Source organism: Haliotis rubra, unplaced genomic scaffold, assembly GCF_003918875.1.
Source record: "Haliotis rubra isolate DU_JTF1 unplaced genomic scaffold, ASM391887v1 Scf3, whole genome shotgun sequence".
In the NCBI taxonomy this organism is placed as follows: domain Eukaryota; kingdom Metazoa; phylum Mollusca; class Gastropoda; order Lepetellida; family Haliotidae; genus Haliotis; species Haliotis rubra.
In genome coordinates, this window is record NW_025766968.1 from 8231923 (window position 1) to 8284554 (window position 52632).

A 52632-nucleotide genomic window follows, 5' to 3' on the forward strand; every position below is an offset into this window, starting at 1 on the left:
CAACCAAAATCGATTATCTGTATGCCGTTATGACATAATTAACATATTGCTGACAGAGCTACGACTCGACAAACGTCTTTGTATGCAATGTAAAATTTGTAAAATGCCTAACAATGGATATTTTTTATGAGAAAGGGAAATCCACGTAGCACAAGATACGCTACAAGTGAATCTGATGTAGGGCAATATACACTGTGAAGATGAGGACACGCTCCGTTGCTGCTGCTGGTGGACAGGGATAATCATAGGTTCCTTTACACTTGACCAATCTGGATACGTGCAGGAAATGTATGTGGCCATTAAAGATCACAAATAGAATATCAACAGCTGCAGTTGGATGATGAGATCGTTTGCTGCTGTATACATGATTAATGGTGAAATATAAAACACAATTGAATGACCCCGCTGAGTTAGTGGGTGAGTATGGTTTTACGCTGCTTTTAGCAATATTCCAGCAATATCACGGTGGGGACACAAGAAATTGACTTCACACATTGTACCCTTTGACAGTATTTCAGACACACCAAGGCCTGTCATATTTTGACCATTCAATGTGACGCAGATTTGTGGCTGGCGATGTACACAAACACAGTTATGGTCATGACAATTTTTGAGTCATAAGCAGGACGAATCTAAAAAGTAGAAGTAGCGAATCCTGGTAGGCATTAGGGACGCAATCCTGAATGGGAATGATGGCGAACTGAAATGTCACGAAACTGCTTCACATGGTTTCCTAGAACTTATTTTATTTCTGGGCTACCGTGAAGAGCCACCTCCTCGTCATGGGTGCTGGGTAACGCTAAGCGCTCTTCAAACACACACACCCCCCCCGCGTGTGGACCCGGGGGTATATTTGGTCCACCAACCTGTTTGCCGTGGGTTGCGCCCCTGTGTCGGTGGAGAATGGGATTCTGGTGGTTGAGGGCATAGGAACCAGGAACAGTGTTCTTATTGCCCAACACACCACTTCGGCCCTAACTTCACCTAGACGTGTGGTTTAATGGGCCCGGTTCAACCAATCGGCTGGGCACGCCAAGCTCTGAGCATTACATTATGTAATGGCCAAAAAATTTACAGGTATGGAATAATTAACCTTCATAATTTTCATTTTACTGCTGGAGTATATCCTCCGGGTATCCTCGGTGCTGCAAATCGGAGACCCGCTTGTTTTAGCATTGTCTTTGTGATACTCCGTGGTGGGTGGGGAGCCCGGATGATGAAATCTAAACACTAAACATGGCTTATGAACGTTGTGGACCCGGGGGCATAGTGGTCCACAATACCCAATTGCTGGTGCTAGGACCGAAATGGGCAACCCGTTTGCCGTGGGTTGCGCCCCTGTGTCGGTGGAGGAAGGGAGTCTGGTGGTTGAGGGCACTGGTTCAAGGAACAGTGTTCCTTTGCCCAACACACCACTTTGGCCCTTACTTTACCTAGACGGGTGGTAGAACTGGCCCGGTTCTATCAATCGGCTGGTCACGCCAAGCCCTGTGCTACGTCTTGCACCAATCTACTGTTGCGCCAAATTTTGAGAATTCTACGATGATATCTTTAAAGTCTTGGCGATTTTTGGAACTCAAAATTGCAAATACACAATTTCATGTATGTTTTTGCCTAGAGTCGTATGCCCAGAAAGCGGTGGCTCATGGGCCAATCTGGTGGAATCATTAATCTTTTAATTTTTCTGCTGGAGTATATCCTCCGGGTATCCTTGGTGCTGCAAGTCAGAGATCCGCTTGTTTTTAGCATTGTCCTTGTGATACTCAGTGGTGGGTGGGGAGCTCGGATGATGAAATCTCTACACTAAACATGGCTTATGAAACCCCCACCAAAAAAGCACAACCTCCCTGTTGAAAATGATCCTGATGGTGATGACCTTAGACAGTCCAAATCAATTAACTTTTGGCCACGCCTTTTTGTGATTGAAACTGACGACAAAACACCATTTAAGTTGAACCCTTTCGCAGTTTCCAAGGGTATTCAAGGTATCGCCGGCGAAGTTAAGAACATTCAACGGTTACGTTCAGGTGCGTTACTGGTTGAGTGCGGGAAACGGCAGCAATCAGCCAATATGTTGAGCACTGAATCGTTCGTCGGCATTCCGGTCGCTGTCTCTGCACACAAGACATTAAACACAAGCAAAGGTACCATCAGAGATCGTGATCGATTGTTTTCTGAAATGTCAGAACTTGACATCGTGACTGAAATGAAAGATCAAGGTGTACTCCACGTAAAACGCTTTCCACACCGTAAAAACAATGAACCCATTAAAACCAATACTTATCTGTTTTCCTTTTCGTCACCAACTGCACCCAAATCACTGAAGGCTGGTTACAGCAATATCAACGTTGACACCATATTCCTAATCCGCTCAGATGCTTTAAATGCCAGAAGTATGGCCATGGTGTGCAAATACTTGCATCCTCCCAATCACGTTCACAGTCTCAATCGTCATCTGATACTCAGCAAATTAAAGAGTTATAAGCAACTGGAAAATAAATCGAAGCTTGATGCTTCAAAAGAATAGCTTTTTGGCAGATCACCCTAGTACGTCCGAAAGGGTCGGTCATCTTCTGATCCTAAAATAGAATTCAGTCGCTGATACTACAAATTATTATAAGCAAATATAGATCTTCTGGCAAGGCCCAAAGGGTCCGGAGAATTCAGACATGGACGTATGTGAAAACGTCCATTCTAGGGCACATAGCTTGTTGCCCAAACAAAACGTGCGGGTAGATCCCCAATAAATCCCCAAAAAAAGATAATGTCTTTCCAAGAATATTGTACAGTGGAACTGCAGAGGGTTAAGGAATAATTTCAATGATTTGCAGCTATTAGTCCAGGACTTCACATCTCTATCAGCCATCCGTCTGCAGGAGACATATTTAAAGCAGACGGATACATTTGACCTACGCCATTTCAATGCCTACCATTTTTTCTTTACCTCCGGGTGATTGGGTCACTGGAGGATCTTCGATCCTTATCAAACAGAATATTATCCATAGCCCTGTTATACTTAAGACTGGTCTCCAGGCGGTTGACGTGCGACTCACGTTACGACTGCGCCTACATTATGCTCTTTTTGTACATCTCATCGTCTTCAACTCTTCAGAAGACTGAACTTCAAAATCTATATGACCAACTCCCGAAAACTTGTATTATTATGGGAGATTTAAATGGCCACAACCCACTCTTGGGGTGGTACAACTACTAATACTAAAAGAAAACTAGTAGAAGAGTTATGTTCAGATAATGATTTATGCATATATAATAACGATTCTAACACATATTTACATCCTGGCACAGGAACTTATTCAGCTCTTGATTTATCAATTACAAACTCACACCTATTGCATGAATTTGAATGGTAAGTCCACAGTGGCCTCTGTGGAAGTGACCATTTTCCAACAATATTAAAACCTGTGAACCAATCTGATATTACACCATCCCCAAGATGGAACTGGAATTTATATCAAACTCTGTGTTGTAACAGACTTAAACCTGAACTTTTTATAGATGTTCCTGATGCCATAAAGGATTTCTCTGATGAACTCTATAATATAGCTGATGAGCGTATCCCAAAATCCTCTGCAATTCCACACATCCGAAACCCATGTTTCACCAATGAGTGCAAACAAGCTTAGAAGGCACGGAAGAAGGCTGAGAATTATTTTCGTCGCCATCCTATGGTCCATAATTTGAATACATTCAATATTTTAAATGCTAAGGCATGGCGTACCTTCAGGCAATGTAAACGTCAATCCTGGCGAAATTAAGTGTCAAAAATAAATTCACGAACGCCGATATCAAAGGTATGGAACATGATCCAGAAAATAAAAGGTAAGGCCTCAATCTAGCATTAAGCAACTCCAAAGACGGAGACGAATTATTAACTAATAAATCTGATATAGCAAATAAACTTGGTGGAAACTTTGGCCAAACATTCTTCCCCATCAAATTCTATCCCACAATTCCAAACATATAAAATGCAACAGGAAAAGAAAACTATTAATTCTCCAATTCAGATAACGGAGAAGATTATAATAAAATATTTTCTAAACATGAGCTCTTTCATACTCTGCTCTTGATCAAAGCTTCATGGGCCATCCCTATTGTCTTCACCTTTCCATATCCTCCGGGTATCCTTGGTGCTGCAAGTCAGAGATCCGGGCTTGTTTTAGCATTGTCCTTGTGGGATACTCAGTGGTGGGTGGGGGAGCTCGGATGATGAAATCTCTACACTAAACATGGCTTATGAAACCCCCACCAAAAAGCACAACCTCCCCTGTTGAAAAATGATCCTGATGGTGATGACCTTAGACAGTCCAAATCAATTAACTTTGGCCACGCCTTTTGTGATTGAAACTGACGACAAAACACCATTTAAGTTGAACCCTTTCGCAGTTTCCAAGGGTATTCAAGGTATCGCCGGCGAAGTTAAGAACATTCAACGGTTACGTTCAGGTGCGTTACTGGTTGAGTGCGGGAAACGGCAGCAATCAGCCAATATGTTGAGCACTGAATCGTTCGTCGGCATTCCGGTCGCTGTCTCTGCTCACAAGACATTAAACACAAGCAAAGGTACCATCAGAGATCGTGATCGATTGTTTTCTGACATGTCAGAACTTGACATCGTGACTGAAATGAAAGATCAAAGTGTACTCTACGTAAAACGCTTTTCACACCGTACAAACAATGAACCTATTAAAACCAATACTTATCTGTTTTCCTTTTCGTCACCAACTGCTCCCAAATCACTGAAGGCAGGTTACAGCAATATCAATGTTGACACCTACATTCCTAATCCGCTCAGATGCTTTAAATGCCAGAAGTATGGCCATGGTGTAAATACTTGCATCCTCCCAATCACGTTCACAGTCTCAATCGTCATCTGATACTCAGCAAATTGTTATAAGCAAAAATAAATCGAAGCTTGATGCTTCAAAAAGAATAGTGGCAGAGCCCCAAAAGGGTCGGAAAATAGAATTCAGCTATACAACAAATATAGATCTCTGGAGGACATGGACGTATGTGAAAACGTCCATTCTAGGGCACATAGCTTGTCACCCAACAAAAACGTGCGGGGTAGATCCCCAATAAATCCCCCTAAAAGATAATGTCTTCCAAGAATATTGTACAGTGGAACTGCAGAGGGTTAAGGAATAATTTCAATGATTTGCAGCTATTAGTCCAGGACTTCACCCCATCAGCCATCCGTCTGCAGGAGACATATTTAAAGCAGACGGATACATTTGACCTACGCCATTTCAATGCATACCATTTTTCTTTACCTCCGGGTGATTGGGCCACTGGAGGATCTTCGATCCTTATCAAACAGAATATTATCCATAGCCATGTTATACTTAATACTGGTCTCCAGGCGGTTGACGTGCGACTCACGTTACATGTTGCGCTCACATTATGCTCTTTGTACATCTCACCGTCTTCAACTCTTCAGAAGACTGAACTTCAAAATCTATATGACCAACTCCCGAAACCTTGTATTATTATGGGAGATTTAAATGGCCACAACCCACTCTGGGGTGGTACAACTACTAATACTAAAGGAAAACTAGTAGATGAGTTCTGTTCAGATAATGATTTATGCATATATAATGACGGTTCTAACACATATTCCATCCTGGCACAGGAACTTATTCAGCTCTTGATTTATCAATTACAAACACCTATTGAATGAATTTGAATGGTCAGTCCACAATGACCTCTGTAGAAGTGACCATTTTCCAACAATATTAAAACCTGTGAAACAATCTGATATAACACCATCCTCAAGATGGAACTGGAATTTATATCAAACTCTGTGTTGTAACAGACTTAAACCTGAACTGTTTATAGATGTTCCTGATGCCATAAAGGATTCCTCTGATGAACTCAATAATATAGCTGATGAGCGTATCCCAAAATCCTCTGCAATTCCACACATCCGAAACCCATGTTTCACAATGAGTGCAAACAAGCTTAGAAGGTACGGAAGAAGGCTGAGAATTATTTTCGTCGCCATCCTATGGTCCATAATTTGAATACATTCAATATTTTAAATGCTAAAGCACGGCGTACCTTCAGGCAATGTAAACGTCAATCCTGGCGAAATTAAGTGTCAAAAATAAATTCACGAACGCCGATATCAAAGGTATGGAACATGATCCAGAAAATAAAAGGTAAGGGCTCTCAATCTAGCATTAAGCAACTCAAAGACGGAGACGAATTATTAACTAATAAATCTGATATAGCAAATAAACTTGGTGAAACTTTGGCCAAACATTCTTCCCCATCAAATTCTATCCCACAATTCCAAACATATAAAATGCAACAGGAAAAGAAAACTATTAATTTCAATTCAGATAACGGAGAAGATTATAATAAAATATTTTCTAAACATGAGCTTCATACTGCTCTTGATCAAGCTCATGATACGGCTACAGGGGCTGATAACATACATTATCAGCTCCTGAAACGCTTACCAGATTCATGCTTAGAAACCCTCTTAAACATTTTTGATGATATTTGGACTTCTGGACAAGTTCCTTCTTCATGGCGCGATGCTATTATTGTACCCATCCCTAAACCTGGACGTGATCATACTGATCCTTCCAATTATCGACCGATCTCATTAACTAGCAGCGTTTGCAAGACCATGGAGCGCATGATAAATAATCGACTTGTGTGGTACTTGGAAACTAATAACCTTATAACAGACATTCCGTAAAAACAGAAGTACCATCGATCATTTAGTGCGTTTAGAATCTTTTATAAAAAATGCCATTATTAAAAAACAACATGGAATGTCGATCTTTTTCGATTTAGAAAAAGCATATGACACTACATAAAAACACGGTATTTTAAGAGATTTACACGATTTTGGATTGAGAGGCCGTTTGTCTCAATTTATATCCAACTTTTTAACTGACAGGCAATTTCAAGTCCGCGTGGGTTCTACCCTGTGTGATCATTACAATCAGGATCAGGGTGTCCAACAAGGCAGTATTTTGTCTGTCACGCTCTTTAGTATTAAAATAAATAGTCTTTCAAAGGTTTTAAGTGATTCAATCGATGGATCCCTTTTCGTGGATGATTTTGATATTTCTTGCCGTGGTAAAAACATGCAAACTATTGAGAGACAATTACAAATTTTGTCTCAACAAAATTCATAGATGGTGTCTGGAAAACGGGTTCAAATTTTCTAAATCCAAAACCAATTGTATATATTTTTGTATGAAATACAAACCCCATACAGATCCTGAATTATCATTAAATGGCACACCCATCAAAGTTGTCAAGGAAGCTAAATTCCTTGGTCTCATCTTGGACTCGCATTTAACCTTTCTGCCACATATCAAACATCTAAAAGCCAAATGCCTGAAGGCACTAGATTTGTTGAAAGTTCTTTCCAATTCAAAGTGGGGAAGGGACCAAACCACCCTCCTTCATTTGTATAGATCACTGGTCCGATCGAAACTTGATTACGGCTCTATCGTATATGGTGGGGCCTCTAAAAGCAATCTCAAACTACTTGATTCTATCCATCACCAGGGTCTAAGACTTTGTCTTGGGTCTTTCAGAACCTCTCCCATTGACAGTCTCTACATTGAGGCCGATGAGCCATCTTTAAAACTTCGCCGTATCAAATTGTCTTTACAATATATCACAAGTTATATTCTAATGAATCCAATCCTGCTCACAACTGCGTTTTTAATCCTCTTTATGAAGATTTGTATAATAAAAGAACTTCACTTGTTTCACCTCTTAGGATAAGAATCCAACAATATATTTCTGCTGCTGGCATTGAGTTGGAGAATATATGTCCTTCCCGTCTTCTTTCTCCTCCGCCTTGCCAATTAGTGAGGCCACAAGTTGACCTAACACTGACAAAGTTTAAAAAATCAGAAACTAACGAATTACAATATAAACAAGAATATAATCAATTAAAAAGTAATAACATAATACATACAAGTCCTTATTTACAGATGGATCCAAGGATGGTGGCGCAGTGGCATGTGCCACTGTCGTTGGATCCAGAGCAATATCTTCTTGACTACCAAATAACAGCTCTATTTTCACAGCAGAAACTAACGCTATATTAACAGCTCTTATTTGAATATTCCATCACAAGGGATAACTATTTCAAATCAGAACTATGAAGGATCTTTTAATACTATAAGTTCTCATTTAATTATTGCACTTTTAAAGGAATTAGATTTGTTAACTGATTTGTAGATAGATAAATATTATATGATTGGAAGTTTAAATTAATAACTCAGATTGTTAGTGGCTGCACCCTCAAGGGGGGTTAAAGTACTGTAAAATTATTGTCCTCCTGAGAGGGTACGTAAGTCCCAAAACTCTCAAAGTAAATTTCAAACTTACCAGAATTTTAAGCGTAGAATGTTTGTGATTTTAATTATGGCTAAATTTTGACTACAATCGCCGGCTGCTGAAGGGATGATGTAAATCCAACTAGGGTCCATGTAGGTAGCAAAGGTACTGTAAGTCCCCATGGTCCCTAGTGTGGTGATCTACCTTCAGTTGTTGGCGACCTATAGCCCGTTTTTATATTGTATTGTCTTCGTAAATAAAATAGTTGTACATGTTCATGCTAGTTTTAGACTCCATCTGTGATACTCTAGTTATTTTACAGTCCTTCGATGACTGATTATTTAGCAACTTAAATTTATTGTTTATGTAAAACATTTCTCGTCACTATATGGCTGAAATATTGCCGAGGTGACGTTACAATTTTAACTTAAATTCGCGTCCTTCTATACAGTGAGAGAGTGAGTGAGTTCAGATTTACGCCGCTTTTAGCAATATTCAAGCAATGCAATGGCGGTGGACACCAGAAATGGGCTTCATACATTGTATCCATGTGGGGAATCGAACACGGGTATCGCGTGACGAGTGAACGTTTTAACCACTAGGCTACCGCACCGCCCCCTGCTGCACAGGGAAACCAATGAAAAAAATAATTTCGTTTACGTTCATGGCCAGTTATCATATAGGCGTATTCCACCTCCTGCGTGTGAGTTAGTGAGTGAGTTGGGATTAGCGCCGCTTTATTCCAGTTATAGCAGATCGGGTCAGCTTAATGTGGAGGAGGGGGCGGTGGGGTAGCCTAGTGGTTAGAGCGTTGGCTCGTCACGCCGAAGACCCGGTTTCGACTCCCCACATGGGCACAATGTGCTAAGCCCATTTCTGGTGTCCCCCGCCGTGATATTGCTGGAATATTGCTAAAAGCGGCGTAAAACTAAACTCAGTCAGTCAGTAATGTGGAGGAAAACCCGAGATGATGCAGGCCTGGGACTTACTGATTTGTTTCCAAATAACACAATGCAGCTGTAACACTGCCGAAACAAATATCTGTTCATGATATAGTCACAACTGTACAGACGACTCTGCTTTTGGCAGAGATTTCTTATGAATGTGGAAAAGGTTTTGTTGCTTCTATTCCCACTGGTGAAACACACGAGCAGAGTATGGTGCCTATAAACCTTAAAACATAGCCGATATTTGACATTGTTTTATGCCGCAACCAGTAGGCTTCACGGTTCTTATGAAAGGGTCTGAGCTAACGGGTTGAGAGCTCCAAACCACCTTCATTTTAACCCCAGGTCATATGAGCCCAAGACTGGAGTATTCCATACTGAATCTGGATTCTCTAGTTGCACATGTCTATCAAATAGCACAGCACATACTTGCAAATGTTGCATACAGAGGCATGATGTGTTACCCTTTTAAACAAAGCACACGCCGAGACACTACCCCATAAATGCCCTATTCTATACAGATAGCAAAATAGGTCACGTAGACTAAGAGTCCCTGTTCGTGCGACAAGTGTTTCCTATGGTAGCCCTTTTTTATGGAATGTATTACCTTTAAAGCTGTTTATCACCACCATGCAGACAAAGCAAAAAATTGATAGAGTCAATGCTCATTCATCATCGATATCCTCGATCTGCATTAACGCTCTACAACTTTTCCAATTCTTGAAGAAATAGCATGTATCGGAATATGTCTGAACGTTTTCCCTATTCCGAATGCAATAATTGTGAACAGGATGAACTTGTCCCCATATCTTCATCCAGTTTGTCAAAATCAGATTCCCACGTGTGCCAACAATCTGAGTCAGTTCTTCTATCAAAAAGGTAAATAGTTCATTCTTGTTGTCCAATGTTTCGTTTGTTTCAACACATCTACTTGGACCAGTATCATTGTAGTATCCTTCAACATGTGTGGATGGTACTCTTCCCATATCTATGCGTGACACATACTGTACTTGTTTGTACTAGTTGAATTGAACTTAATAGTCACCAAAGGTCGTGTCTGGTTTCGATTTCAAATGCAACTCTGTCATCGTGTTTCTTTCAAGATGTATTTCAGAATATAATGAAATCACAACTGCAATGAGAGAGAGAATGTATATGAAAATGTATCATTAAGTTTCACAACTAATTGCCATAAAAAGTGTCGTTAAAGCAGCGTCAAATCAAGGCCTGAAACATAGGCCATATTCAGAAAAGTAGCCATCTCGGAAATTTCTGACCAGTCCTAATCCCCATTCATAAGGCTTTTACTGTGCCAAGTTTCATGCTTATAATTCAAAGTGCACCATTTGGGCCAGTATTGGCACAAAGCCGCTCCAGTATTGAAAGAAATACGATTTCGCCGCTTGAAGATTACAGCTCGCTTTAGACTCATTGTTTCAATGACCAGTCCAGTTTTATTGATCGGTGGTGTATTTGAGAGATATACAAATTGTCGGCAGGCAAGACATTACTTTCCTTTGGTTGTGTGTCCTTGATTGCACGAAACCGGAAGTGCACTTCTAATAGAAGAATGTATGATGGTAATATATTCTAAGATCTTGTTGTCACGGAAACACCTGGAACACTATACCCTCACAGTGATACCAACATGATGACGCAATACTGTACATGTAAATTATTTTTAGTGTAAGACGTCGAGTGAGGGAGTGAGTGTGAATAGTTTTAAGCCCTTAGCAATATTCCAACATCACAACATTGGACACCATAAAATACTTTCACACTAATGTAGGAATTAAACTAAATCCTGTAACCTCATGGAGGATATCAACAAAACTTAAAATACAGATGTCAAATCATATGACCATGATGCTACAACTCTGATAGCAATCAACACAGTCTTTAGGTTGATCCAGGTGTAGGCATTCACTGGTAGAACAAAATAATGATCGTTTGTTAAATAACTTTTTTTCGGGTGTCCAAAGTTATTAGACAAATCACCACAGTTGCAATTATTGGATTTTGTGCTAGTTGGCATTTCATCTGTCTCAAATGAAATCAAGCGGACTGTAGGTGATAATCCGGAACGTCACATTAAAAATTAATACTGTACGTTTGCATCCGGTTATTGTTCATTATATCCAAAAAGGAAAATGATTGCGCACGCGGAACTGCAAACTACAGGTTGGTCCACTTTTCATTGTTTGTTATCCCCCGGGGTTTGGGGGGGTTGGGTTAGTAAGATGGACTCCGTCAGTGCGTCCCACCGTGCGTCCGTGCTCATTTGTCTTTTCCGGAGCAGAACTTAATAACCGTTCAATATTTCTTCACCAAACTGGAACATGGATAGATCTGGTGGTGTACTGGTGCCTTTGGGTAGTTTTGATATGCTGAATTAAATATTGTTGGCGTTTCCATGGCAACAAGTTTGACTTAGACTGAAATTGGTGGTAGTGCTCTTTTCCGGAGCTGAACTCTAAAACCGTTCACTATTGTTTCACCAACCTTGGCGCATAGATTGGTCTAGTGGTGTACTGGTGCCTTTTGGTCGTTTTGGTATTCTGAATAAAATATATTTGGCGTTTCCATGGCAACAAGTTTGACTTTGACTGAAATTGATGGTAGTGCTCTTTTCCGGAGCTGAACTCTAAAACCGTTCACTATTGTTTCACCAAACTTGGCACATAGATTGGTCTAGTGGTGTACTGGTGCCCTTTGGTAGTTTTGGAATTCTGAATAAAATATTTTTGGCGTTTCCATTGCAACAAGTTTGATTTAGACTGAAACTGGTGGTAGTGCTCCTTTCTGGAGCAGAATTTTAAAAACCTTTCAATACTCTGTTTCCACTTTTCTATCTACATACCAAAACATTTGACATAATCATAACTCATAGACATATTCATGAAGAGTATTTTGCCATTGCGGGGGATATTGATGACTTTGTCTTCTTGTTGTTGTTGTTTTTGGGTTTTCTTTGTGTGTGTGTGTTTGTGTCTGTACATGTGTCTCCGCAGTTCAGAAGCTATATGGTACCGGTCTGTAAATATTTGAAACTAGACTAAACAATCCAGTGATTGACATCATGAGCATCGATCTGCCACTTTTTATTGAAAACTACGGGGTAATTGTGTCAATTTATCAGTGACCATTCATAAACATTATACGATTTTTATTGGAATGGAGATGGTATGTGTGGCAATTATTGTGAGGGGGGAAATGGTCCATACAAGTTCAACATAGAGCGCTTGGCCCTGAATAAACCTATTACGTATATGACTTTGGCGCTTGGCTCTGAATATATTATCACGTATATGACTCTGTTTACTACGACATCAAAACTTCTAATCGGAGGGGGGCGGTGGGGTAGCCTAGTGGTTAAAGCGTTCGCTCTTCACGCCGAAGACCCGGGTTCTATTCCCCACATGGGTACAATGTGTGAAGCCCATTTCTGGTGTCTCCCGCCGTGATATTGCTGGAATATTGCTAAAAGCGGCGTAAAACCATACTCACTCACTCTAATAGGAGGATGACAACACTCATTCGTCAGTTCAGGTTTATTCAGTTTGTGATGCTGTCCTTATGGTTCCTGTGCATTGCAATATGTCACAGTTCATTGTTACTTACTTTAAACTTTATAGTATTACCGTTATGGTAGTTTGGTAACTAAAGTTTAAGGAACTTGCAAGACACACGCGTCCGGGATTAACACAGGCCCCAGCATGCTTTGTTTCTGGCAGCTGAATCGATGATCATGCTTCATCACTTGGTCATCTTTAGACTATCAATTACTGATTGTGTAGTCCAGACTTGTTTACGTACATGCCGCCATCTTATAGCTTGAATATACCCACAAACAAATTACTAAATCCATTTTTCAATACACTCTGTCCAAACAAAATAAACATCCGATAACACAGAACGCATTTTATCATTCATAAACATCATTTATATCGTTTCCCAACATGCGTGCCTAGTGTAAGAATACAAACTCATGCTAAGTCAAACATTGTGACGGCTAAGAGAGTTCCTGCAAACACACTCGAAGGTGCAAGTTTCAGACTCTTTGATTACAATGTGCTGTAACTGTGGCAACTGTCACTTCGAAATATCAGGCCAGTGATCTCTCTGAACTACAAATAAATGGTAGTTTTGTTAGCTCCACTTCATTGTAGGCTTATGCAATATTCATTTCTGGTCGTTGTTATCTTGATAAAGCTATTTTCAACGATTAATCAATACAATCATAATGCTGGAAAATAAAGCAATTCAGTAAATCCATTAGAGAAGGGGAAACCTACTGCTGTGTATTGACCACTAGTGTCTGTTAGTGACCATGCAGGTTTCATGAAACGCCTATTAACCATAACAGCGCTTGGCATATGATACCAACAATGGTGTATTTTATGAAGGCTTACATGTAAGAAATATAATATCAGCACTTTGAGTCTAAGTGCACATTAACAATATCATTAATTAGGCAATAATACGAACGGCGGTGTATAATGTACCCTTTGAGACTTAGCATTAACACTTCCCGTTCGAATATTAATTAACAATGGTAGTAATTGTCCCATAATGCTAACAGTGGTGTTTAATGTTTGAGATATAAAACCGACACTTCATGCTCAAAAGCAGACTCCTTCTATTGGGGAATTATCGAGCTTTAACGCGAGACCTATTTTTGTTACTTCACAGCATGTCAGCTAATGAGTGGAAAGACTGAGGTGACGCCGGTCTGAAAGCTCGGGCATCATACCATGTGAGCAAGCATTGGTTGTTTGACGCTTCTGTTACTATGACGACGGCCTGTAATCATGCGTGTCTGGACCGGGTAATCTGATGACTGATTTTGCGAGCACCAACCTTCGCCGCTGAGGTACGATAACAAACACCCCACGCAAGAAACCAAGTCGCCTTGCCTTTGAAAGAAACAGAGTCCTGGGGACGTGCTTGAAGTCGAAATTCACAATGGGTCTGGTTGGTCGTTGTTTAACGCTGCACTAAGCAATATTCCAGTTATATTGCGGCGGTCTGTAAAAAATCTAGCCTGGACCAGACAATCCAGTGATCAACAACATGCGCATCGATCTACGAACTGGGATACCATGACATGTGTCAACCGAGTCAGCGAGTCTGACTACCCGATCCCGTTAGCCGCCTCTTACGACAAGCGTGGGTTGCTGAAGACCAATTAATTCTAGCCCGGATCTTCACGGATGACCTACAGAGAAACTCTGTAGGTCATCGAATTCAGACAAGCTAGTGATTGATGTTTTATTTTGGCATGTCATCAATCGTTATCACTGATGTTAAAATTTTCAGTAGACGTAATATTACCAATTTGTTATGAACAACAGATGACGTCTTTTATCGTTATTAACAATATCATTCATGCATCCGGTCCTGAAACCTTCGTGTTACCTTCCCAGAAAATATCAAAATCTTAGGGATGCATTTAGTTCATTTATGCGTGAAAGACATAAATATGTGTATTAAATTACCATTCACGACTTCAGAAGGCCTGATAACAGGAGTCGGATGTGAAACTGTGAAATGAAATTCTTCACTGACAATAAGTGATTTAAAAGTATCCAATTCTCATTATAGATTCGGTCGAATTAGTGAGTGAGTTTGGTTTTACGCCGCTTTTAGCAACATTCCAGCAATATCACGGCGAGGGACACCAGAAATGGGCTTCACACATGGTACCCATATGGGGAATCGAACCCGTGTCTTCGGCGTGACGAGCAAACGCTTGAACCACTAGGCTAGAACATCGCCCCTCTTCATTGAGAAACGAACATCGTAGTATTTAGTTTAATGCACTGAACGTCTTTAAGACATCATTACGCGCCTCATCATTACCTACAAACTGATGGTAAATAATCTACTGTTGCAGATATGAAAAATACCGGTCTTATTTAAGGTGCTATGGTTGAGTGTTTCATCTGTTCCGGATTACACATCAATAGCATACAGCGCTAGCATGTCCTATAGTAACGACGTTAGACTGTCGTTGAAGTCGTTATGCAACTCTCATCAAGGTTTCTTGAAGCACAAAGGCTCTGCTCCCTAGCAACTACAAACAAACAAATTGCTTTGATATCGATCTCAATTCTTTCTTGTTCAATTGCTCCGACTTGAGGATGAAATATGCATGTGGAACTCTACGCGTCATGTTTCATATCAAAAAGTAATTTTATGCCGACAGACACAAAACATAATGCAGCCCAGACGACAGTAATTGATATACGTTTCCAAGTATTAACAATACACAATGTATTTTTAATCATTTTTTTTAATAGTATGTTTGCTGTTTAACCACGCAGAAATTGAAGAAATTGAATTAATTGATGGATTGTGATATTGTGTAGATAGTTGATTTTAAATATGGGTAGAATTTAAGTTGCAACTCAGATGGTCGAAGGGTTTTAAAGTATTGTAAAATTATGGTCCTCCTGAGAGGAAAGGTAAGTCCCAAAACTTTCCAAGTCAGTTTCGGCCTTCAAAATTTTAATCGTAGAGTATGCGTTGTTTTAAATAATGGTTAAATTTCACTACAATCACCAGTGGCTGAAGGGATGGTGTAAATCCAGCTAGGGTGCATGCAGGTAGCAAAGGCACTGTAAGTCCCCATGGTCCCTGATATGGTGACCTACCTTCAGTTGCTGGTGATCTATAGCCTGTTTCTATATTGTAATATCCTAAATTGTACTTCCGTTTAATTCACATGCTCTCACTGTGATATTCTAGTTCTTTTAATGCCCTTCGCAGACAGATTTCAAGATATGACATTATACATTATTTAAATGTGACCCTTTAAAGTCACGATACGGCTGAAATATTGCCAAAGTGACCATAAATTTTAACTCATTCATTCACTTTGTTTCACGAACACTTCGTTGTCCTGTAAATAATCGAATCTTGACCAAACAAGCCAGTGGGTGATATCATGAGCAGCGCCCCACGGCGGGGTACGATGAGACGCAATCAACCACATCACCGATTCTGACTGCCCAGTCCATTCATCCAACTCTTCTGATCAACACAGGTTGCTGTGGACAATTTCTAACCCGACATCATCAAGGCTCCAAATCCCGAAAAGAAGAGCCATGAAGATCCGGGTTAGAATTGGTCTTCAACAACCCATGCTTGTCGTAAGAGGCGACTGACGGGATCGGGAGGTCAAGTTCGCTGACTTGGTTGACACATGTCATCGTATCCCAATTGCCTAGATCGATGCTCATGCTGTTGATCACTCGATTGTCTGGTCCAGTCTCGATTATTTACAGACCGCCGCCATATAGCTGGAATATTGCTGAGAGCGGCGTTCAACAACAAACCAACCAACAACCGAAAAGAAGCTGGCACTGAGCGGCCTACAAAATATTGCAGCGGTCATAATGTACAGGAGAGTTGAAACAGGTTATTATCGCCAGTGTTATTGTCTGAGGCTACCACACGTGGACACTATTCATATGAGTGATAAAAGGCGCATTAAAGTGATCATCGCGATGATAAAAAGGTTCAGTTGTTAAGAAAACCAGAGGGATGTCTCCAGGGGCACCTGCAAATATTCTGATCTCTTTCTGTGCGCAATTGCTCCACTGTGCCATAATCCTCCAGGCTTATTGAATGAATTAATGGCATTTTCCAGCAACCGTGGTCCAAGGACCGGTCCCAATTTAACATAGTGACTAGCCGCACACGGTACGGCGACATCCACGAATAGAGCATTGTTTACTTCACCATGGATTACAATAGCGACTGCATGGTAACGGTGATCTGAATGTCCTTTTCACAGCGTGGATTCAACTTAACCACAACGAATGTTATGTGCAGGTGCTTCATGCATCTCGTCTTATAGTCGTCTAGGAATTGTGTGGAATGCACACAGATACATACATAAACAGGTCTGCAACAATGAATTTCGAATTGAATATAAAATACGAACATTCAACTTTTCTCTTGGCGCAGTAAGAACAACTTCAAAGTGAAGCATTGTTACATGTAACATTGAGTTATTGATTTCTAGTTCCGCCCGAATGTAAAATAATGCTTATTTACATTACAAACATTTGCTCATGTTCTTTTTACAGTCGTAAAAACAAGTCTAATCAAAGATAATATTGTAATATTATTGTGGCAATGTTGTGAATGTTTTATAATTTGGAATAAAGCCTTTGAATGAAACCTTTTTCATAAAATAACAAAATCAATCTTTAGCATCAACATGTCATGCTTTTCGTAAGAAATAGAAATCGGTAATCCAAATGGAATAGTTGTACGTTAACTGTGAGGATCGTCAACAACACTGTCAACTACTGTTTACAAGATACAAGCTCGAGAAAAATCAGTATACATATTTGGTACCTACTCGTCAATATCCCATTTCGGACATCACCACATACCGCCATCACTGAAACTGAAGGCGAAATGACACAAGACTGGCTGTAGACACCTTTTTAAAGATTGAATGTTCCAGAGAATTGTAGGAACATATACTGTCTTGCTTGAAAGGAGAAAGCTGGTGAATTGACTTCGGGGCTCTTGATGATATTGTTTGGGGGTTTTGTACATTGTGTATGTCTGTAGTCGTTACATGTTTAAGTAAGATGAGACTAAAGGGCATGAATGTTCCAGACATGAGAAAGTGGAGATTCAGTCAACTGAAAGGATGTTGGTAGAATATCTGTTTAATAAAAACATGTTTACGTTAGAAGGTAGCTTTTGTCTTCGGTGTATGTTATACACAGTCTATAGCTTGACCATATGTATCCTGGTACCTGAGGACTCTTGCAAACTGAATCAAAGCAACATTTTAAAAATAATTTGAGAGATGTATCCCAGCAAACAGAAACGAGGACGCATCTAGACGAACTTTGAAGTTTCCCGACGCTGATATTGGTAGCTGTTCCTTCCACTCCACTCAGGCTCTCAGCGACGGGCAGTGGCAAAAAGGAAGTCCCGATTGAAGCCTGTGTCCTACGAAGGCAGCCCTTATCCATCTTCCCCCAAATCTAGTTCAGAAAACCTGGATGGTAATCATGGACGAGATGGCTTTGCAGTATTGGTCTTCGAACCAACAACCATATTGAAGGCGTCCACAGACGTTTGAAGATATTAGATATTGTCGCAGTTGAGGTTACAGATGAGGGCAGATGTAGTCAAACGATTGCGCAACAGCCAAGACCAAGAGAGTATGGAGAACTGGACACGCAACTGAAGGAGGACTCTGTTTCATTTCTTGGATGCTTCTGGCCTCCTCCTCCTCCTCCTCCTCAAAAAGAACTAAATTGAACTTTATAAAATGCTAATTGGACTCTCAATAAGTTCTCTAAAGAACAGATTAAACAATGAGCATTTGTTTTGCTATCTGTCAATACCATTAATATTTTTACCTTTCCGCGTTCCCTGTTGAACAGAAGATTTAAGCAAAATATATTTTGAATCGTAATAAAATGGAATGATTATTGTTAATATATACTTGAATTATTCAGATTATACCGGCTCAACTTCATTGTAGCGATACTATTTGTTTTATTATTCAGCTATCTGCATCAGTCTATTTCTATAAGCGGCGCAGTGAACAAACAACAAACGAGTTTGCGAATTGGGAACATGCTAACCTACAACCGTGAAAAAGCTCGACTATTTACGCCGTGTCGTAAGCCAAAAAATAGGTTCTCAGTTAGTCCTAGGCCCTCGGTATTCACTTAGGCACCCAACCTGTGTGATTACATCAAAGGTGACATGCTAAAGTGAGTGAGTGAAAACGATTTATTGCATGAATACACAATACGTTAGTGAGTTAGTACGGTTTTACGCCGCATTTTGCAATACTCCAGCAATATCACGCCTGGGAACAGAAATGGGCTTCACACATTGTACCCATGTGGGGAACCGAACCCGGCTGTTCGGCATTAGAGGCGAATGCTTTAACCGTTAGGCTACCCCCACCGCCCCAAATACACAATATCTCTTGGAAAGTACTCCTATGTACCAGTGCGGTGGGATAGCCTTGTGGTTAAAGCGTTCGCTCGTCACGCCGAAGATCCGGGTTCGATTCCCCACATGGGTACAATGTGTGAAGCTCATTTCTAGTGTTCCCGCCGTGATATTGCTGGAATATTGCTAAATGCGGCGTAAAACTAAACTCTCTCACTCACTCATATATGTAGCATATGTTGTATTACATTTTCTCATTTTGGGCCGGGGTTCGACTAACGGGGTCGGGTGTTCAGGCTCGCTGACTTGGTGGACACATGTCATCGTTTCCCAACTACGTAAATCAATGCTCATGTTATTGATCATTAGATTGACTGGTCCAGACGCGATTATTGAACGACCGCCGTCTTAAAGCTGAAATATTGCTGAGTGCGGGTAAAACAACAAACCACCTACAACAAACAACCGAGGTTAGAACTTACACTCTCTGTCATCGCGGCTGTCACAAAAACTGAAAATCTAGTCATTGTGTACCCCTGTGACAAGAGTATGTTGTTACATTTCATCACTGTCTACAACTCAGTGTGTATTGCCCCGTGACACTGGTGAAAATCTAATTCCCTCCGTGACCAGTGAAGGTCCGGGTTAGAATATTGATCTTCAGCAACCCATGCTTGTCATAAGAGGCGACTAACGGGATTGGGTGGTCAGGCTGGCTGACTTGGTTGACTCATGTCATCGTATCCCATTTGTGCAGATCGATGTTCATGCTGTTGATCACTGGATTGATTGGTCCAGACTCGATTATTTACAGACCGCCGCTATATAGCTGGAATATTTCTGAGTGCGGCGTAAAACTAAACTCTCACTCACTCGCTAATTCCCTCGTCTCAACCCAGAAGGACCTAGGTCAGCTCTGTCTCCAATCCGTATTGGAAATCGTTTCGTGCACATGACTATCACTTGGAGCAACACAAACTTGCTGAAGTACTAATCCAGATACGCCCACTGTTCATTTTGTTTCCGTTAGTGCTTGTCTTCAAATCGAATTGTATAATTGTTTTGCTTACCACAGCAAAGTCTGTCATGGAAACTTTTGTACGAATGATGTACGGCTTGATCTGTCAGTAACAGCGTTGCTGCACTATGTATACATGTATTTTTGTAGTCTGTATTTCTAGTAGGTAGGTATGTAGGAACATAGGAATACATATGGATGGATGGATTCGTGAATGTAGCGGAACAAGCCACGTAGACCGGACAGGTGATGATCTCTGTATCTTTGTGGGCGGTATGGTAGCCTAGTGGTTAAAGCGTTCGCTCGACAAGCAAAGAACCGGGTTCGATTCCCACATAGGCAACAACGTGTGAAGCCCATTTCTGGTGGCCCTAACCATGCATGATGTTGCTGCAATAATATTATAAGCGGCGTAAACCCATACTCACTCACTCTGTATCTCTGTGGTCTGAGGCGACAGTTCGATGCACAGAGATGCGATACTGTAGCGTCCTCACTCCTTTTTCTCTACTGATCAATATACACGAGTGGGTGAGTTTTGTTTTTGCGCTGTCTTATCAATATCAGCAATATCACGCCTGGGAACAGAAATGGGCTTCACACATTGTACCCATGTGGGGAACCGAACCCGGCTGTTCGGCATTAGAGGCGAATGCTTTAACCGTTAGGCTACCCCCACCGCCCCTAATACACAATATCTCTTGGAAAGTACTCCTATGTACCAGTGCGGTGGGATAGCCTTGTGGTTAAAGCGTTCGCTCGTCACGCCGAAGATCCGGGTTCGATTCACATGGGTACAATGTGAAGCCCATTTCTAGTGTTCCCGCCGTGATATTGCTGGAATATTGCTAAATGCGGCGTCAAACTAAACTCTCTCACTCACTCATATATGTAGCATATGTTGTATTACATTTTCTCATTTTGGGCCGGGGCTCGACTAACGGGGTCAGGTGTTTCAGGCTCGCTGACTTGATGGACACATGTCATCGTTTCCCAACTACGTAAATCAATGCTCATGTTATTGATCATTAGATTGACTGGTCCAGACGCGATTATTGAACGACCGCCGTCTTAAAGCTGAAATATTGCTGAGTGCGGGTAAAACAACAAACCACCTACAACAAACAACCGAGGTTAGAACTTACACTCTCTGTCATCGCGGCTGTCACAAAAACTGAAAATCTAGTCATTGTGTACCCCTGTGACAAGAGTATGTTGTTACATTTCATCACTGTCTACAACTCAGTGTGTATTGCCCCGTGACACTGGTGAAAATCTAATTCCCTCCGTGACCAGTGAAGGTCCGGGTTAGAATATTGATCTTCAGCAACCCATGCTTGTCATAAGAGGCGACTAACGGGATTGGGTGGTCAGGCTGGCTGACTTGGTTGACTCATGTCATCGTATCCCATTTGTGCAGATCGATGTTCATGCTGTTGATCACTGGATTGATTGGTCCAGACTCGATTATTTACAGACCGCCGCTATATAGCTGGAATATTTCTGAGTGCGGCGTAAAACTAAACTCACTCACTCGCTAATTCCCCTCGTCTCAACCCAGAAGGACCTAGGTCAGCTCTGTCTCCAATCCGTATTGGAAATCGTTTCGTGCACATGACTATCACTTGGAGCAACACAAACTTGCTGAAGTACTAATCCAGATACGCCCACTGTTCATTTTGTTTCCGTTAGTGCTTGTCTTCAAATCGAATTGTATAATTGTTTTGCTTACCACAGCAAAGTCTGTCATGGAAACTTTTGTACGAATGATGTACGGCTTGATCTGTCAGTAACAGCGTTGCTGCACTATGTATACATGTATTTTTGTAGTCTGTATTTCTAGTAGGTAGGTATGTAGGAACATAGGAATACATATGGATGGATGGATTCGTGAATGTAGCGGAACAAGCCACGTAGACCGGACAGGTGATGATCTCTGTATCTTTGTGGGCGGTATGGTAGCCTAGTGGTTAAAGCGTTCGCTCGACAAGCAAAAGACCCGGGTTCGATTCCCCACATAGGTACAACGTGTGAAGCCCATTTCTGGTGGCCCCAACCATGCATGATGTTGCTGCAATAATATTATAAGCGGCGTAAACCCATACTCACTCACTCTGTATCTCTGTGGTCTGAGGCGACAGTTCGATGCACAGAGATGCGATACTGTAGCGTCCTCACTCCTTTTCTCTACTGATCAATATACACGAGTGGGTGAGTTTTGTTTTTGCGCTGTCTTATCAATATTCCAGCAATATCACCGCGGGAACATCAGAAATCATCCTCACGGATTGTATCCATTTTTAGAATCGAACGAGGTTATCGCTATTACGACAGAACGCTTCAACCACTACCCCTATAACTTATTGCGAAGACCTTCAACAAATGAAAGATATAAAGTGGTTTTTAATTCCTGTAATAGCAAGAATTGAGTTTTGAAACGGTTGCTCTTCCCTCGACAGAAAAAATAATCCAAGATATATATTTGTTGTTCTCCCAACGTTTGTAAAAACTCCTTTTAGAATGTTTTCCTCTTCAGAATTGAATTAATAATAACTGGAAGGAACAATATGAGCTAAAGATCAATATTAAGTCATTAATATAGACCAGAAAGGATGTAACTATGCTTCAGATCCAGCCTGCTGATGTGTTTGATGGCCCTTGACGAGTATGCACTAATGGGCGATATGACAAGGCGTTGTGTCTGTGTGTACAGATCCATTGACAGCTAGACGACAACTTGGCAATCCTCAGGGCTGTCAATGCGATGAAATCTAATTCCCACGTGTCAGGATGTTTATCTAGTTACCATGGCAACGAGGAAGTGAATACTTGCGTTCATCAGCAATAGCATAAAGACGGTATTACCATTGTTGCAAAGAAGAAAATACAAAAAACATTATTTGTGTTCAAAGAATTGGATGTGCTGTTCGATACTAATAGAGTTATAAGATCTCCATCGCGAGCTGCCATTAGCAGGTATTGGTTTGAGCTCGCAATTCAACCCACATTTTCACGGTCTGTTTCGCGCAATGCGCTTCGCCGACCGGTGAGCAGAAAACGGTTTGACACCTGTTCTGTGTTTCGGTTCCAGTCATGTCGAATGGAACTGCTGTCATTGGCGGAGCTTAAGCGACACAGAATGTAACGGTGATATTCCAGAAGTCATATTAGTATGGAATGTTCGCTGGTGTGATACAGCCCTTGGTGCAAGTTCCAACGTATTTTAAGACTCGACAGGGATGTGTGGAACTTTAATAGCCCATACAGAACAGCGTTCCTGACGAATATAATCTTTTCCAATATGGGTAAACTGAACATATTTGAAATAACTTTAAACAACCCTCAAGGTGTGTATAACCCCGGCCAGATATTAGAGGGATGTGTTGTTGTGGACTTGAACAAGGAAATGACAATGAGAGGTGAGTGGAAGTAGAGACATTAATCAGTATTGGTTCGCCTTGGTGCTAACAGTGTAATGACAGTGGGGATTGACGGATATTTTAGGTCTCTCACTGTCTTTCTCTCTCTCTCTCTCTCTCTCTCTCTCTCTCTCTCTCTCTCTCTCTCTCTCTCTCCCTCTCTCTCTCCTACCGCATATCTCTCTCGTTCTCTCTCTCTCTCTCTGTGTGTTGTGTTTGTTGTCTGTGACAGAAGACATTCGGGTGTAACATTCATTTAGCGACAGTGTTCACCTGTAACATTTATTTAGCGAAAGTGTTCACTTGTAACATTCATTTACCGATAGTGTTCACTCGTAACATTCAATTATCGATTGTGTTCACTTGTAACGTGCATTCACTGACAGTGTTCGCTTGTAACATGCATTTAGCAACAGAGTTTACTCGTCACCATCAGTGTTCGCTTGTAACCTCATTCCATCAGTCTCTATGCACATTTGAATTCATGCACGTTTTGTGCATTTAACGTGTTAAATCGCCCGATAAGCATGTTTTGTAAGAGAAATAGAGGGGCATTAATTATTACCAATCTGAAGATAGAACAATGCAACGTGGAGTGTCATTGTAAAAAGCCTAACGGATAATACCGTTGACGACTTTCATAATAACTTTGAAGGTCTTTAGTTGGCTTAAGTATACGTTGGTCGGATGGTTGGTTGGTTGGGTTGTTTGGTTGGTCGGATGGCTGCTTGTTTGGTTGGTCGGATGGTTGGTTGTTTGGTTGGTCGGATGGTTGGTTGTTTGGTTGGTTGGATGGTTGGTTGTTTGGTTGGTCGGATGGTTGGTTGGTCGGATGGTTGGTTGTTTGGTTGGTCGGATGGTTGGTTGTTTGGTTGGATGGATGGTTGGTTGTTTGGTTGGTCGGATGGTTGGTTGGTTGGTTGGTCGGATGGTTGTTTGTTTGGTTGGTCGGATGGTTGGTTGTTTGGTTGGATGGATGGTTGGTTGTTTGGTTAGTTGGATGGTTGGTTGGTGTACCTGCAGAAGGATGACGTCACTAGCATACAGGGATGCTTTGACGTGTATGATTGCAACATTGATTAAAATACAGAGGATCATGAAACGAGCGGCGTGAATCACATGGATATGAATGCGTTCAAGCGTACCGTTTAGAGATCAACAAAAGTGTAACTATACATGCAAGGGCACCTGGGGCATCATTAATTTGCTGTGAAACATTCATACAATTTTCACTGCTTCTGTGCATTTTACACCCAGTGGAAGATGTTGCGGTTGAGATCGAGATCGAGACGGGTAATGTTTTGGCGTTGACGTTATACGTTAGCTTGAACAAGGTCTGTTCTTGAGTCAGTGGACCCAGTGTAATACCCAGTAGCATTTATATCATACGTGTATTCTGAGATAACGACAAAGAATATATTATGAAAATATATGAAAACTGTCCCAACAGTATTATTAGAATATATTGAAAGTCTTCCATGTTTCGATCATTCTTATTAATAGAATTAGTTATTCACAGGTCGCCGTCGTACTGTAGAGTACTGTTGTACGGTGTCAGTCAAGGATCCAAATTATGTGAGTCGCAGGTGTTACGTGTAGGTCAGGACATTCTTACCCTAAAAATAGATGTAAATATATGTAAATTACTTTCCACATCTACTCAATTGTGCTGTTTCTACTATATCACGTGCATGTGTTTATGAAGATACGGGTTAGAATTGATCTTCAGTAGCCCATGCTTGTCGTAAGAGGCGACTAACGGGATCGGGTGTTCAGGCTCGCTGACTTGGTTTGACACATGTCATCGGTTCCCAATTGCGCAGATCGATTCTCATGCTGTTGATCACTGGATTGTCTGGTCCAGACTCGATTATTTACAGACCGCCGCCATAAAGCTGGAATATTGCTGAGTACGGCGTAACTGTAGTTCAAGAATGTTCACTTTGCAAACTAAAGACATCTTTGCAATAAATATGTTACCACTATCTCAATTCCATTTGCAGACAGGACCAGACAGTTACAGATGAGTAGTGGATTTGTTCGTTATAGCCACCAAGCCCACCCCACCCTCTCCTCCTCTTTTTACCCATGGTACCTGCAACAGCCTGGATTATTATCCATGTTGTCCCGACTGTTAACAGACTGACTCCACTTAAAGTTTACTAAACGCACCGAAAAACAAAAATCAATCGCATTCATAAAATATTAAGAAATCCTTCAGCATCGTTTACAATTGTCTGGATAATATTGGCACAAGTAAAAACTATACAATGTTGAAATATCTAAAAAATGAATGGATTACTCTTTCTCGATTGCATTAAATGTCAGAAAATCAATAACAGTAAATGAAATTTATTGTAGGTATATATCTTTATCCTAGTTAAGTCTTCACATGAGTGAATACATGATACGGAATCAGACAACCACATATCCATTATATCATACGTTATGAGAGCAGGTATACAACATCGACCGGTTACTACTTTGTTGTCTGAGGCGGAACCGTCGCTTTGGGAATAACTTTGGAAAATAACATTTTACTTCAAACGCACTGTGTTGGTGTAAAATGTATTGACTTATCAAGTATTGATAGGACCACAACTGTCGATTTCATTTCCATTTTGTGTAAGACTAGTCCGCTGGCACTGTGTGTGTGGACATCCTTTATAGCTTTTGTTTGTCATTTGAATTATTGACAGTCAAGTAATGACATAAGATGCGTGTCACTGTCACATTTCCATTATCTCTTGTTCGGTGATACAGACATGTGAGTATAAGATCAGATCGATAGCTTATAATCTCTTACTGCTTCATGCACTACTACACAGCATGCATATTTGTGGATGCAAGACACCAAAAAATCCTTTCGCCCGCGCCAAAGTTTATTCCGTTAAACGTTCATGTATATTCATCGTCATTTTTCCATTTCAGCGGTCATATACTTCTTTCTTTAACGTGGTGAGGTTCAGAAAACTACAAAACAGAGCTGAAGACTTGCTGAGTAAATTATTCCTTACAGCAAAACAACATGAAAATTCTATTAGAAGTAGATTACTTCAAAATTAACATTTATAAATTAAATGAATAAAATGTACAATTTAACAAAACCTTTAGATAATATTACCTTATTATGCATTAAAGTATATTATAATAGCAAACAATGCTACTTACAATGCTACTACTACTACTACTACTGCTACTGCTGCTGCTGCTGCTGCTGCTGCTGCTACTGCTACTGCTACTGCTGCTACTGCTGCTGCTACTGCTACTACTACTGCTACTACTACTACTGATACCTCCAGTGCAGATTCGGGTTAAAATTTGTCTTCACTAACCCATGCTTGTCTTAAGAGGCAACTAACGGGATCGGTTTGTCAGACTCGCTGATTTGGTTAACAAAAGTCATCGTGTATCAGTTGCGTAGATCAATGATCATCATGTTCATCACTAGATTGTCTGGTCCAGACTCGATTATTTACAGACCGCCTCCATATAGCTGGAATATTGCTGAGTGCGGGTAAAACTAAACTCACTCACCCACTGTGATAGTTCAGTGAACTAGTGAAACTAATAAATATAGTTCCAATTAGAATTCATTGTGTCATACAAATGGAAAGAAAATACTTTGTTCAATTTGAGATTTCATTTATATTTTGACGTTAGGTTTCCATATCATTAGAAACTTAGAAACTGCGCTACGGCAAAAATGATGGTGCGACAATATCATCTTTGTCTATAGTATTGAAATACATGCCTATAGTCTTGAAATAGATGCCTACAATCTTGAAATACATGCCTATAGTCTTGAAATAGATGCCTATAGTCTTGAAATAGATGCCTACAATCTTGAAATACATGCCTATAGTCTTGAAATAGATGCCTACAATCTTGAAATACATGCCTATAGTCTTGAAATATATGCCTATAGTCTTGAAATAGATGCCTACAATCTTGAAATACACGTCTATGGTCTTGAAATACATGCCTATGTTCTTGAAATATACTACCCATGAAAAGTTTAGACTCACTCATGAATTTCTCCACTAACTTGGGGGGAACCAACTGCAAACCTTATGAAGATTAATTGCACGAGGATCATACATCAAATTGCTGAAGAGCAGGTGCAAATATCGTGCATGTGAACAGCTGCGTTTTGGCGTAAAGTTTTGTTCAGAACTCGCTAATTTTCACTGAGTTTCATCATTTATTGATCTCATGACAATACTCTTTTCAACGTTACGAATTTGTTTTCCAATACATCAGTTCATGTGTAAACAGTACCTTTAAACAGTATGGAACATTTTTCAAAATCTAGTGTAGAACAGTTCACTGAAGTAAGTGGCTATATTTACACTAGTGAGTCGAAACCTTTAACGGGTAGTATACATGCCTATAGTCTTGACATGCATGCCTATAATCTTCAAATACACATCTATGGACTTGAAATACATGTATTTCAACAACGAAATAACGGGGGCCACAGCAAAAGCTTTTGCAATCATCGTTGAATGACTGATGAATTATGAGGTTGGTGTTCATTTAGGCTGTGCCGTGTTATTTACGACAATAGTTTGACAAATGACACCCAACGACTATCGCTAGCCTCCAGTCACAGGGCTACACGTAGCAGTGGCTTTGACCTGACAAATAGACCACGCTACTATTAATGAACTAAGTGTAATGAAAACTCTGATGGAACATAAAATTAACCCATGCAGACCAGCTGACCTATCTGTGCAAACAATCAGGATATTGTGCTTGTACCTGTCACTAATGTCAATTTTCAGTCGTTGTAAAATGACCGGAAGTTCGTGCTTTATGACATCGTCATGGCAACGCTAGTGGTATTGTAAACTGCCAGTGTAATAATCTGCACAATTCTGGCGATTTACGAGGGGTTATTTAGATGAAGTCAATAAATAGCTTTCGTGAAAATACTAATACCTGATTATTGATCACGCTCAACCTATACCGATTGTGTGATGGACACATATGTTTCTGGAAGCGATAAAAATGTCACCTTAAATGATCTTTATTTTAATGTTAAAGAAAGTAGAAGTATAGAGTTTTCTAAACTGAAAATTGAATAACAGCTCATGTTAAATTGATTTCGACTTATTAACCATCACTCATTCCAGTTTGCAAAAACAACCACCTGTCCTTATGTACGTTTGTGTAAAAATATATTGGTTGAAGAGGGGTTGGAGTAAGGAAATCAAACGGATCATGAACAGTATCTTTACGGTATCCTTCTTGGTTTACATACATTTTTATTTATCTTTATTATCATTTTCATCAGCGTACTTATTCTTTCCACTGATAATATTTTATTGATAAATAATAGTAGCCTAATACTGGTGCCTTAGTTTGTTTGTTTGTTGTTTAAATCCAGTGATCAACATGTGCAGTTATCACTGCAAACATAATGTCCAAAACACAACTATGACATCCGTATTATATACATCACCACCGAATAATCACTTCTTGTGTGTTTGTTCAAACACCTACCTACAGGTACTAATATTTGGAGAGGCAATATATATGGGAATCAGTACATATCAGTCGTGTTTACATGTCCACTGATGGGTGTGTCAATGCGCCATGGACTGTGGCATTGCGAGATGCTTCCTATACATGATTCAGGCTCTTAGTTTTCATTAAATACAATTTTGGTTTGCTGATACACATTTCAAAGCATCCAGTTCCCATTATAGTTCAGTCGAATGAGTGAGTGAGTTTGGTTTTACGCCGCTTTTATTCCAGCAATATCACGGCGGGGGACACGAGAAATGGGCTTCACACAGTGTACCCATGTGGGGAATCGAACCCGGGTCTTTGGCGTTACGAGCGAACGCTTTAACCACTAGGCTACCCCACCGCCCCAGACCTTAAGAAGCATGCTAACCTCGTTGATGTCAAATTAATTCTGTTTATGTTTAGGGATAGTAGGGTGTCGAAAAGAACAGATGAGTCGCGTTCTCCCTTCACAGTCTTCCTCTAGAGATCAACACGATATATACAAAATATGAAATATTGATCGAAGGTCAATTTGACCGACGTACCAATAATATACCTAACGCGATCGTGTAAAAATCATGTTGGTTCAGATAATGGATGTACCATTATAAGTGTTTGGCTATCCAAAGCATATTCTGTATCCATACGATCTCAGCACACAAAATCCATATCTTGTTGTTTGACTGTCAGTCTTTCAAGTGTCTCCTTTTTTGCTGATCGAAACTATTAGTCGACGTGAAAGCATCGTTTGTTTACGCGTCCATTTTCCACCCAACTACCTTAAACGATTAGTGGATTTACTTGTTGCTGAAATACTAAACTCTTCAAACGTGTGATACCTTAAGGCAAAGACTAAAGCCGATTGTTCAACACCCACAAGCATTTAATGGTCCATACAATTGTTAGGTGAGTATTCCTTTAGAATTCAATCTTCAGATTCATAGTAGGTTTATTTCAGAAATACAATAACTATTTCAGAATATTTCATTGCAGTCATCCTTCTGAGGGAAACGACTTTTTATGTAAGCAATAATATAAGATCACACGGAAAGAGGTATTCTTGATTACTTTTAATCTTTTAAAACTTGAAAAGTACGGTTCACGTTAGCATGTTATATGCATCTTGTACTTAAACGGAGGGGTAGCCTTGTGGTTAAGGCGTTCGCTCGTCACGCCGAAGACCCGAGTTCGATTCCCCACATGGGTATCAATGTGTGGATCCCATTTCTGGTGTCCCCGGCCGTGATAATCCTGGAATATTGCTAAAAGCGTTGTAAACGTAGACTCACTCACTCACAGTACTTAAACATTATACCAGTATCATGTGTGAGAAGTTATACAAAACACAAAGAAGGATACGAGTGAGTGAGTGAGTGTATGAGTATGGCCTCACGCCGCTTTTAGCAGTATTCCAGCAATATCACGGCGGGGGACACCAGAAATGGGCTTCACACATTGCATCCATGTGAGAATTAAACCCGGGTCTTCGGCGTGACGAGCGGACGCTTTAACCACTAGGCTATCACACCGCCCCGTTTAAGTACAGGGTACCCGGGTTCGATTCCCTACCCGGTACAATGTGTGAAGCCCATTTCTGGTGTCCCCCTCCGTGATATTGCTGGAAGACTGCTAAAAGTGGCCTTAAACATACTCACTCACTATTAAGAAATAGCGCCACAAATTGCTAACGAGACACACTCCTCGTTTTGTGTTCGTTCATCGTATTATGATTAAAACCGGAGCGGTGGGGTAGCCTCGTGGCTAAAAAGTTCGTTGCTTATTTATGGTGTCCCCTATCCCAGGCCTACCAAAGAAGATTTTCCCACTGTGCAGAAAAACGCTGAATAGTCCACATTAATCGTGGAAACAGCAACATATTATTTGAGTACCCTGCTTCTTATCATATGTTGGAAGCGGTACGTGTGACCTTCTTGAAGAAAATACGGTATTCCTGTAATCTTCGTAACGTTATGTCTGCATCTTGGAAACGATATTAATGTCTCAAAAAGTAGAAGTGAAGATTAGGACCTACTAGAAATGATGCTTTTCATATTCCCAGGTTCCACGTTCGCATCAGGATGTGGAAAACAAATAATCATGCCATGATATGTTTTCAGATTGAAATAAAAATAATGAATTACTGGCGAAATATTAATTGTCCCTTGCCTACTGTACAACCATTTTGACTGGGTGTCTGTTTCTGCAGCAATAAGGCTTCACCTGTACGGGGGCGCTGACGTAAGATGGACAGAGAACCACACTTCCGGGACAGGAAAGAACCGGAAGACGGTGACGAAGATCTATTCCGCCACCGAGACCTACATCAACTATGTATTCGTGCTGTTTGGAAAAGGTATCTGGATGAATGCATGTTTTGTACCACCCTGCATCCCAAGATGTTAAAAGCATTTAGCTAATGAGTGAGTGAGTGATTGATTGAGTGAGTTTAGTTTTACGCCGCACTCAGCAATATTCCAGCTATATGGCGGCGGTCTGTAAGAGGCGACTGAAGGGATCGGATGGTCAGGCTCGCTGGCTTGGTTGACACATGTCATCGGTTCCCAATTGCGCAGATCGATGCTCATGCTGTTGATCACTGGATTGTCTGGTCCAGACTCGATTATTTACAGACCGCCGCCATATAGCTGGAATATTGCTGAGTGAAGCGTAAAACTAAACTCACTCACTCACGTAAACATTCTGCACGTCACGAAGGCCAGGATTCGATTTCCCACACGGATATATTGTAGTTTTTGTCAACTTATTATTTTCACGACATCTATTCCAGCACGGTACCCAAGTCAGTACTATAAATCAGGCTGCTCGTGAGTTTTGACAAGCATTAAGCCATTCCCTAATATCTCAAAATTTAAGAATAAATTGCTTTTGTCTGATTCAGCAAATACCTTGTATGAAATTCATTTCTTATGTCTTCGCAAAATACCCGGAAGACATTTGATAAGATGTTAGAAATAATGAATCACCTCCAGCCTTTGTAACTGTTTATACGTTCTAGGTTGCCAAAACAAACTGTCAATTTGTTATTCACATTAGTTTTCAAACACAACAATATGATGCCTCTAGATAGGAAATGCACGAAAAGACGGATCGTATTAGGTATTGTATTATGTGTCTCACGGTTTATCGTATTTTCTCTGACAACAGCACCAAATGTACCGGGTATCTGTACAAGGAGAGGGTTAGATGCTTTACCAAAAAAGGTACCTTGCATGTACTATGGAGCATTTTGACATCACTTTGCCCATGAGACCTATTTAGCCTTTTTCATGATGATTACTTTAAACATATTATTATTCAGGATTTCAGCGTTTCATTGTGAAGCTCATTTTTTCAATAACCCATCACCAAAAAACGTCACGACATACGATGCAGTAAACTGTCATTTCTTTGCTTGGGTTGTTAATTAACCGATTGTTGTTTAAGGGTTAAGGGTGCACATAAAGTGGAAGCTCTGTTTTCGAAATAGCATAATCACGTATGTGACTGACTTAGATTTAACTTTTATTACATATTGTATTATTTAACCAGTTTTGTACGACCTTAGTTGTTATATGTTATTATGCTTTTATTTGAAATACCGAGTGTCGACATATCGAAGCAATTGTGCAGCTTTCCAATTTGTCTTCGATTGTGGATGGTTATTGTATTATTGTATCCTGTTGGCGAATGGCGACATCGGGTGCTTAATACATGTTATCGTATCTCAATTGCTTAGATCGATGCTCATGACATCAATCACTGGATTGACTGGCCCAGACTCGTTAAATGACTGATCTCCGTCATATACGTGTGAACGTACTGAGCGTTGCGTTAAGAACATTAACATGTTGGTGATGAGTGAGTGAGTTTAGTTTCACGCCTTTTCCAACAATAACACGGCGGACACAAGAAATGATCCTCATACACTGAACCCATATCGGGAATCGAACCCTGGTCTTCGGCGTGACGAGCGAACGCTTTAACCACAAGGCTACACCACCGCCCTTGTTGGTGATGTTGTCGTAAGAGGCGACTAACGAGATCAGGTGGTCAGGCTCGCTGACTTGGTTGACACATGTCATCGTATCCCAATTGCGTGGATCTATACTCATGCTGTTGCAATTGATCACGGGATATTCTGGTCCAGACTCGATTATTTACAGATCGCCGCCATATAGGTAGAATATTGCTGAGTGCAGCGTAAAACTAAACTCACTCACTCACTGTTGGTGACGAGTGTTCATTCTAACTTCCAGAGCCACACATAGAAGGAGACAACCATTCTCTACCTGCAGGCCGCTACACATACCCCTTTCAGTACCAGCTCCCAGTTGGCATCCCCTCCTCGTTTGAGGCCAGGATTCGATTTCCCACACGGATATATTGTAGTTTTTGTCAACTTATTATTTTCACGACATCTATTCCAGCACGGTACCCAAGTCAGTACTATAAATCAGGCTGCTCGTGAGTTTTGACAAGCATTAAGCCATTCCCTAATATCTCAAAATTTAAGAATAAATTGCTTTTGTCTGATTCAGCAAATACCTTGTATGAAATTCATTTCTTATGTCTTCGCAAAATACCCGGAAGACATTTGATAAGATGTTAGAAATAATGAATCACCTCCAGCCTTTGTAACTGTTTATACGTTCTAGGTTGCCAAAACAAACTGTCAATTTGTTATTCACATTAGTTTTCAAACACAACAATATGATGCCTCTAGATAGGAAATGCACGAAAAGACGGATCGTATTAGGTATTGTATTATGTGTCTCACGGTTTATCGTATTTTCTCTGACAACAGCACCAAATGTACCGGGTATCTGTACAAGGAGAGGGTTAGATGCTTTACCAAAAAGGTACCTTGCATGTACTATGGAGCATTTTGACATCACTTTGCCCATGAGACCTATTTAGCCTTTTTCATGATGATTACTTTAAACATATTATTATTCAGGATTTCAGCGTTTCATTGTGAAGCTCATTTTTTCAATAACCCATCACCAAAAACGTCACGACATACGATGCAGTAAACTGTCATTTCTTTGCTCGGGTTGTTAATTAACCGATTGTTGTTTAAGGGTTAAGGGTGCACATAAAGTGGAAGCTCTGTTTTCGAAATAGCATAATCACGTATGTGACTGACTTAGATTTAACTTTTATTACATATTGTATTATTTAACCAGTTTTGTACGACCTTAGTTGTTATATGTTATTATGCTTTTATTTGAAATACCGAGTGTCGACATATCGAAGCAATTGTGCAGCTTTCCAATTTGTCTTCGATTGTGGATGGTTATTGTATTATTGTATCCTGTTGGCGAATGGCGACATCGGGTGCTTAATACATGTTATCGTATCTCAATTGCTTAGATCGATGCTCATGACATCAATCACTGGATTGACTGGCCCAGACTCGTTAAATGACTGATCTCCGTCATATACGTGTGAACGTACTGAGCGTTGCGTTAAGAACATTAACATGTTGGTGATGAGTGAGTGAGTTTAGTTTCACGCCTTTTCCAACAATAACACGGCGGACACAAGAAATGATCCTCATACACTGAACCCATATCGGGAATCGAACCCTGGTCTTCGGCGTGACGAGCGAACGCTTTAACCACAAGGCTACACCACCGCCCTTGTTGGTGATGTTGTCGTAAGAGGCGACTAACGAGATCAGGTGGTCAGGCTCGCTGACTTGGTTGACACATGTCATCGTATCCCAATTGCGTGGATCTATACTCATGCTGTTGCAATTGATCACGGGATATTCTGGTCCAGACTCGATTATTTACAGATCGCCGCCATATAGGTAGAATATTGCTGAGTGCAGCGTAAAACTAAACTCACTCACTCACTGTTGGTGACGAGTGTTCATTCTAACTTCCAGAGCCACACATAGAAGGAGACAACCATTCTCTACCTGCAGGCCGCTACACATACCCCTTTCAGTACCAGCTCCCAGTTGGCATCCCCTCCTCGTTTGAGGGTACGGTAGGGAGGGTGCGGTACTGGCTCAGTGGAACCATTGACAAGCCATGGAAGTTCGACCACACAACGAAGAAAGCCTTTACAGTGATTAATCCACTGGATCTCAACACCGAGCCTGGGAGTATGGTAGGTTTTAATGCCAATGATTGTGATTACTGTGTGTTTTTGAAATTCGGACATTATTGCAGATGTTATCTACCATCTGTTTGGAGAAACCTTGATTATTTATAGAGCAAGATCGCATGAGGTGATTCTGCAACGTAAAACAACATGAATAGGTAATTGTTTATGTTCGTGAATTCAGAGCAATATTACAGTTGTTTTCAGTGTTTTCAAGTCATAACATTTTGATGTTGAGAATACAGCTCTATGGCTGATTAGGGCCATCCCTTATAGCCTTTAGATATCCACGCGATACCATGCCAAAGGGATAGTACGACGCGATATAAACAGTTAAAAACGACTTGGCGGTTACACGACACGACATGGCAATAACACGAGCCGACATGGAAATACTACGATACGATACGGAAATACCATGAGACAACATGGCAATACCACGAGCTGACATGGCAATACCAAGAGACGACATGGCAATAACACGAGACGACGCGGCAATAACACGAGACGACATGGCAATAAGACGATACGACGCACGGCAATAACACGAGACGACATGGCAATACCACGAGCTGACATGGCGAGATGACATGGCAATAACACGAGACGACGCGGCAATAACACGAGACGACATGGCAATAAGACGATACGACGCACGGCAATAACACGAGACGACATGGCAATAAGACGATACGACGCGGCAATAACACGAGATGACATGGCAATAAGACGATACGACGCGCGGCAATAACACGAGATGACATGGCAATAACACTAGACGAAATGGGAATAACACGAGATGACATGACAATACGACGACATGACAAAAACACGACACGACATGACAATACCACGACACGACACGACATGACAATAACACGAGACTACATGGCAAAACCATCATTCGACATGGCAATACCACGACTCGACACGGCAATACCACGAGACGACACGGCAATAACACGACACGACATGGCAATACCAAGAGATGACATGGCAATACAACGAGACGACATGACAATACCACGACAAGACACGACATGGCAATAACACGAGACGACATAGCAAAAACCATGACTCGACATGGCAATACCACGACACGACACGGCAATACCACGAGACGACGCGGCAATACCACGAGACGACATGGCAATAACACGAGCCGACAAGGCAATACCACAAGACGACATGGCAATACCATGAGACGACATGGCAATACCATGAGAGGACACGGCAATAACACGAGGCGACATGGCAATGCAACGACACGACACGGCAAAAACGCGAGGAGACCATATGACAATGACACGAGATGACATGACAATACCCCGACACGACATGGCAATACCACGAGACGACATGGCAATAACACGAGACTACATGGCAATAACACGAGACGACATGGCAAAACCATGACTCGACATGGCAATACCACGAGACGACATGGCAATACCACGAGACGGCACGGCAATAACACGAGACGACATGGCAATAACACGAGACGACATGGCATAACCATGACTCGACATGGCAATACCACGTGACGACATGGCAATACCATGAGACGACATGGCAATAACACGAGATGACATGGCAACACCTACGAGACGATATGGCAATAACACGAGATGACATGACAATACCACGACACGAAATGGCGATACCACGAGACGACATGGCAATACCACGACACGACATGGCAATACCACGAGACGACATGGCAATAACACGGCACGACACTGACATAAGGCGATAAAGCGAAAAGCCTGACGAGTGGACATCTCAGGTAATATGGCAATGATATAACTAACCAATCAGCCACAATAGCGACAAGAATCCAATCCCAGTTTCTTAACTGTTACGATGATTGTATGTTACAGAACAAATACACTGGTGGTGTCGTCGTTACTCTTGCCTTTAGTCACTGGCTTGCTTGGTCCAGATTCGATTATTTGATTCGATTATCGGCCGTAGGTGGTTATTTTAATTTGACACTTCACTAATGTATCAAAATATTTTTCCACCTTTGTGGAATATATTATTTGTCATTGGTTTGCCTGTTCAAGATTCGAATCTCGAACGTATAACACACACTATAAGTATCTCAAAATACCCACCGGTAATGAGAAGAATGTTTTCGTGTTGACTGGGCCGTCATTGGATATTGCGATTTGAAACTTGAATAATGTATTAGAATCGTGAATATCCGGGTCAGAACTGTCGTAAGAGGTGACTCACATGATCGGGTGGTCACGCTCGCTTAGTTGACTGACACATGTCATCGTATCCCCATTGCGAAGATCGATGTTCATGATGTTGATCATTGGATTATCTGGTCCAGACTGCGATTACTTACTGACCTCCGCCACACGGCTGCAATATTGCTGAGAGCTGCGTTAAACAACAAACAAACAATCCTGAATTGTGTAAATCTGTTTACAATTTAGGCTTTACCATAATTGTACATGTAGCAATATGCCGCAATACTATAATATTTTGAAGGGGACGTGATCTTTCACCAACCCACTCATGACATAATTGTCTTTAACCGAGTACAGAAATATTCAAAAGATTGTTTTCTTTTCTGAAGTGGGCCGTTGTACGACGGGAGAATAAAATCATCGGATGTGAGCAAGGGAATTCAAAGACAGTTATAGATCTACTCCGTGTTCAAACTTGAAAATGAAAGGAAACCACTGTTGCATAAACAAACTTCTTTCTAATTAAAACAGGAACCAACCCTGACCGTGTCCCGTAATCGTTTCAGAAAAGTAAACTGGTTATTGATCCAACGTTAGGTTAGATAGTCCATTTGAATATATGTTAGTGTAGTTGTTTATTGACGACGTGAGAAACAAGGTCTAAGATCTAAGGTGAATGGATATTTATTATGTATGTGTTGTACTGATAACCGTTACAATAATTATCTTCAAACCTTTATATATTTATTCATTTGTTGTTTTTGGTCACTCGGATGGTAGTTCAGCTTTTTGGATAACTGAAGCTAAAAGTCATGTATGGAGTTGACGACAACAGCAACCATTAATATGTGTGACAAACCATTGACAAAAAGACACCGGGACGGAGTAGGCTAACGCTTAGTCCCTGAATATATATAATTTTGATAGTAACAAATACACCCATTTAAATTGAAAAGGAGCCCGGGTGAGATGGGCGATTCAATCTGGGGAAATCTAGACTTGCCTCATTTAGGGCTTTAGCATTGCAGGGAGGGCTTGGCATTAAGGAAAATAATGCTGTTCAGGGACTGTGATACAGACTACGGGACGGAGTGGCCGCTCAATATGAAGTTTCAAAGAAAATTATTGAAATGGTTTAAAAGATACGAATACTACTGAACGTTGTGGAGCTTTTGTACACAAAAGCGGTTTTTGAAAATAGTGACAGTATTGGAAGCAAAAGAATACGCGAAATGCATGGGACATTGACACGTTGACAAGTTTTGATACAGGCAGTGATCATAACTCAGACATATGCATCTTTCACCGTGTGTAGTTTTAAGTTTTCATGATTCGAACCCTTGTCCAGCCTCAAGAACATAGGCTTTGTCTCGTTCCCGCTGCATCATAGAGAAACAGCGATGACACTGATTGGTGTTGTGTCCATCGATTTGAACGTTGTAAACATGGAAACCCGAATACAGTCTGGTTGGACGAGGCCTTAAGAGTGAGCGTGGGTTTACGCAGCTTTTAGCAATATTCCAGCAATATCACGGCGGGGGACACAAGAAATGGGCTTCAGGCATTGTACCCATGTGGGGAATCGAACCCGGGCCTTCTGTTTTGGTGTGGAAGTACACTCCCCTGTTCTGAAAAGCTGCACCCTTCCAATCTTTACAAAAAAAGACGTATCCGAGACTGGCAGTGCATCTACGGGTGTCATTACTGTGAACCCTCGTTAGTCCTTTCAGACGATTACCGATGGAACTTTCATAATCAAGCATCAAATGTGAAAGCTTCGTAAATCCGGAAATTGTCCATGATGATGAGTACAGCATTAACTGGGTTACAGATAGACGATTGACTTGCTCGTGTTCGTGATTGGTGTCTCCAGTGGGACAGGATACGCTAATGCCATTAAACAGTGATTTACAAATACAAGCTCATGACGCATTGGGATTCACATACTCGATTCTGTGTTGTGAGATTGCTTGTAAAGAGGTTTGTCCCTTTTAAGTCACTGTTGACAGTGACGCCTAATTGTAGGTTTGTGAGATGTATTTTACGTTGTATTTACACAACAGACAATTCCACTTTGTCGTGTATTTATTAAATCAACAAGGGCATTCTCTATGTATGAGTGAGTGAGTGAGTTTGGTTTTACGCCGCTTTTAGCAATATTCCAGCAATATCACGGCGGGGGACACCAGAAATGAGCTTCAAACAATGTACCCATGTGGGGATTCGAACCCGGGTCTTCGGCGTGACGAGCGAACGCTTTAACCACTAGGCTACCCCACCGCCCCATTCTCTATGTATAAATGTCTAACTGGCATGTTTAATTGTCAAGGTATTCGTGGATAGGCTGCTTGTTTCATTTTATTACATTTCCTCATAACTCCATAGGGATTCATAATTTTAATTTAAATGTATTATCTTCATGTAATTAGACGCCTCTTACGACAGGCATCCGTGAAGATCCGGGTTAGAATTGATCTTCAATAACCCATGCTTGTCGTAAGAGGGATCGGGAGGTCAAGCTCGCTGACTTGGTTGACACATGTCATCATATCACAATTGCGTCCCAGTTGATCACTTCATTGTCTGGTCCAGACTCGAATATTTACAAACCGCCGCCATAAAGCTGGAATATTGTTGGGTGCGGCGTAGAACTGAACTCACTCACTCAGTCTTACGACAAGCATGGGTTGCTCAAGATCAATCAATTCTAACCCGGATCTCCACGGGTCGAATCTTCACAGAACGTTGTCATATTGGTAAGTACGATGCAACCTATATAACAGAAACAGGAAACTAAAAGGATCCCATTTTACCAATGTATAAACCAACATGATGCTGCACAGCGTGTGTAATTGGTATTGCAGGATGGAATACGAGGTGAAGGTCAGAAGACGCTGTGTTGCCTCTGCTGCAAATCTGGACCAATCAGCTGCACGTTCCAGATTGACCGCTGCGGTTATGTACCCGGGGAAACCATTCCTATCAAAGGCGAGATCATCAATCACAGCAATCGGAGAATGAAGAGGTCATATGCGCAATTATACATGGTCAGTAAAGGCGACAATCCTGGGTCACAAAACATTAAGGTACTGGTTCTACTCTATGAACTATTCCGTTTTGTTAAGGGACTGTAGGGTGTATTCCGTGGTGGATCGAGCGTTTTGTTATGGCACTGTTTCCACTAAAGGAAGTATTCCGTGGTGGATGGAGCGTTTTGTTAAGGCACTGCTTCCACTGAAGGAAGTATTCCGTGGTGGATCGAGCGGTTTTGTTAAGGCACTGCTTCCACTGTAGGAGGTATCGTGGTGGATAGAGCGTTTTGTTATGGCACTTCTTCCACATTCCGTTGTTGATCGAGCGTTTTGTTAAGGCACTGCTTCCATTTCAGGAAGTATTGGATGTTGATCGAACGTTTTGTTAAGGCACTGCTTCCACTTCCACGTTTTGTTAAAGCACTGCTTCCACTGCAGGAAGTATTCCGTGGTGGATGGAGCGTTTTGTTAAGGCACTGTTTCCACTGTAAGAATTATTCAATGGTTGATCGAGCGTTTGTTAAGTTGTCGAGCGTTTTGTTAAAGCACTGCTTCCACTGAAGTGGATCGAGCGGTTTTGTTAAGGCACTGCTTCCACTGTAGGAGGTATTCCGTGGTGGATAGAGCGTTTTGTTATGGCACTTCTTCCACTGTAGGAAGTATTCCGTTGTTGATCGAGCGTTTTGTTAAGGCACTGCTTCCATTTCAGGAAGTATTCCGTGGTTGATAGAACGTTTTGTTAAGGCACTGCTTCCACTGTAGGAGGTATTCCGTGGTTGATCGAACGTTTTGTTAAAGCACTGCTTCCACTGCAGGAAGTATTCCGTGGTGGATGGAGCGTTTTGTTAAGGCACTGTTTCCACTGTAAGAATTATTCCTTGCAGGAAGTATTGGTGGATCGAGCGTTTTGTTAAGACACTGCTTCCACTGTAGGAAGCATTCCGTGGTGGATCGAGCGTTTTGTTAAAGCACTGCTTCCACTGCAGGAAGTATTCCGTGGTGGATCGAGCGTTTTGTTAAGGCACTGCTTCCACTGCAGGAAGTATTCCGTGGTGGATCGAGCGTTTTGTTAAGGCACTGCTTCCACTGCAGGAAGTATTCCGTGGTGGATGGAGCGTTTTGTTAAAGCACTGCTTCCACTGCAGGAAGTATTCCTTGGTGGATAGAGCGTTTTGTTAAGGCACTGTTTCCACTGTAAGAATTATTCCGTGGTGGATGGAGCGTTTTGTTAAGGCACTGCTTCCACTGTAGGAAGCATTCCGTGGTGGATGGAGCGTTTTGTTAAAGCACTGCTTCCACTGCAGGAAGTATTCCGTGGTGGATCGAGCGTTTTGTTAAGGCACTGCTTCCACTGTAGGAGGTATTCCATGGTGGATCGAGCGTTTTGTTAAAGCACTGCTTCCACTGCAGGAAGTATTCCGTGGTGGATGGAGCGTTTTGTTAAAGGCACTGCTTCCACTGCAGGAAGTATTCCGTGGTGGATGGAGCGTTTTGTTAAGGCACTGCTTCCACTGTAGGAAGTATTCCGTGGTGGATCGAGCGTTTTGTTAAGGCACTGCTTCCACTGTAGGAGGTATTCCGCTTCCACTGGTGGATCGAGCGTTTTGTTAAATCACTGCTTCCACTGCAGGAAGTATTTCGTGGTGGATGGAGCGTTTTGTTAAAGCACTGCTTCCACTGTAGGAGGTATTCCGTGGTGGATGGAGCGTTTTGTTAAAGCACTGCTTCCACTGTAGGAAGTATTCCGTGGTGGATCGAGCGTTTTGTTAAAGCCCTGCTTCCACTGCAGGAAGTATTCCGTGGTGGATGGAGCGTTTTGTTAAGGCACTGCTTCCACTGCAGGAAGTATTCCGTGGTGGATGGAGCGTTCTGTTAAGTCACTGTTTCCGCTGCAGGAAGTATTCCGTGGTGGGTCCAGCATTTCTTTGAGGGGCTGCCTCCACTGTTTTCGTTTTTGGTTGTTTAACGCCGCCCTCAGCAATATTTCAGCTATATGACGGCGGTCTGTAAATAATCCAGTCTGGACCAGACAATCCAGTGATAAACATTGTGAGTATCGATCTGCGCAATTGGCATACGATGTCATGCGTCAACCAACTCAGCGAGTCAGACCACCTGATCAGGATGGGTTGCTGAAGATCAGTTCTTACCCGGATCTTCACGAGTCCTTTCACTGTAGGAACAAGGCCGTGATGGATCTGACATTTCTTTAAGGCGCTGCTTCAACTGTAGGGTGTATTCCTCGGTGGACCGGGTAGTTTGTTGCATAAAAGACTGCCGCTTTGGAATCTAAGGGTCCGTATTTAAATAAGTACGTAAAGTAAGAAAATATCTTATTTGCGTGTCACGCAGAATACATACATATAGACATACAAACAGGACAGATTAAAATATATACCACCCGGCCAGTAGGCCTATGAGACACGAGGTGTCATGAGGTTCATAAAATATAATATTATACCAATCATATCATGTTAGGATGTGAATGTATCTTTACAGGCTGAAGCCTTTTATACAGTAAGTAGTAAGTACGTGTCACACAATATACGGACATACAGACAGGTCAAACTAAATATACTCTCCCAAAAAAGAAACGCATCATGAAAATAGCAATTTCATGTAGCAATGAATTAAAACGTGATTCATTTTACAGAAGGTTTTGCACTGTTTATGAGTCCTATGTTGTTTATGTTTTGAAACATCACAACAAAATGCACCATCAGTAAAATACCCGTATTTAACAGCATGATTTTCAATTTCGGCGTGTAGTGTCACAGAATACACAATTCACATGCAATGCACGTGAAAGTTGGGGATCAGATAGTCTCAATGATGGGTATAAAAGGTTGATCGCTGTCTGTCGATTATTCACTGTATTTGGAATATTGTTGACGAACGCAAAATGCCACGTCTAAGTGAAGCCAACCGTCATATCGCCATTGGGTTGCTTGAAGCTGGCCAGTCTCAACGTGCAGTTGCCCGACGCATGAATGTTCACCAAAGCACCATTTCACGGCTCTAGGAGAGATATCGGCAGCAGAATTCGGTAAGAGATGCCCCTCGTAGTGGGCGACCTCGAGCGACCACTGCGGCGCAGGATCGGTACATCCGGGTACTTCACCTGCGTCATCGAACAGCTACGGCGACCAGTACCGCTCGACAAATACCCGGTTTGAGGAGGCTTTCTGCACAGACAGTCAGGAACAGGTTGAGAGAGGCTGGTTTACGTGCCAGAAGACCTTATTTTGGCCCTGTGCTTCGACAACAATATCGTCGACATCGAGTTCAATGGTGCACCAACGTTCAGGCCTGGAACCTACCGAATTGGCGTAGAATCTGGTTCAGTGATGAATCACGATTTCTATTGGAACGACGCGATGGAAGAATGCGGGTGTACAGACGTCGACGTGAACGTTTCGCCGACGCTTGCGTTCCCCAGGTGGACAGATTCGGCCGGGGCTGTGTTATGATGTGGGGAGCGATCAGCTGCCGTAGGAGAAGTGATTTGGTGATGATCCAGGGGACCTGACAGCTCAACGGTACTGTGACGAAATCCTACGCCCACACCTTCTTCCAATCATTGATCGCCAGAGGGGAGTTGTTTCAACAGGACAATGCCAGGCCCCACACAGCACGTCACACTAGAGACTTCCTCCAGAACCACAACATCAATGTGCTCCCCTGGCCCTCAAGATCACCGGACTTAAACCCGATCGAACATCTGTGGGATGCCCTGGACAGACGGGTGCGACGCCGTAACCCTCAGCCCCAGACACTTCAGCAACTCGCACAGGCACTACAGGCAGAGTGGGCTGCGATTGGGCAACACGAGATTCTGAGACTTATTCGTTCGATGCCGAGGCGATGCCGTGCAGTTCTGGATGCCCACGGTGGTCACACGAGGTATTGACTTCAGCGCCACCACACGTATCCATGTGACACTCAAACTGACATTCCTCGAGTTGGTGCCAAAGACGGATAAGTCTGCATTCCCAGTGTGCAATTTCGCTATATTTCATTGACTCATAGAGCCTACACAATGTTTCAAAATAAACATAAAAATACAGTTGAAATTCATATATGCGTGTCTTTCTGGGGAGAGTATATATATATGTATATATATATATATATATATATCACCCGGCCAGCAGGCCTATGAGACACGAGGTATCAGTAAGTTGATACGATCAAGTGATTCCAACTATAACATGGTCGATGTGGATGTAGTTTTACAGACTGTGTGGTTAAAAAAACAAAAAAATACCAACAAAAACAGTTTTTTCATAACTCGGTGTAAGAGGACAGTCTAAAAACAATTGGCTTTGTTGGGATTCAGGATGACTTTTTTTTTATTTGTTGTTTTTGATAAATCTGAAACTTCAAAGCCCAATGTCGCCGCGCATCGCATTAATCGTTAGGCAGTTGAAGCTGAATATGCTCTCTACTGTGTACTGCAGCCATTTTATGAACGGTTCAGTACCATGGGGTCGAATTTTGTGATGTTTCAAAACACTGTTTTTGTTCCCGTCAAGTACAACCTCCCTATAAAAAGAATTATAAGATTACCTTTAGTGTAATTAAGGTTCAATTTCGTGGTTAGAACTCGTATCACTGGTTCTATGATTTAATCCATAATGTGCCTTTATATCATATCCAGGTGAGGTACTACCACGCAACACGGAAGTCGAGAAGTGACGTCCAGAAAATAGCGGAAATCTCGCGTGGTGAAATCCTCCCTGGTGACACCGATATCTGGGACGGAGACCCGCTTTTAATACCGCCAGTGCCGCCTTCCAAGTTACCTGGGTGCAGAATAATAGCCCTCGAGTACTTCATAAAGGTAGACGTGTTGTTAATCAGTGGTCACCAGTGAAACATTTTCGTCTGGAAAAAGTATTTCAGCAAATCCTTATAAATATAGTACAAAATAATTGTGTTTCACATTAAGTTCAATGAAAATCAATTTATTTCAAAGTAATACAATGCATCTTTTAATACATATTCATAAAGATTTGTTTTCGAATCTCACCAATGCCAACACAACGTTGGTATTGTGCCAACGGGATTGGCGGCACAAAATTGATTTGTTTTAATTTATTTTATTATTGTTCATCGAACGACAATATCACCTCTCTTTGACGAATTAATGTTCTTGCTATGGACCAGTCATCCACGTAATGGGGTCGGTGGGGTAGCCTAGTTGTTGAGGCGTTCGCTCGTCCCGCTAATGACCGGGGTTCGATTTCCCACATGGGTACAATATGTGAAGCCCATTTCTGGTGTCCCCCGCCGTGATATTATTGGAATATTGCTAAAAACGGCGTAAAACAAAACCCACTCTCCCACTCACCATGTTAACAAAGCAACCATCCGTTGATATCCACCTACCAGAGTTAACAGTCTGGACAGTTCCAGGAATGACAGCAATTACTGGCAGAAACGTACGTGGCATAAGACAGGGACAATATTCATTCATGTTTGTATAGCGCCAATATCCAGCTCAGCTCGGACACCCGTAACCCTAGCTCAGTTGCACCACTTGTAGGTTGACATTTGAAACAACATCTCGAAGGCACGTTTCAGTCATCTGGCGTCTTCAGTGCTCCGTCGCTGCCTCGTCTGTATCGACGAAATCAGTGATCACACACGATATCGATATTCTTAACTGAGTTGTCTGTTCCCTGTTTCCTGGTATCGGTTTGTCACTGAACTTGTTGGGATAAAACATTGATCAGAAGAATGGCCAAATGTCATGGTGTTATTTCTGGTTACATGACATTTACACAACATTCTATGAAGATTTTCGGCAGATATATTTCAACGTGAAAATCGGGTTATTCTGTAACGCTGAATGGCTTAATGGTACACTTTGTGAATGTTCCATGGCAAATGTTATCAGACTATCCTAACTGAAGTTTGGTACGATCTTGAAACATTAATTGTGTCTTTCTAACAGACCATTCACGGGCGTAGCTACCATTATAAAAAAAAAGCCCGGGCTTACACATGATCTCTGTTGTTATAGTTGGGTAAGCCCTCAATACTTTGTAAATGTAAAGCTTTCCAACCTATCGGGCACAACACGAAAAAATATGGCTTGTCGGTGTTCCGTTCACGTTGATACATGCATCCTAACGTGACTTCCATGTCCTTTAGATGCTGTTCCGTTATATTGAAGTTTGTTCTGCATTGCACCTTGACCAACACCAGTCACCTGTGCTCAGATTCAGCTTTGATTCCACGATTAGTGGATAGGTTTTCATTCATATCATCTTTCTCAAATTGCTTCGCAATATAAAGCCCGTACCTAGACGATCTAGAACGGTTTTACATCCACATACATATTCGCTACTGGGTGAACAGCGACACATTTGAAATCCCTTGCACACAGGTGGGAACGAATCACACGTGACACATGTGGTCTCACCACCGGCAAGTGAGTTGGTTTACAATTCCTTCTCTTCACCCAGGGGGCGGTAGAGTAGGCCAGTGGTTAAAGCGTTCGCTCGCCACGCCGAAGACGCGGGTTCGGTTCCGCACATGGGTACAATGTGTGAAGCCTATTTCTGGTGTTCCCCGCCGTGATATTGCTGGAATATTGCTAAAAGCGGCGTAGAACTCACTCACTCTCTTCACCTAGCAGAAATTGGTACCAGGTGGGGTAAATGATATGACCATATTAACCTACTAGAGCCTCACAGACAGCTTGGGTTATCCGGGGTAAATATGCCCTTTATGTTGTATGCGCTAGTAGCATGCCTTTGATGCTAGTAAGCGCAAAGTGACCTTGATATTTCGCCGTTTTCCAGTTATGTGTTGAGCCTGCGGGACCTGGCTTTCAGCTGGAAATACCTTTGAGAGTGATCATCGGATCCATACCGCTCAGATACACACTGGAACAATACGGGTTCGCTCCTGTAACCCAGGACACACACCAGTCTCAGCTTTACCATGACAGTCGGCCATCTTCAACATCACCGCTACCGTCAATGCGTGAGTTGCATCTCCTTCAGTCGTTGTGACTCTGGATAAAACACATATTTCAACCTTTGCCAGCTTCTAACTGGTACACTAAACCACATGTTAATAATAAACTAATACATACTCATTACTTATTGGTTTCAAGACAAACTTGTCAATTTTAAATATGTTTTTGTTTTGTTTTTTTTAAACTGGCCGATATTAAGTAAATTAAGAATATTTACAAAATCTCTTATTGTTGAATATTGTTATTAAGTACATAGTTAGAAAGTGATAAAATGATTAAACTATAAGTCATTTATACCACGTTGGGGGTCAATTTATACAAAAACAGCCACTTTCCATTTTTATATGTTTAAACATTCAATCTCCCGCTTATGATTTGATTTCTTTTTTTATTATTGTGAAAATAACAATCGATTCTGGGCCTCACAATCCAACATGGAGAGATACGATGACAGAGCATGTGTTTGTTTGCTTGATGAACGCCTCACTCAGCAATGTTACAGCTGCATGGCAGCGGACGGTGAACAATTGATTTTGGACCAGACAATCAAACATAAAAGAGGCAGAGGATGCGTTTGAATCGCTTTTGAATCAAACAGCGATGAGCGTATCCTGCCCCACCCGTGGTACCCATCATGAATACACGCAAAGGCTAGTCAAATGTTCATCTGAAAAATATTTGAAATGTACTCCATATGTATACCCTAAAACATTTTGAACGCTTCACTGAAGTTAAAACGCTACGTGGCATCGATGTATAATGAAAAGCTTCTTGTGTTGAAACAACAGACCTTTCTCCAGTTTCATCGAATTTGATTTTGTATTTACTGTTTTAAATAATCTTATATTTTGCCAATGCCGTGGACATATTGAAAGCTGTATGCGCAAGCAAAATGACTGGACGCGTTAAACATATGTACGAATGGAATATAATGTATTAAAATCGATTTCTTTTCCCGAGCCCATATTTTTCCACATTGACCTTTGAGAAAATCTATTACCGCGATAATTCTTATCGATGTCGATTAGAAATAAAAAATTATCAATTATCAACCTGAAGTGTCACGAGAAGTAAACATAGCGCATTGTTAAGTTTTTAAACAAGTTGCACACGCTAGAGGCAACACCGGGTGAACAAGTGCAATGATTTTCAATAACAACCCAGTGAACTGACATTTTATTTCAGTCATTAATCGATGGCCTTGGTTAGTGACATTTTTGTAATGACATGAAAGCGCTCCTACACAGGGAGAGATGTCATGTTTTCAGATGTACAACTGTTTATTTCACATTCAAGGCTTTCAGACAGATTGGGATAGAGTCTCCCTCATTTTCAATTAGGCGAATAGGTATCGCCGGCTGTTTATGAGGCAGTGTGTATAATGTAGACGAGCACCCCACACTTACTTATTCCACACGCATGTAAACAATACAACAAACTGCTGATATCATAAGTAAGTCCCTGTATGGTCAAGTCGCGTGTCTACTTAAAGGCACTATATCACACCACACTTCTCTAAAAATAAATAAAGCATTTCTTTCAATGATACTAACTATCAGCCCTCGGGGAAGCTACCATATAATGCATTCCCAAAACATTACGCATTTAGATTTCAAGATTAAATTAAAAAGTTCAAATGAATTACTGCAGCGTTGCATTAAATCGACTCTCGCGTCCTCTACCTGCAGAACATTACTAGTATTTCAAGCGAAACCCAGAGAGTTATGTCCCTTTGATTGCTTTTGACGAATCTCCTACGTACTTGTGACTGAAACCAGTTCTGCAAACACCGACAACACTGCGTGCGCCAGTTTTCGATGTACGGAGCAATTGTTTACATTCCCTATATGGCAAGTGTTCTCTGTTTGGAAGCTGTTCGCCTCGAAGTATCAAGTATCGATTTCAGACAAGTCGTAAGGAATAATAAGTCTTTTATTGCATCAATAGGAAGGTAAAGTGAGTACATATGCGCCAATAAATATAATATAGGTTAAATAGTGTCGAAAATGTGTAACATTGTTCCTTTAAGTAAAGTAAATTCATGTTAAGCGTGCTAAAGGACATAGCTACAGGTGATATGTTTATCAAAGGTAAAACAATTGAACACTGAATAGCGTTATTTATTTACACCATTTTCGGATATTGAAACAGCGTAGTGCTCATTACTGTTTCTAGGAAAGTTGCCAGGAAACATCTATGTTTCCAACAAGCGTTGAGTTGGGTTTTTTGTTGTTTGTTTTCTTGTTGTTGTTTTTTGTTGTTTTTGTTGTTGTTTATTTTATTTTTTTATTTTTGGGGGTGTTTTTTGTTGTTGTTGTGTTTTTGGGGTGGGGGCTTTGTTTGCAGGGTTTCATTTTCCTAACATTTCGAACAGTATATATGAAAATGCAATTATGCATTATTACATTTCCTGCTCATATTACATGTTGATATTGGTCATTTCAGCTCCATCATACGCAGAAAGCGTGTTTGGGCCAGTGAACATCAAGGATGAGGATGACGACGAGCACACAAAAGGCAATATGAACTTTACTCCAGTGTACACCTTTTACAGCTGGGGAGAAAGAGCTCAGCCTTCAGCACCTCCATCGTAGAGGATGCGTCCCAAACATCCTAAACAAGCAGTACCTCACATAATCTCCCGTTTGCTTTCAGTGGGCTACGGGACGATTGGTTTCACTAGCTAGTTACTGCAGAGATGAAGACGTGAGGCGAGCAAGGAATCTGTGATTGTGGAAACTAATTTCCCTGTTCTTATGGGTTTCCACCAAAGTGGTAAAACCCTGCAAGACCTCGTGCTCTCAATCCACATCAGGGCGACACTATACTATTAGTGAAGACTGCCTTTGACCAAATTTACCCAAGGCAATTGTGTAAATGTAAAAACTAGCAAGAGCGCAATGCAAGTGCAGTCTTTTCATACAAAGCAATGTCGTGAAATATTTCCCTTAATGTGAGTGTTTGGTACAAAATTGGTCAGTTGGATGCAAAATGGTCTTCATTGAACCACTGTATCTTTATAAAGAATTATCCAGCCGCTGATTTTACTGTTGCGGAAATAAGCGGTGGTTACACAGACATAATCAAAGTTAACAATGGATCAGTTTCAAATTGAAGTTTACTTACTCTCGGTATACTTTGTTTTGTCCTTCAGTATACATCGTGCCTTCTTTCGCAACTGCTGTGGCCAGTGTATCGATGTTATCAATCTGTGTCTGTATAGTGATATTGTTATTTGAGTTTGTCGTGTTATGTGTTACGTGTTACATTTAAGGTGCCTTAAATTATTACTATTTACCTGAACTGTGATAAAAGTAACGGAACTGGACTATGTTAGTGGCCATGGTTACCCTTACACCACATTCATCATTTGATCCCTATAAATCGAAAACCCAGCTAGCGCACTCGTTACTGACATTTTCCCACAAATGCATCACCATCGAATGACCATATTTTGTCCGTTTCAATTTGAGCCATCATCAAATATTGGTCATACTTCTTTCTACCCGGCAGTTTATGTGGATTATTATTATTAGGTAGCACGACTAGTTCAATGCCCTCAGAATCATATTCGGTTTGATTCATCCTGATTATCATGATTCCCGATGTGTCGGGATATAACTCGTTATCGTGGGTTTCACCAAAGTGGTGATTATGTTGAGTTTTTCTTCTTCTTTTTACCTAATCAAAGGTGAGATGACAAAAACGATAAACAGAGCAAAGTTCAACCCAACTGATGCATTTGATTTCAAGGGACACTTCAAACGTTCAAGTCACAAGAAAATAATTTGTTATGGAATCTTTACGACTTACAGGGGATCGCTGAACGGTTCTGAACCTAACTACAAACTGTGCGTGAATTAAGTACACTACTTTACATGCTTACAGGAGACATATTTCCGCAAGCATCAAAATGAAAATGACAAATTGCGGAAGTGCTTATCGCCCTATCATGATCTTAAAGTATCTTATACTGAAAGAAATTATATCAACCACCCTCGATGAGTCCATAGTTTCAGGATCAGGTGATGACGAAGCTCCTCCGTTCCCTGTGAATTTGTTTGTTGCTTATTCTCGTCTTTATGACGGCGGTCTAGAACTTTGACATTTGGCTCCACTGCTATCAGAGACTACTCAACAGAAAAGCAGTGAAATAGGTAACATCTCCACCATCTGTTACAACTTGGATTCTAAAGACTCCTACTGGTGGACTAGCTGCAGAACGACCAAACCATAATTGGGCAATATGGCTGCTTTGCTTTGAAATATCCCTGAGAATATCAAGGCTAAATTATTCTGTTGCCATAACCAATGTTTGAAATCATTGAACATACTTCGTATTGGAAGGCCTGATTGGAACCTCTTTCAACATTCATCCTAAGCATTCCTCTTGCTGGCCACATCAGTTTATACTGCCTGGGGAATACAGCAGTGGTTTACAGGCAGTGTTTGCAATACTTTCATTTGCCAGTTGGCCATCTGGGCCTGCTGCCGCCTGCAGGCCTTAAAATCTACAGACCCTGAAAGAAATCTGCAGACCCATTTTGTTAAAATCAAACCAATAATAACAAAATAGACTACACTGTACACAGTTTCACACTGTTTGAATTAGCGAAGCCTATGGCGCTGAGAAAAGTTTTATTTGTTAAAGGCTGGACCAGGTGTTGACATTCCTATGCGCAAAGTGCTGAAATACCAGAAAGTGAAACTGTAAGTATCCTAACATGGTGGATCATGGATGATTCCCGAACGTTCATAAAGAAAAACAATATGGGAAAGATTCCAGTTGAAAAACAACATTGACACATAATTTACTGAAGGCCACAAGGGCCTGCAAATATTTGAAACTGCCGGTCTGATACAATAACAACTGGTGCTGGGCCTCCGGGTCGGAGATTATTTCGAGCGCTGGATACAGGTATTTCAGTATCGTGGCAGGCGTGTCTGAACCTCGGGGGAGATTATGTATTTAACAATTAGCAACCAATTCCTTCAGCAGAATCCATCAGCGTCAGAACCTGTGAACCACCTCCTGAATAACAGGGCGGTGGGACATCTTTGTAAGCGAGTGCTCATGAGGCTAAACATCCGAGTTTCTATCCATGAAAGTTTATAAT

At 41.3% G+C, this 52632-nt stretch overlaps 1 protein-coding gene across 1 annotated transcript; it reads left to right on the plus strand.

Moving 5' to 3' along the window:
• The first annotated feature begins 22980 nt into the window (after window positions 1-22980).
• On the plus strand, window positions 22981-50472 carry LOC124282493 (arrestin domain-containing protein 3-like). Its single transcript, XM_046718505.1, has 8 exons — window positions 22981-23663; window positions 31387-31533; window positions 33437-33534; window positions 35172-35300; window positions 40360-40542; window positions 45185-45367; window positions 47337-47520; window positions 49961-50472. Exons 1-8 carry the CDS (start codon window positions 23546-23548, stop codon window positions 50107-50109), a joined length of 1191 nt encoding a protein of 396 aa, XP_046574461.1. The 5' UTR covers window positions 22981-23545; the 3' UTR covers window positions 50110-50472.
• Window positions 50473-52632: the final 2160 nt, after the last annotated feature.

Excerpts from the sequence above, each read along its gene's own strand:
- LOC124282493 (XM_046718505.1), top strand. The coding sequence starts at position 23,546 with ATGGGTAAACTGAACATATTTGAAATAACTTTAAACAACCCTCAAGGT. Across the intron at positions 45,368-47,336 it reads CCCTCGAGTACTTCATAAAG|TTATGTGTTGAGCCTGCGGG; the intron begins GTAGACGTGTTG and ends GCCGTTTTCCAG. Across the intron at positions 47,521-49,960 it reads ATCACCGCTACCGTCAATGC|CTCCATCATACGCAGAAAGC; the intron begins GTGAGTTGCATC and ends TGGTCATTTCAG.